The 72,089-nt window shown below is 36.3% G+C and overlaps 2 protein-coding genes across 4 annotated transcripts; one reads left to right on the top strand and one right to left on the bottom strand.

Annotated features, from left to right (window-relative positions):
• Window positions 1-19,734: 19,734 nt before the first annotated feature.
• On the bottom strand, window positions 19,735-52,392 carry LOC121420007 (tyrosine kinase receptor Cad96Ca-like). Of its 3 annotated transcripts, none has more exons than XM_041614521.1 (14): window positions 51,943-52,392; window positions 48,354-48,434; window positions 46,870-47,236; window positions 35,752-35,898; window positions 35,179-35,203; window positions 34,485-34,540; window positions 31,864-32,052; window positions 29,707-29,811; window positions 28,238-28,428; window positions 27,289-27,390; window positions 24,608-24,713; window positions 23,502-23,598; window positions 20,635-20,734; window positions 19,735-19,871 (listed from the first exon to the last, which is right to left on the bottom strand). In XM_041614521.1, exons 2-14 carry the CDS (start codon window positions 48,414-48,416, stop codon window positions 19,806-19,808), a joined length of 1,614 nt encoding a protein of 537 aa, XP_041470455.1. In that variant the 5' UTR covers window positions 48,417-48,434; window positions 51,943-52,392; the 3' UTR covers window positions 19,735-19,805. The 3 variants fall into 3 exon arrangements, with proteins under 3 accessions (XP_041470455.1, XP_041470456.1, XP_041470457.1); XM_041614522.1 differs by having other exon boundaries at window positions 52,079-52,392; XM_041614523.1 differs by lacking the exons at window positions 46,870-47,236; window positions 48,354-48,434; window positions 51,943-52,392 and adding an exon at window positions 38,975-39,404.
• Window positions 52,393-62,063: 9,671 nt separating this feature from the next.
• On the top strand, window positions 62,064-65,109 carry LOC121420716. The gene is made up of 2 exons (XM_041615373.1): window positions 62,064-62,705; window positions 64,152-65,109. Exons 1-2 carry the CDS (start codon window positions 62,206-62,208, stop codon window positions 64,870-64,872), a joined length of 1,221 nt encoding a protein of 406 aa, XP_041471307.1. The 5' UTR covers window positions 62,064-62,205; the 3' UTR covers window positions 64,873-65,109.
• The last annotated feature ends 6,980 nt before the right edge of the window (window positions 65,110-72,089 follow it).

Genomic DNA, 72,089 nt, shown 5'->3' with positions numbered 1-72,089 from the left:
GGTCTTCACGTTGCTCCACATTAATTAGATTATTGGGTATTCGTTTTAGAATATTTGTAAAAACTATTTTATTTTTCAAATAGTAACCAAGTCTGGAGAAAGGATGTCTGCTTTACCCACGCGTTATTACAATGTTTTGTAGGGGTAGTAGTATTATTTTTAAAAAGACATATTTTTACTGGGTGAAACTTTGGAAATTTGGTCTTAGATTTGAAGTTTTCCAGTTACTTTTTTTAATAGCCGGGTCTGGAGGAAAGAATGGTTTTAAAACTCGTGTTATTCCACGAGAATAAGAATATAAGGTCTTATGTTAGAAGATTTTTTTTCGTAACTGTTTTAGGTCTGGAATAAAGACAACACTCTAAACCTCTTTTAAAACAGGGCTGAAAGACTACGCTATATCCAGCATTAATAAGATTATGGGGTCTTTATACTGTTTTTAAACTGTTATTCATAATGTTTGAATAACAGGTAACCGGGTCTGGAGAAAAGACTACGCTTGATTCTCAATTTACTCTTATTGCATATATTCACAATATACACCGTATAAGTTGAAACAACAACAAAGACATTAATTCCACCAGTTTTAATTAACTGGGTCTGGAGAAAAGACTAAGCTCGATTCCCATTTTTTTCCACAGGAATATCATTATCGTATCTTAGTTTGGACTTATATTATAAATTTTGAAATAACTGGGTCTGGAAAAAGACTTTGGACTTATTAAAATTCTTGAAACAACCAGGTCTGGAAAAAAGACTTTGGATTTATATTATAATTTTTGAAACAACCGGGTCTGGAAAAAAGACTTTGGACTTATATCACAATTTTTAAACAACCGGGTCTGGAAAAAAAAGACTTTGGACTTTTATTATATTTTTTTAAACAACCGGGTCTGGAAAAAAGATTTTGGATTTATATTATAATTTTTGAAACAACCGGGTCTGGAAAAAAGACTTTGGACTTGTACTTTGATGTTTTATTAACCCGGTCTGAAAAAAAAGACTGCACTTTTGTGCTATATGAACGCATTACTATAGGATTTTAGTTAAGAACGGATTCGCCAAAAATCCCTTCAAATTTATTACATTTGTGGGTAAAGTCATTATTACATTTGTGGGCGATCAAAAATTATTACATTTGTGGGTAAAGTGTTATTACATTTGTGGGCGTTATTACATTTGTGGGCGTTATTACATTTGTGGGTGCAACAAACCCCCTCTGAAAAAACTTATTATTTTCCAATTTGTTCACTTTTTCCACAATCTCTTTTGAATAAAAAGGTGATTTTTATTGCCACTTTTATTCACGTTTTAACGTGAATTTTAAATTCTAACATCAGAGGGACTAAAATCTATAGGCTTTGAGACAGAAAACAATAACATTTATTATGAATGGACCTAATCCCTTTTGAAAAATGAGATTTTCAGAAGAGTTTGGTTGGAAATGAACAAAAACATTTGTTTTATTCTCCCATGATGTTGCAATATTCTTATGCGAAACTACATTTTCATGATACCCTATACCATGTGAACATAAAATTGTGTATAAAAGAAATCTACTTGTCTTCATATTTCATATTTTTTCAATATTCTTTTCCAAAAAAAAATCTTTGTAGACCTAACCCCTTTTGAAAAAAAACTAATTATTTTCCATTTTTGTTCACTTTTTCCAAAATCTCTTTTGAATAAAAAAGTGTTTTTTATTGCCACTTTTATTCACGTTTTCACGTTTTCACGTGAATTTTAAATCATCAGAGCGACTAAGAATCTGTAGGCTTTGAGACAGAAAACAATAACATTTATTAAGAATGGAAGTAAACCATTTTGACAAAATAGCTCTTTAGAAGAGTTTGGTTGCAAATTATTTTTTTACCTTATTCCCCCATGATATTGCAATATCGTTATGCGAAACTTATTTTTTCCACGTGTTTGAAAATGTTGCTATGGTATCAGGCTTAGGGCGGGGGTATTTATCACCTTCAGTGATAGTTCTAGTTATATCTTACTTGATATTTGACCAGGTGACTCTCAACGTGGCGACTTTACGTGTTCCGATGTTCCAGGGTCCTATTACTGCGATGGGGTTAACGATTGCTATGATGGTGGCGATGAGAGGAACTGTGGTGAATATATTTACTATGAAAATATTTTTTCTATTTATGTTCCATTCATCCCCTTCTGCTTAATATTTCATTTATTTCTTTACCTGTTAATTGATTCTAATGTTATGACGTAGGTGATATTCCCACCACTAAGACCCATACTGCATGGAAAGTCTCAAGTACTAGCCATCAATTTACCATTATCAAGTCTCCTTTAACAGACATATAATTTCATTGGAAAGTTTCTCAAGTGTCGCTCGGCAAAAATACATGTAAATTACTTCTACTTCCTTGTAGCAAGACTAAAGTCTAGAGTTCAGTCATATTGTTCAAAGGCATCACAAAATGTGTAGAAAATATGTAGAAATGTGATCATTAACAGAAAGCTTGTTGTCCACGTTTCATGCGATACTTATTTTTTCCATGTGTTGGAAAATGTTGCCATGGTATCGGGCTTAGGGCGGAGGTATTTATCACCTTCTGTGATAGTTCTAATAACATCTTACTTGATATTTGACCAGGTGACTGTCAAGATGGCTGCTCTATGTGTTCCCGTGGACACTATATTCCAGAGCACTGGCGCTGCGATGGATACATCGATTGCTCTCATGGTGACGATGAGAGGAACTGCGGTGTCATTGGAACTATCGGTATGTGAATAATATGATAAATGCATAGAGAAAAGCAATGGAAATTAGGCATCAACTTAGTTAGCTGGATAGCTCTATTTTTTTCATTTCATTTCGTATATTTGACATACTAACAAGAACAGGTGAGATTTTAAGAACTGTTTTTGGAAAGTCATGAAGAGGAAACGCCCCTCACGGTCGAATATTGCGAGTGCGTAATTCGAGCCGAAACATTTTCAAATACAGCATTTTTTTAAATGTAATACAAAGGATATTGACCCGCAAACATGATACTCGAAACCCCATACTATTTTCTATATAGCTTCCACTTATCCACTTCTACTCATTGCATTTCCTTTCTTTTACTTGTTGATGGATTTTCATGTATATTCCAACTACTGAGTTTCATACTCCAGGGAGAGTCTCAAGTACTAGACATCAAATTACCACTATCAAGTCTACTGCAAGTGAGTGATAGACAGGAAAATGCCGACTCTTTTCATTTCATAATTACAAACAATTATTGAAAATATATACGTATCATTATACGTGCCGAAAACTCTTCATATTCAGCATTTTGTTTATTATGTAAAGGATACTGACTTATTGACTTTTCAGGAAATATTTTTTTTATATATATCTTGCATTTATCCCCTTCTTAGTTTTTTACTTGTCAATGTTATTAATATGATAAATGCATAGAAAAACGCACTGGAATGAAAGCAATGGACCAGTTCATGAAACTTGGCCATAAGGTTGATTAAGTATTACTGAACATCCGCCCTGAATTTCGTGTCACATGACCAACGTCGAAGGTCATTTAGGGTCAATGAACTTAGACCATGTTGGGGGAATCAACATCAAAATCTTAACCTGAGGTTAAGTTTTAGAAATGTCGTCATAACGTATGAAATATATGGACCTAGTTCATGAAACTTGGACATAAGGTTAATCAAGTATCACTGAACATGCGGCACGAATTTCATGTCACATGACCAAGGTCAAAATTCATTGAGGGTCAATGAACTTTGGCCGAATTGGGGGTATTTGTTGAATTACCATCATATCTTGGAAAGTATATTGGTCTATTTCATAAAACTTGGATATAAAAGTAATCAAGCATCACTGAACATCCTGTGCGCATTTCAGGTCACATGACCAAGGCCAAAGGTCAGTGAAATTTGGCCATAATGGGGGTATCTGTTGAATTACCATCATAACTTTGGAAGTTTATGGATCTGACTCATGAAACTTGAACAAAATAGTAATCAAGTATCACTGAACATCCTTTGCAAGTTTCAGGTCACATGATTAAGGTCAAAGGACATTTAGGGTCAATTAACTTTGGCCTAATTGGGAGTATTTGTTGAATTACCATATCTCTGAAAGTGTATTGGTCTAGTTCATAAAACGTGTACTTAACATGCTTAAGAGTACCAAGTATCACTGAACATCTTGTGCGAGTTATAGTAGTTTTCAAAGTCAGCACTGCTGCTATATTGAATCGCATGATGCAGGTGAGACCGCCGGAGGCATTCCACTTGTTTTATTATGAGAAGGAAATTGACTTGTTGACTTTTCATGAATTATTTTTCTATGTATCTTCCATTTATTCCCTTTTTACTTAGTATTTCATTTACTTTTTAACCTGTGAATGGATTTTTATTTTGTGAAGTAGGTGATATTCCCACCACTAAGACCCATACTCTATGGAAAGTCTTAAGTACAAGCCATCAATCTACCATTATCCAATCTACTGCAAGTGAGTGATAGACAAGAAAATGCTGACTCTTTTCATTTCATAATTACAAACAATTATTAAAATATATACGTATCATGATACGTGCCGAAAAAAATTAATATTCAGCATTTTTTTTATTATGAAAAGGATATTGACTTATTGATTTTTCAGGAAATAGTTTTTTTCTATCTTCCATTCATCCCCTTGTACTTAATATTTCATTTACTTTTTTACTTGTGAGCAATATGATAAATGCATAGAGAAAAGCAATGGAAATTAGAAATCAACTTAGGTAGCTGGATAGCTCTATATTTTTCAAAGCGGGTTTACTCCTCTCTTTCCTCATAAATATATATATATATAGATGTAATTATAGATATTGACTGTTTCTTCTTACACACACAGTATGGACGCATATGTGCGACGCGCACGTGTGTATATTATCATATGAATTGCACACGAGTAAGGAAACGATTCTTTAAAAAATCACGTTATTGCGTGCGTTGCAGTCTTCTATCACAACATACGAAATGATTTAAGAGTATTTATCGTTTGAATTCCATCATGTGTTCAGGTAATTCTCCCCCAACTTGCCACTGCAGTTTTAAATGGGTCTGGATTTTGTACATAGTGGCAGCTGGTGGTTTTTCCGTAGTGGCATTTGAAGTGATTGTAAAGAGAAAGAAGACGAAGAAAATAGGTAAGTTACATTACCCATGAAGGTGACTCTTAGCAGCTTTGATTTTTGTTTATACAGATGCAAGCATGGAATGTTGAAATCAAACATAGGTGTTTAATCTCATCTTTTTATATTATATTATATTATATCATATTTCATGAAAATTATGTTACAGAAACGTTTGGGTTAGAAAAAGACTAGTGTATGACTAAAATGGCATATTTACATAACTTGTCACTCTTCATTAAACTGGCCTTTGACTAGGATGGCATAGGCCTAACCCGAAAGTAGTAGGGGCGTCAATGGTAATTCTTATGTCCAGCAGCATACAGTGCGTATCACGAAAAAGGAAACCCGTTTTCAGAGACAGATTTCAAATCTATTAAACATGTTTTACTATAAATTTTATACTCGTGGCAAGAGTGAAATCTTATCGAATTTTAAACCAACAGCTAAGCACATCTTTAATGCGTGACATATTACGAACAGTAAATATTGAGGCATATCAGAAACGATCTGCGCAGAAACTCACGTGTGAATCTGAATCCACTCTCATTTCAGGGATCAGAATCTTAACAAAGAGTACATAAGTCATGCTAATGAGCCAATCGTCAAATAAGCCAGGTCGTCGTATCTCGAACTCATTTTGTCCTATTTCTCTGCGCAACCTGGATTTTACATTAAAAATCGTTGCTCAATTATGCGTGAAGTGTTCGTCTCATGTCAGGTATCAAAATAAAGACTGAGAAATAATTGAATTATATGACTATGTATATGAAATATCATAATTTCGGGCCTTTGAAGAAAAAAAAACATGGGAATCCTGGTTTCCCTTTTATCTGGGACCCACTGTATATACATCTCTCCCTGCAGTCTTGTGTTCTTCTTATATGGAAAAAAGACAGTCATCTGATTGCCCTACCAGAGAGAACACTGTTGCCCGTATTCTGAAGTCGGGTTTAACTTAAACTTAGCTTTAAAGTTGTGGTTTAAGTATGGAAAGCCAATTGTTACATAAATCACTAACAGTAAATATATCATTTCAGCTCATTTGGCTTTTAAATCATTCATAATTGTGTCAGTATAAAGAAATGATTGCCTTCACCATCATGAATCAGACAAGAGCACAGTAAACATAGGAAACATATAACTTAATAAAAATTTTGACACTTTTAGCTTCCCATAATTTTAGCACAGAGTTAGACCACGGTGTAAGTTGAACTGAATTCAGAATACGGGCCTGTGTCTTTATATTTAAATTTGGTCTTTAATATTGGTCTTTATGGTAAGTCACATAGAAACTCGGCGGGACAGCTTGTTGGTGGTTAACGCCAAGCATAGTTTACCATGATCACATATAGCCTAATGAGTTAATCAGGCACAGTGGCTGGCCTTACATATACGACTGATAGTACTCTCATGTCTTTAAATATCAAAGTGGAGACCATAGCAGAGTAAAGATTCGAACTCGCAACCTTGCAATTACGAGTCCAATGCTCTAAACACTAGACCACATTAGCCGTTGAGCATTACTTTTTAATAGCATGCATGCCTCGCACAGTCCCTATGCGAGGTGAATACTCAAACTGCCCAGGTGTAAACGGTGAGAATCTATTTTCACACTGTTAGATTTGAAGATTATGGATTGTGAATTACAATTTAAATATCATGTTTACATTTTGTCAAACACACTGTACACAATCTGTGACATTTTCTTTCCTCTGTTAGACAAGACCAATATGGGGAGAATTCGAGTTCAAGAAGCATTTTGGGGTAAAAGTTGGGAACCGGTCAATTTCACCTAATTTGAATGTGCTGAATCTGATAAGACCGGTTCCCAAGCCAATTTTTCAAGTTTTGACCTAATTTGCATAAACAAAATGGCTGCCAAATTGACTATTTTTAATCTTATTTCTACAATATTCTTTTATATTTGCTTTCACCGATATGGATACTGCAAAGTCCTGCATACATAACAATGTACTATTCAGGAAAATTTGCTATTTGTGTTTGGTGCTAATTAATTATGCAACATTATGAATATTTTGCAAAAATGTGCTATAATTTGATAATTACACCTCAAAAAAAATATTATTCTGGGTACAAATATAATTTGTATCATTATTATAACTGTTTCGCACCTAAATATAATATTTAAGTCAATTTTTATATGTATTTTATTATACTTTGATTTTTGTTATGTTCTTGTATTTTTTGCCATTTTCTTTGTATATGTTTGATATGAGATCTTGAAAAAAACTAGTATCAATGGCAGACAAATATCAAGCTTCAATCATTGAATCATTTGATAAACTTCTTTTGCCACAACTGTTAATTGTACTCAGGAACAAATACACACACATGCTCCCACACCCACACCTGTATATAGAAAGTAATATACTTGCAAGGTATATTATACATGCCCAATATAAAACACATTGATGCTGATCCTATAATCATGACAATTACCAAATTCAATGAACCCGTCAGAAAAAAAGGGCTTAGAAGTTAAAAAACCTGTAATCATGCTGGAATTAGATTTCTTGAAATATCCTTTATAATTAGATAACAGACCCAATAATCAATGATTTTTAATGATTTTTTTCAGTGTAGTTTATCAATCGGATTTAAGTATCAGTACATTGTTAACATCCTTGTAGCAAAATTATATATTTGATTCGTCTCCATCAGAACGGCAATCATTACAGTTAACAAAAGAAGGATTTGTAATAAAGGCAAAGGGTCTGTATTACCGGATCACTTACTTGGTTTTTTATCATTACTGATATCTTTATTTCCTCTGAGTCAACCATCAAAGTAATAACTGAAAACCACAGCTTCTATCCAATCCTTGCCATTGAAGATTCTTTGCCAAACGATACTGAATACAGAAGAGGAAATGATAAAAAATAGCGGGCTAAACACAGATTAGCCCAATGGTAAAAACATGGGCAAAACAAGAAGGTTTCCAGCTGCCCAGTCACTGCCCAATGCAGAACAAATTTTCACACTGCGTTCTATGGTTGAAAAGTGCTAGGGATGCCTGATGAAGGTAAACCAGCATGGAGACAGTTTGCAGAAGTCCAGTCTAGAGGTTATCTGGTCATGGATGATATTTTCCGCACCACCTCATGTAAGACAGTGTCTGATCTCAGCAATTCTGTGAAGCTGGTAATATGCAGATTGGCAGACATGTGATGTGAGTTTCTTCATGCTCATTGTTCTATCAAAGACAACGCCAAGATATCTAGCCTTGCATACTGGAGATATATAGCTTCCTCACCTATTAAGACTGGAGTTGTAGTCATAATAATTACGCATATGGAGATGACAGAACAAGTTACTTCGCTTTTAATCGTTAAGCTTCAAGAAGTTGACCTTCATCCAACATCGAATCCTCAGTGGCAGCACCAACAACAGAAGCTGCCCGAACCTCTGTATCTTTTTTAAATTTTGGATCAAAAGTGAGCTATACAGCTGGATGTCAACGGCATAGAAGTGTACACCAAGACCAAGTTGCCACATTATAGAGCCAAGAGGAGTGATGTACAGTTTGAAGAACAAGGGACCAATGACAGACTCCCAAGGAACTCCATAGCAAAGGATAGTAACAGGAGACTGCATGTCAGTGATGAATACAGCTTGTCCTCCTGTTGGCAAGGTAAAGGGAAAGCCATTGGAGTGCAGAATCATCGATTCCAAAACAGACTGTCAGTCTCCCAAGAAGAATGACATGTTTAGTGGTACCAAAACCGGTTGACAAGTCAAACATAACTTAGGCAACTGCTTTCTTCATAGAAAGAGATCTCCTGGCTCTACAAAGAAATTATTGACCTAGACTTTGATGGTGATATCTCACACTCGCATGCAGCCTATCAGAGCTGGGTCAGCTATTGGATGCTGTTGGGTTTGATACCGATCAAAAGAAGTGGATTAATAATACCCTGTAGGAACACCAAACATGTCAGGAACCCACCATCCTCTGACAGATATCTTCGTTATCAATTAGAAATAATCTATCTTATGATGATATGAATATGTGAGAATATCAGAAGTTCGATAAATGGCCAAGGGGACATTACACAATTCACTGCGGTATTGAAAGGTGCACTCCGAGCATTTTAACACCTGAAACAAGATCTGGTCAGAGAGCAGATTCTCTCTCAAGACAAAAGTTTAAGTTTTCTCTATGGATCTGTGACATAAGAATCAGACATATCTCAAGAACACAAACACGATGACTTCGATACCAACTGCCTCCGCATAATACTTGTGCTAAATTGATTTGATTTCAACAATTTTATAATATGAGGCTGCCCTATCAATCAAGCCATCCAATGGAACACCAGCTCGATGATAACTGACATTGATCATTCAACACCCCGAAGGTGTATCAAGCTGGGGGGAAGCCGGATGCCTCTAAGTTGAATGAAGCGGCAATCCTTGATAGAACACCATAGTCTGGCTTTTAAATTATTTAAAGCGGTCTAATTGGTAGGTAAAATGAGACATTAGATGGTTTATAAATATGTGGGTTCAGTTATGAGAATTTTTTTTCAAAATTGGAACAATTTGACAAGCATAATGGAGAACACACAAGACATTTCATTTTCAGCAGACTGTTTTCACTTCATTTTGCTAAAGAAAAGCACACTGAATATATATATATATATACATGTATGTGTAATGAGATTCTGTTGGTTGGGGAACATAACTACTCCAAAGGATATTAAATGCGACTGATTGACTATCAGGAGTTGAGATTTACAGTACTGTCATGATTCAAATTTAATAATCCATCATCTAAAACTCAGGTAAATACGAATGAATTGATTGATATCATAATTCAAAAAACATTTTATATTGAAAATTTAAGCAATTAATAGTGACATTCGCTTGAATACAGATAAATTCGTTGGATCACCACCAGTGTGCTTTTAAAATGCGAAGGCCCTCCCTGCAGGAATTTACCTTTGTATGCAGATGTCAGTGTGGGAGTCGGTGCATCTGTTAATGCCCATGGATATATACGAATACAAACATGTGAAAATCATTGAAAGTTATTATTTTCTGCCATTGATAATCAATACTTTGACAGATCCCATGACAAAACATGCACGAAACAAAAAGTACAAAATACAAAGAAATACATAAGAAATTCAAAAACAATAAAATACATTATTATTCACTGTGGTATTATATTCTAAGGGCCGTATAATTATTCATAATGATGCAAATACTATTTGTACCAAAAATATAAAAATTTGAGCTGAAATTATCAAATTAAAGCATAATGATCCAAAATATGCATAAATCTGCATAATTAATTAGCCTGAAACAAAAATAACAATTTTTCCCGAAAGGTATACGTATGTATGCAGGATTTTGCAGTATTTATGTCTGTGAAAGCGAATATAAGTAAAGAACATTGTCAAAATAATATTCTGAATTATCAATTTTGCAGCCATTTTGTTTATGCAAACTAGGTGGTCAAAACATGAGAAATTAGCTTGGGAACCGATCCTATCAGATTCAGCATATTTGAATTGTGTGAAATAGACCGGTTCCCAACTTTTACCCCAAAATGCTTCTTAAAGTTTATACAGGCCTCTTTTTCCAGAATGGCTCTAGTCTATGTGATATATCAAAAGAAGCGGAATAGGAGTAGTACAGGGCCCCGTTGCACAAAAGTAACTATTATGGTATCTTTGTTATCCAATGGTAACTTTCATTGAGTCCTTGATTTTGATTGGCTGATGAGCATTGTTACCATCGTAGTTACCATAAGATGGCAATTTTACTATAAAGTAGATTTTATGCAACGGGCCCAAGGTTTACATTACATTTTGTTTCCAATTCTATTGATTCAGCTGAACTCCAGTTAACACAAACCTACAGTACTTGCCAAGATTCTCAGGATATCAGATCTAACAAAGGAAGTGCTTCAACAACGGACAATTTAGTGGTAAAATGTTATCGTATTCATCAATATAATAATTATTAACGAAATCATAATTATTGTTATTATAGGTTTTCCCGTCCATTTTCATTAATTTCGCGACGACGAACTGATCGTTTAATTTCGCCTAAAACACCATTTTCAGTTTCATTTATCGGCACACATATTTGCACTATAAACTTCCAAATTCAGATAACATGTTTCTGTATTCATTTTTTAAACTTTACTGTTTCTATTTTTTGCGGATCTTTTCAGTTAGAATCATTTTATTCCATTATGTTTGATAAAGACGCAATTCCTGTAACACTTATGAGATATGGTTGTAAGCGCTTATTCTTTTAGTGATTGATGAGTGGGTGCAGGGGCGGATCCAGGATTTCCCCAAAGGGGGCACATTTTCCGGGGGAATTTGACGAGCAAAAAAAAAGGTTTTTAAACCAAAGAATAAGGTTATTTCGTCCACGAAAAAAAAAAATTATCCCTTTCAAAGGGGGGGAGCACGAGTCTGCAGTGCCCCCCCCCCCTGGATCCGCCTCTGAGTGGGTGGATGACCTAGTATGCCAATGGTAGGTATTTTTTCTTCATCATCTTGTTCTTTTTTATTTTACATAATTGTATATAATTTAAATCGTTTTGGGGAAGGGAATCATGGTATTGACCACGGTCTATAGTTACGAAAGTGGAACAAAAACGAGTTGTTGTTCCGATGATGGTCTGTCAGATGTAAAGTTCAGTAAATTTTTAACATCCAATATGATTTCGAATTCCTAAACGCTCGCAAGGAAGGTACCGGTGCGAATTTGAAAACACTACTCAGCTATTTTAATTGATCGTTGTTTATAATTATGTTTATATGAGATAACTATGAAATCGCGCGCCAGTAGAATTAAATTAAATTTAGTATTTGGCTATTTAAATGCTGATCCCATAGGTCATTCAAATCAGTTGCAAACTGAATCATTACATCATTAAATCGGTTAAAATTTTGACGAAATTGGACGGGAAAACCTAGATTATCACGATAATCAGCATCATTGTTGCTGCAGTTTATTTATTTATTTATTTATTATTTATTCGGCACTTCAAACATATTTAAGATTTACAAAGCAATATCAAACGTTACATAAAATGACATAAAAATTATACAGGTACGTGCAATATTTGATAGCAGTTTGTCCAGTGCATCAGTTGGTGGCCAGGGAAGAGGAGAGCAAACTTAATCACTGTGACCTAATGGTCCCTCCGCCCAACCAACCGATGCACTGGAAATACTGGTAAAATTTGCATGAAAATAATCGAATCAAAAAATGAATAGGGATTATCAAATTGAAAATGATTGCACTAAATGTAGATTTCAAGTTATATTCAAAGGGGTCCAAGAATAAGGTAATCAGTGTAAAGGTAAATAAATGTAACTGAAATTTAGGAATATATCATAATAACCAAAATGAAGGTAATTATTAATGTATATACATTTGTAACATCTTTATATTGGAACTGAAAGTTGATAATTAGGGCACTAAAATACTGAAAATTAAAGGATGAATATACTGTGACAATGTAATGACCATGACTCTTCAAACAGAGTATAGATGACGATGGCAAGAAAGCATAAGAAAACATAACAGTGATTAATAATATAATAGTTATATTACTATTATCACTACTACAATCACTACATTAAGTATTATTGCTAATATTATTGTTGTTTTTCTCCTTCTTCTTCTCATTATGGTTAGTAGTAGTATAATTATTGTTCTTGTTGATGTTTTATGGTGTTTTTTTTTTTACTTTACTGTTGCTTCAATAGATGCAAAACATTCGTGTCGCCGGATTATTAAGTCGTGGAAACCAACAAACCTCTCATCACCACTATTCCTCTCCTTATATATTTTGGCAGGGTTCTAACATCCAATGTGATGAAACAGACCATACCTATGAAGCCGCAGTCGGTGGATCCGATGCTCCCAGTTTCTATATGGCATTAAATCCTCCTGATACAGGTGAACCATCCCCTGCCACCAGACAGGATGCCTCCAATCCCAACTGCTCATCAGCTGACGATTATGATGACGTAGCTCTGCCTGAACGGGTGTAGATTCGGGCGACGACACTACAGGGGAGTGTTTCATCAACATTTTCATCCGACAAGTTGTCACATCTTTCTCTGATGTTGATTGGCTGAGAGGTATTGTTACTATGGTAACTGTCGGATAAAATGGGACTTGTCGGATAAAATGTCTGACAAGTCCTTTCATGAAACGCTCCCCAGACCTTATGCAGTGACGTCATCACCTCGCCATCTTAGGGTCGTGCATTAGTGATACGCAGCTGGCGGATCTCACAAAATGCCGCTTTACAGGGAACACATGAGTATTACAGACCCCCATTCACTCGCCTGTTATATCATAGCTCATCAAAAAAATCATTAAAAATCAATCCCTCGATAGATTTTGCTTTAATTTACTGACATTAGTCACAATTAACAGTACATTAAGACTTGATATGTAAATCAGGTACTTGCCCAGCTCAATCAAAAGTTAAATGGCCTGAAATAAGACTAACCATTATTTCGGCCAGTTCATTGCCTCAAAAACCAGAACTGCATTGTGGGTAATGATGATTAAAACGAAAAAAAAAAGTCTAGCCTCCCCAAACGCTTTAATTATGAAAGAGTATGAACATAGCATTATCTCTATCGTTTTTCTTTTGATATACAAACATTTGATCTATTTTTAATGAATTATTTTAATCAACAAAGTCATGTGATCTTCACTTACGCCTGTCCGGCATGCATTGCGCGCAGATGAATTACCCTCGTGTGCCCTATACATATTCCTACATCCTCTGCTAGAGGGCGCTATGAGATTATGAATTCATATGCATAAGGTAAATAGTTGAGGACAGTTGGTGATTATTGCTTCCCCTTCAAATATGAGTGCTAGAACTGACTTTTCCCGTGGTAACAGTTTTTTGGTGTCGTGGTCCAGTCTCTTTATTCTGAGGGACATAAATACCCCCGTATACACATCCCTTGGTGTGGGGATGTCCCCCGATTTCTAATTTTAGGTCAATATATTGCTTTCCCCACCCCCCCCCCCCCCCCGCACTGCTCGGACTGGATTTACACCTGTATCTGACTGGGTCCCTGATATTGGGATGGTGTCCTTATATGCTATATCTCCTGTGAATGAGTAGTTAGGCAATTTGGCCAGCCCTTAAATTGCAGGTAAACGGAGCAGCAAGCAAGGGGGCACCAGGCCCCCACAAGGACGAATCTAGGAATTCCGATGAGAGATGAAAAGCTCTACTTATTTGTAATGTATGCACCCTTTTGTATTAAGGAACAATGTAAGATATCTTTGCAAAATTTGTTTCCATGTATACATGGTATATGTGTAGTTTTTCTGTAAATTTCAAAATGATTTGCTGCCGGGCTGGCATTAGCGTATTTAAGGTATCCCTTTTTTATTATTGTGATTATCATCATTGATATTATTGTTATTACTACTCTACTTTATAATTGTCGATTCGCTGTCCCTGTCTATAGCTGTCAAAAGCACATCTTATTAATGAATGATATGATATTGACGTGTACATTTTATTTAGAAGAAATATTTAATAATTAAACTGTGTGTATTTAATATTTGATTAAGCTGGGTGTGTGTGTGTATGCATGAGGGTGTGTTTGTATTGGTCCCTGTATGTATGATTTTTATTACGTATCTTCATGACCCACTCCTTTATTTCATTGTTTTTTGTAATTACTTTGTTATGTATTATATGTAAGGGTAAGGGTTCTTTTAAACTTTCTAAATTATTATACAACTATCTTGTGGATAAAAAGTTTATAACCCCAAATGTTGAGCAATATTGGTCACTTTATTTCAAAGAAAATCTGATTTGGAACAATATCTGGAAAGAAAAAGTTACTTTCATTGAAGAATTTCGTTTAGCTGAATTCAACTTTAAATTTTTGTATAAACTTTTGATGTCAAATGAATATTTGTTTCGATTTAAAATGGCAGAATCTCCACTTTGTCTTAAATGTAAAACTATTGACAACTATTATCACTTATTTTATGATTGCCATTATTCTAGACTCTTTTGGTTAAAATTCAGTAACTTTTGTGTTACCATCAATCTGAATATTAAAAATGTGGATATAAGTTATAAAGACATTGTGATTGGTAGACATGGTGGTAATGGACAAAACGTTATATCTTTCTTTAATGTATTAATCAATTTAGCTTCTTATACAATTTTTCAACAAAAAAGAAAATCAAATTTTAAAGAAATACATGTATTTGAAATATTCATAGAAGAAATAAAATGGAGAGCAAATATAAAAAGAAGTATTTTTTGGAAAAAATGCAAAACAAAAATTGAATAGTCAATTTAGGCATTATGTTTGCTTACTATTGAACATGTATTTAAAATTCTTTCTTGCTATATTTATAAAATGTTTTTTTATGTTGAATTCTAATGTATATCATGATGTTGATTTTTTATTTTTGTTCTATGTACAGTGACGATGTAAATGAGAACATACAAATAAAAAAAAAAAAAAATATGTAAGGGTCCATATTTTAGAATTCCGGCTTCTTTTTTGGTCCAAACCATTTATTGTATATAATGCGTTTGCGGTCGATTTATATTTTATATTGGTTAAATGAAATTAATTGAATTGAATTGAATCTGTATTACATCAAACTCAACGTAATTTATCCTGAAATTGTAGGACTACTAATTATGCATTCATGAATGGCTTTAATACAGTTGCAGGAGTAAGAGTCCTAACAGCAAAATATCAATGCAGCATAAGGTATTGAACAGACCAGTGTTTCCATAGATCCAAATTAAATTTTCCGAAAATGAATTCCAAATTTCTTGAAATTCATAAACATTTCCTGGAATTTAAAAGTTTCATTTTTAACAAAACTCGGGCAATAATACAGTGAGTCTAAATTTGATCAAATTGACCGAAATCAAGGAATTTAACATGTATTTTGTTCACGCCCTCTGTAAATAAACAAAATTCGCGGGCAGATTTTTGGGGCTGTGTCTGGAGGTCAATAATTCTATAAATATAACATAAATATCAAAAGTTAATACGTTTAATTGTTGTTTAATTGTAATTTTCGGATATCCCTGATTTTCCTGGATTTTCTTTATTTTCCGAACCTTTACTAGAAAAGTCAAAATTTTCCGATTTTCGGGAAGTACGCAGCCTAGATGGAAGCCAAATATGCAAGTGAACTTTAAAACAATTATTCACGCCCTCTGTAAATAAACAAAATTCGCGGGCAGATTTTTTTTGGCTATGTCTGGAGGTCAATAATTCTATAAATATAACATAAATATCAAAAGTTAATACGTTTAATTGTTGTTTAATTGTAATTTTCGGATATCCCTGATTTTCCTGGATTTTCTTTATTTTCCGAACCTTTACTAGAAAAGTCAAAATTTTCCGATTTTCGGGAAGTACGCAGCCTAGATGGAAGCCAAATACGCAAGGGAACTTCAAAACAATTATTTATACTGGGGCTATATCTATAAATGAAACAAGATGATGTGATCCCATTCTGCCATTCAATAATGTTATAGACCATAAATACCTGTGATTTTTTTTCGTTGTTTGATATCACAGTGAACATGGTCAATGTTTCAGATTTATTCAAAATGTTTGATGTGATAAAAAAAATGTTATATTATTTTGATTTTGAATGTCTTGGAAATTCCCCTGAAAGTGTCGGTCACTAAACATGCTTATTATGCAAATGTCGTCCTAAATATGCTACGATATGGGTGATGAAAGAGTGTGTTCCGCTCTATTCATTTTGCCTAAAGCTATTTCCTCATTATTCTTTTATTGTTTTATTCATTATTTCTATTATAATTCTACCAATATTATTTTTATGGATTAATGTAATTTATTGGTTTTTAGTTTTAATTTTAGGGTAGGGCAAGTGGGGGTTCCAATTGACAGAAAGGAATGTCTGCAAATGGAATTATTTAAAGGTTTTCCGAGGGGTTTGCGGGGTTTTGCGTGTGTTTGCGTCACCCTAGGCAATGTTTTCTCCCTCCTATATTCATTTAGTTTTCTAGCTGGCAATAACTTCCCTACCCCCACCTCCTTCAACAATGTTTATTTTGCATATTGTTTAGTTAGTAATATTGGAATTGGGACAGGAGGCTTTATGCCAAAGTAATACAGTTTACTTTTTCTTTCCCTGGTGTTCCAGTGGTTGATATTTATTATCTTGTATTGTTTATATTGTAATGCCTTGGGGTTATCATTATTTGCCAAATGAATGATAATCATAGTAATAATAATAATAATAATAATAATAATCATTTTAATAATGATAATAATATTAATAATAATAAAAGTGTTTATCAAGTTTCGCACTCTGAAAATCAAATAACAAACAAGAAGCGAAGCATTGGCATATTATGAAATATTTTTAAAGAATTTAATTCCTGCAGGGTGACATAACAATCGTAAGAAGTAACTGAAAAAAATTATGACTTTATTGTCGTAGTAGATATGAATTGTTAGAGTAATTCAGTTTTCTTTATAAATCATAACTGTGTCATTAATAATTTCTCTGTAAAAAAATGTCGATGAAAAGATATTTCCTTGACGATAGGCCAATTCCATAGCCAATTAAAAGAAATAAATAAGCGTTATATACTTCATTGTCTAACTATAAGAGTTTACAGTTTGAATAGCTAAAGGTACATTTAAACATTTTCATACATAAAATGGTAGGATACAAATACATCTGATACGTTACAGAAATTCAATGAAGTCTTATTCCTTCGTTTAACGTGTCCACAAAAATATCAAATAAATTGTTGAAAATAAGCAAATAGTACTGTACACGAGACAAAAGGCAAAATAGGGAAAGAGAATGAAGATGAATATCTAGATTTCTGTTACAAAGCTCAGTGGACATACATGTATAACATTGCTCCCCCCCCCCTCCATTTGCCAAGCATTGTTCTTTCTTTCTCTTTCTTTGTCCCCTATTTTATAATCCTGGATCAACCTCTGTGCATGAATGATAATGTTAAAGAGAGGCGTCCGTAGTGTGGTCTGTACATCTGCCGCGCATGTGCATTGAATTTTTGGGAACCATCAGTCATATCCGTGGTGAGGACTGCGTTAGTCTGTGTGTCTGCACTTGTGTAATTGTGTATGGGAGCGTGTGTGTGTGCAAGGATGTGGATGGGGTTGTGTCTGTGTGTGAAAGAGATAACGTGTCTAGTTGTCACAGATCGGGGGGGGGTGTCTTCCCCTATATATCAGGAGGGCATTTTAGGAATCCGTTCACACACGCTTTCCATGACGCGGATTATCTTTTGTCAAAAGCCTTAATAAAAACAAAGCAGCCTTTGTCGAAAATCGGTTAATCAAAGAAAAAATAGCAGTGACGTCATGGACTATGGACAAACGACGCATTTTTTTTTTGTCCGGTCCGAATCTTGATACGATGTGCTGTCCTGGTACACCAACTTTCGACAATGACCGCTAATCTGTCCATAATGAATTGACTGGTATTTTCAATAGAATTCTGAATGTTGCAGAAAACGTCTGCGAACTGGATGCTAAATATACGCTAGGATTCGTACATGGTGCATGTACAATAGGTAGTTTTTGCATTTACTGCGAGGAAACATTCTACAACGCATCGATTCCTTTGAAAATGCAATTAAAATCACAATGGAGAGGTGAGAGGCTTTCGTCCAAATTTTGTGAGATGTGACAAAAGATCATCAGAAGATTTGCACCAGACGAGCATATTATGAAGGTGTCCAGTCAAGAGATTCCGATGCAATCCTGGTCCACCAACTTTCGACGAAAGCCTCTTGGCTCTCCATTTCGATTTCACTTGCATTTTCAAATGAATTGATGCGTTTCCCCGTAGTAAATGCGAAAAAGTCCGGAATATCCAATGAAAGGGAGAGAGCGCAGAAGTGTCATTCTTTGGGTGTTTTGAGGTGATGGGCGTCGGGTTGTGCGGGATGCTGGAGTGGGCGTGTCGGTGTGAAAGAAAGATTTTGGTATGTCCGGGTGCACGTGCAAAAAAAGTGTGCGTCAGGGCGTGATAGGGATGGTGTGTATGTGTGAGTTTATGAGGTTGGTTGCACGACTGTGTTCGGGAGACAAAGTGAGGAAGATGAGAGAGAAAGAGATCAAGAGAGAACAAAAATGTGCGTGTGTGAGGGTTTATGTGTGTGGGTGGGGTGTGTGTGTGTAGCGTTAATCGTGTTTGTAAGTGGACGGAAGGAGGGTAGGTCCATGGCGTGCCAAAGTTTAATGATGGAAGAATGAATGTTTGGGTATCTGCTAAGTAATAAACTCCTGTACTCTGTCTAACCTGTCTTAGGTAGTGTCGAATTATTTTTTTTAAATCAGAGAAACCAAGATAACAGAGAGCTGTGGTGCAATAACTAGCTCATCTACTACATCATGAAAATATTGATAGTTTATTATCATCGAGATCAAACTCTAATTCTCCGAACTCTCCGATGCATATGAATATTTACATTCAGAATTGAAAGACTGGAGGTGCTGTAGTTAATTTTTTATCCCGACTACACGAGTGCACATGGAATGAGCTTTGTTTAGAACTTTCAGTGTTTCTAATTTATGGAAGGAAATTGGATAAAAATGAAGTTGTGGCCTTTATTCCGGTTCGATAATGTCGGTGTAAATATCCTCGTCACTCATTCTGTTCAATGACAGGTAATCCTGAAATTAAAAACAATATAACAATCACATTGGCCTGTATTCTGAAGTCGGGTTTAACTTAAACTAAGGTTTAAAGTTGCGGTTTAAGTATGGGCAGCCAATTGTTACATAAATCACTAACAGTAGAGATATGATATTTCAGTTCATTTGGCCCTCAAATCATTCATAATTGTGTAGGAAGTATAAATAAATGACTGTCTTCACCATCGATGAATCAGGAAAGATCACAGTGAACATAAGAAACATAATAAAATTTGGTTTTCCATAATTTTAGCACAGAGTTAGACCATGGTCTAAGTTAAACCTGACTTCAGAGTACGGGCCAATGAATTTCAGAAGAAATACCAAATGATGGGTGGGTTAAGAATTGCACATTATAAAGATTAAGACATTCACGGGTGGCAACAACACAATACCCATCTTAACTATATTCGTCAATGTCGGGACTCTTTTCTTCGGCAGGGCACACTGCTCACAATCTTTTTTATTTCCGTTTCTCCTCTGGAGTATGAAGAGTATATGATCTAATTTATTGTAGGGAATATGTTATTTGATTTGATTTCTTTTGTACAAAGAAATGACGTGTTCTATTGATATTTCCGAGAACAGTAGGCATATCAAAATATGTGTCTTGAGCGGATGTGCAAATTATTTGTTTTTTCGTCAGATTCCAATTGAATGCCTTATTCATTGAGTACTAACATGAACAATTAGGATTTTTTATCACCAATTCAATTTTTGGAGGCAGTTTTAATCTACTTACATTAGAACCTTCCAACATCCAACCAATTTTGGTTTGCATATCGAGGAACGAATTACGTTGATTTGTGTCCGTCTTCCAACAATTACTGATAATCTTAAACCTGTTAACAGAATAAAGAAAGTCAAACAATAGTTATCAACCAATAAATGAAACTTGACAATAAAGCTGCTCTTCGATTCTGTATTAATCTTTTGGTGATTAATATTCTAGATATCTTTGCCAACACAGAAAACATGTATTAAACATGTAAATCTACAAATTTTCGTCGCTCATTCAAACTTGCACAGAGTGATTGTATGATTACCAAGTTCCCGAAATCATATCGTAACGATGTATACCGTATATGAAGCCCTGTTCTTAGTACCATTGTGACGTTAAATCATTGTTACCAACCGTTAGATGCGTTCGAATCTTATGCAAACAGAAAAAAATCTTTGACAACAATAAGTAAGCTGATCATAATATTGAAATGAAATATATTTACACATAAGTACACACATTGGTAAAAATGTTTCATGCATTTCAATTTTTTTATTGAATTAAAAAGCAGCCTACAAGAAATGCGATGACCAAGGGGCACATGGAGCAAGCCAGAAATAAAACTTCGGATTTTCAAGTCTCTATTCGGTTGAATTAGTCAAATCTATCACATCGGCTCCACATAACAGAAATATATATATATGTATCACGATTCCTACAAACAGGGATCCTAGCCACACTAGTCACGCATTTGTTATAAACTATTATAGAAATAATATAATAATATTTTGAATATAACAAATATAACTCATTCAAAACATTTCCACGTAAGTAACCGAAATGGGATTTCCTTCATTGTTTGGTTTCACCATTTCAAAGAAAGTTTCATTTTCAGAAGGAAACTTTTATTGTGTGGGAAACAGAGGTCAACTTTCCAGGCTAAACAAATGCACATAATGAAATGTTTGCTGATTGCAAAGTCGATCATTTCATTTCGTAATGCCTCTCCATATAATACAGTAAACACTCTGAATATATAACGGGGTTGATTCTAGGGCAAATATATATTCATTATTTGAATTCAATGGTATTTTAACATGATGAAGAATGTCTGCATAAAACTGTCTAAAGATAATATTTGAAAGGCATGAGCGTCATACGTATCTGACTTCTGGATTGTTAATCGGAATGAATATTTCAAAAAAAAATAAAGATAAAATAATACTTATTTCTTTAGGCCACCCCTATTCATGGCAAGCAACGAAGGACATAATTATCACCATTCAAAATAAAATGCATAAATTGCCTTTAAATATCATGCCAGGGTTGTAAGATCCTTTTAGAGGTGAATAATCATGGATATCAAAGATAATAATAATAATAATAGTACATTTCTTAAATACGCATAACACCTACAGGTCTCTATGCGCGAGTGACTAAATCAAACATTCTGAAAAAGGTGGGTTTTTAATTGAACTTTGAATTTCTCAAGCTGGGTAATATTTCTTAATGTCGATGGAAGAGAATTCCATTGTGCTGGTGCAGCTTTCTGGAAAGCCCGATCCCCATATGATTTGGTCTTGACAGTAATTTCAGAGAGAAGATTTTGTGAGCCAGAACGGAGATTACGCTTAGGTTTATGAATCTGGACAAGTTCTTGAAGATAAGCAGGGGCAATACCATGAATACATTTGAATGTTAATATGAGAAGTTTATATTTGATCCTTGATCGAATGGGTAGCCAATGAAGGTCAGATAAGATAGGGGAGATGTGTTCAAATTTTCCTTTTCGAGTTATAAGTCTTGCAGCAGAATTTTGGATATGTTGTAATTATTGCGTACATGGTCTCAAGCTGGGTAATATTTCTTAATGTCGATGGAAGAGAATTCCATTGTGCTGGTGCAGCTTTCTGGAAAGATACAATTACATTTGACACTGTTCGAGTACTATTATTGCTATTGCTAACACACTCACTCGTAGTTATTTATGTGCAATCATGTATTGTAGTTGTCATGGTATGGAGCCATTCTATCATTTTCTTGATATATATACATACATATATCTATATATATATATATATATATATATATAATATATATATATATATATATATATATATACTGTATATATATATATATATGTACATGTATATATATATATATATATATATATATATATATATATATATATATATATATATGTATATATTTATATTCAAATTACTATTCAATTACATTTATTTCCACCTCTTCTGAAGCAAGTATGTTCATATTTATCCTCATAAAAGATAGACGTGATCAAGAGGTTCCAGCATTATTGATCGTCATTCTGTTGCTGCTTATTGATACAGTAAATAAATTTATGGTACAACAATAACCTGACCTGATTACTTGGGCCCAGCAACTAATTTCTAGTTTTAAGAATACTCTCATATCGCGATAAACATGAATTTGAATTACAGAATTATAAAGATTCTTTTGAATTATATCGGATATGAACCATTGACTGTATTTGTCATTTATCAAAAGAAATAACAATAATGTACTGTGTTTGAAAGAGATATACCGAGGTCTCATGATGGAAAGCACCAAACGAATCTAACAAGCGATGGGCTAAATCATTTTCAACAGGTGAGGGCGCTATTTACAAATCTTTCCAACAGTGCCATGGTCTTTTAAAAAGACATTCCTAGGTCTAATGATGGAAAGCACAAAAAAAATCGATGGGCTTAATCATTTTAAACAGGTGAGGGCGCTACTTACAAATCTATCCCACAGTGCCTTGGTCTTTTAAAAAAGAAATACCTAGGTCTAATGATGGAAAGCACCAAACAAACAAAACAAGGGATGTGCATTAATCAATTTCAAAAGGTGAGGGCGCTACTTACAAATCTTCCCCACAGTGCCTTGGTCTCCTCATCTTATATCCCTTGGAGATCCTGTCTTCTAATTCATCATCGTTGACACCAGGGTAAGGCTGAGCGCCTAACGGACAAAAAGAGCAAAATTATAGGAAGATTCTCATATTAAAGGTAAAAACCAAATAACACTCAATTAATTTAAGTTTACAATTTCAGAAACGTAAGTTTCTGTTTCTATTTCTGTTTATGGTAACTCCCGTAGGAACTCAGCATGACGGTATATGACCAATTACCTAGGAAATATTTTACGTCTAGGTTAATCAGTCATAGTGGCTGATTTTATAGACGACAGATATTACTTTCGGGCCTTTTTATCAAAGTGGAGACAATGTCAGAGTAGGGATTTGAACTCGCATCCTTGCGATTATGAGTGCAATGCTCTAACCACTGGACCACACGACAAGTAACCTATCATGAAAATGCATACCTATAAATTTACTTGATTTCCCGAAGTACCTGAATTCCCAATAATGGTTCTTTTTCAATTACTCAAATAATTCTCTTTAATGTCATTGTATTGTACTGTAACAATGTCGAATGTGTTCCTATGATTGTTTCATGTATATAATATATTGTGTAGGGCCCTGATTGACAACAGTGTTTCAATTACTGAACAGGCTACCATGGGTAAAGAAGACGAATAGAATAAAATGAATATGAGCTTATTTCAAAATATAGTTCGCACAGAATGCAACAAAATGACAACCAGCGTGTCGGTATGTATTACATGCAAAAGGATTCTGCAAGAAACTGTGTAATTGCAGATAAATTTGCAAAAAAAACAAAGCATGGAGTTTTAGCCAGACTGCCAGTTGGCCATCTTCAGTGTGGCCGTTTTTGAGGTTCATAGAGGTCATGCATGCTTTCATAAAGTTCAGTTTATGTCACTATAAATGAAGTTAACCTTTGTTTTACAGATTTTCTCAATGATATCAGTGTTACTGAAACTGCATTCATTTACCTTTCAACTAATTTTGCAACAAATTTGAAATTTGACTATTAAAGCAATTAAAGGATTAAAGTGACCATAATTATAGTCAAATGATCAATATACTCGAGTCATGCATGCTTACCGAGGGTAACCAGCTCCCAGAGGAGAACACCATAAGACCATACATCACTATCGGTAGTGCACCTACCGGTTAATATTGCTTCAGGTGATAGCCATCGATGTATCGTCTGGGGAATATAAGAAAATATTTCCCTCTGAATATGCTTAGATATGATGGTAAATTTAACGATGATACACACTAAGAAATAAAGGTTCAAAATTGAACGGTTGCAAAAATGAACCCCAACCGCAGGGTTCAATTTTTGAACCCCAAATCAGGGGTTCAATTTTTGAACCCATAGAGTGCTGATTTTTCTTCAACCTTTCGGGGATCAATTTTGAATCTTTATTTTCTTAGTGTGTAGGTCTAAATGATGATTTGTTCTTTTCCCAGCTAATTAGCTAGTCACCGTTAACACCCCACACACACACATCCTGTTTCTGTTTCTGTTTGTGGTAACTCCCGTAGGAACTCGGCAGGACAGCAATTTGCTGGTAAACGCCAAGCTGGTATATAACCAATTACCTATGAAACATTAACGTCTAGGTTAATCAGTCATAGTGGCTGACGTTATTAGACGACAAATATCACTCTCGGGCCTTTTTATCAAAGTGGAGACAATGGCAGAGTTGGGATTCGAACTCACAACCTTGCGATTATGAGTCCAATGCTCTAACCATTGGACCACACGACCCTCAGACACAAGTACGATGTTGGGGCGTAATAGGACTTTGAAATATATTGTGTTCTGTCAAATAGAAAGAACAATGAACGTCTTGAAATGGATAACACCCAATTCGAAAAAAGAATAAGTTTAATCATCATTGCTGTTAATTATTAGAAATATACAGACAGCTGATATCAAAGCATATGCCATTTTATGCAGTTTGATCGGAATAAAGAACCTTCGGAATTACGAAGTGTAACCAGTTTGATATAGAGCGTCTTTAACTTTTGCAAAGAACATTTGTGAAATTATTTTTGAAGCAACATAGAAAGTTCACCCTTCTACTTTTAGCATTATCGCATAACGCCCTATAGAGAACAAAAATGAATTTTAAGGATAACACGCTCCTTTTAAACTGTTTCATCCCTTTTTATATCGAACATAGGTATCTGTATACCAGTTGTGGTAACGATCTAAAAATGAGTTCGACTAGAATCCAATGAAATTACCACCAAAGTGTTTGCATGTTTAAATAAAAAAAAAATCTGAGCCAAAAAGCCCTAGAATAAAATGCGAAATTGTTGGGAAATTAGAAAAATAAGCACGTAATTCCATCAATTGTCGGATATTTTTCGAAGCAATAGTAATACATTAGCTGTTCCACATATGCTTTTCTGTGTAAGCGATCATCAGAAGTAGCTATTTCGAGCTACGATTTCATGATTTTACATATATAAGTTTACACTAATGTACCAGTTCTAGATATATGATAACATTTTGACAATTTACCTTGATTTAAAAGAATTTCTCATGAAATAATTGTTTGCTGCAACTGCTGTCTTTTGCCTTAAAGTGTATTCTGTCAGCAAGACTGCGTGACATGTAGGTCGAATATTTGTTTCAAATAGCAGAGTTTTTGAACAAAGAAGCAAAGAAAGATATAATTATTTTAGAAAATTTTATGAAATCACACGCCTTCGCTTGGTATATTACATAATTTTTTGTGATTGATTTTGACTCTTATCTTTTAAGCGAAGTCCAACGTTTAGCATGGTTAGTACATGCCTAAAAATATTTGTAATAGTAAAATCAGATTATCAAAATGGTGAGAATTTAAAAACACTCAGACGGGAAAGAATATTCCGGTTGTGGAAAAGATGGTACAATATATAATTATCACACCTTTTGAGTTCAAATTTGAGAGTTTGACGGAAGGATTTAATGTAGAATAAGCTCGAATTTCCCATTTCGTAGTAGTTATTCAATTAGATTTGGGGGGGCTGGGCCCAAGATCACCTTCCCCAATTTCTATCCTGACCTAAAATTCCATTCGAAAAAGCTTCATTCAAAATCGCCTCGGAGGCTCTATTTTTCAGAGTTTCGATCAACCACAATTATGGAAAGCCAGCAACATCAACATGTAAAATGCATGTTTCTTCAAATTTATTTTCTATTTATTCTTTTAATGATGCACACTCGTACGTTCATCGTTAAATTGATAATTCAGTGTATTCTGATATCTTTAGTAAGGACACTGTTCCAATTTCCTATCGAAAACAAAAACATGACGTTTAAAGGATTTCCATATACGTGAGCTTGAGCGGATCATTCACAACTTTTTGTAAGACGCACACTAAGAAATAAAGGTTCAAAATTGAACCCCGAAAGGGTTGATGCAAAATCAGCACCCGATGGGTTCAAAAATTGAACCCCTGATTAGGGGTTCAAAAATTGGACCCTGCGGTTGAGGTTCAGTTTTGCACCCTGCGGGTTCAAAACTGCACCCCTCAATTTTAAATTGAACCCCTAGGGGTACAGTTTTGAACCCGCAGGGTGCAAAAATGAACCCAACCGCAAGGTTCAATTTTTTAACCCCAAATCAGGGGTTATATTTTTGAACCCGTAGGGTGCTGATTTTGCATCAACCTTTCGGGGTTCAATTTTGAACCTTTATTTCTTAGTGTGCGGGACTCAGGACATTTATATTTCTATAAGGTTCAATAATGTTTGACAGGATTAGACAGGCGTAACTCACCTTTTTTGGAGAAGAGATCCTTGTCAAACCGTAGTCTGCAATCTTACATATTTTATTTTCTGACAAAAGGACGTTGCTGGCTCGCAGGTTCCCATGGACAACCTGTTCAATCAATAAAGTTTGTCATAAAAAAAAAGAAAGTTTAGAGGCACTAATCATAAAGTGACGTAATGCATTTTGATAACGACAGATTAATATAAATCGTAGTGCATAGTCAGTGTTTATGGATAAATTTTAAACAAAATATATAAAAACAGAATAATGCATAATCATCATGAAGTCTTTTACCAGATTAGACTTAACAAAAGTAGGCTGGATGCAGAAATGTTGATTTTTATTTGATAGATACCGTAATTATTTCGAAATACCTTTCGAGTAGAGTTTTTGATTTATAGAGGAACATCTCGCAATAGTTATTATGAACTTGATATATATTTTTTTTTAATCCTGTTTATATACAAATTGAAACTCATGCTGGATATAGAGCATTAGTAGTCTATATTCACCGGATCAGATCCGGGGTGATCGAGTGCAAACTTGATGCATCTTTGGCATCCCTGAAGGCCGCTGTCGGTCTGTGAACGACCGGAGGAAAAAACATCCGGCTTCATCTGTGGACTGCCGAGTTTTGCAGAGAAATCCAAAACAGTCCGTTTAGCAGCCATGTTTGCCTCCCGGACATCCAGGGATCTACGCTGTCCTCCAAGGATGCCCAAAGCGTATGCACGGATCTCTCCTCCGAACCACTGCGGATCTGATACGAGGTGGATCGGTGTCTATTTTCACTGAATGGGGATAACTTTAAACGCGCCTTGAGCACCTAGCAAGGTGGATACGTGCGCTATACAAAATAATCCTTTATTATTTTTATTAAACACGATTAAAAAATCTCGCCCATGATGTCTGACTAAAGAGGTTCCTATATTTATAAACACGCTGAAAATGCCACCTTTTGTGAAGCTAGAAACTCCATTCCTTTTGCGATCTGCCAGGCAAACGTAAGTAGTTCCGGTTCCTTGACCCGTCGAACAATAGATCTAACATTGACGTAAGCCTTGTACGTTGATCGAGTCTTTCCTGCGTTGGTTTGTAGGTACGTTAGCAGAGTGCCGTACGGAATGTATTCATACACGATGAACGCTGCAAGGTGCATTATGGGAAAAAGGTAAAAGAAAGATGATCGTGTCAAAGAATTATACTCACTTCGGTTTTTTTTCTTATTACTAATTTTTTTGACAATATCATTCGATTTGACTTGCATCACTTTAGCCTGCTGTATCAAAATTTCCTCATAACGAAAATTAGAATTGAATTGAATTGAATCATGCAAATGCTAGCTAACCACTCTGACCGTAGACTTTGTTATTTCGTATTGTAGGCCCAAAGTACAGTACTTATAGTATGTTAATATACGTTTAAAGTCGAAATGTATGTGTGCGTACGTGCGTGAGGGTGTGTGTGCATATTGGTGTGTATAAGTGTAAGTAAACATGCCAAAACAAAAAAAATACCTGCACTTCTTTCAAGTATTTTTATTCTAAGCATAAGAGTTATAGTTTAATATGAATGTCGGTCTTGTCCTGACATCTCTTCTCAACCTCTATTCGGGGTGGTGGCAGTGTAAGTAAATAAATGGGCACAAAGACTTCAATTTAACTTTAACTCTTCTCAATTGAATAGGAAATTAAATTTAAACGACCCAAATCTCGATGTCCTATATTCTTCTTTTCAGCCTTCTTCTATTCGCAATTTTGAGAATTTCCCACTACTTTAAAAAAATCATAAGGCGGCACCCCCTCCCAATGGAGCACCGCCCCTTTGCGGTACCTACACTCTAAATGAAAATAGCTAATCCGGTCACTAATGATTTATAGCTCCTTCCTAAGTAAAAATGTTTACAAAAATACACTGTCCACTCCAGAAAGAGCTTTAACGCACTCTCAAAATATGTAAATCTCACACGAAAACGACTGGCCCCTCGTCTCATTCTGAGAGCAGTGCGTTTCGGGATCAGGGCAGCGTTTCATGAAAGGACTTGTCGGACGTTTTACCCGACAGTTACCATAGCAACAGTGGTTCTCAGCCAATAAAGATCGGGAAAAGTTGTCTGATCTGACATCTTGGTTGACAAAAATTTGATGTAACGCTCCTCAGATTAGCTCTTTCTTGATTAGAGCGTATAGTATTACATAATAGTACTCATTGGCGGCGGAAGCCAAACAATTTAGGAGGGGTCCACCTGAAATTTTTGGATGGACATTTCAGTAGGGGATTGCCAAAAAATTTTGACAAGCAAAAAAAAAGTTAACAACAAAAATTCAAGGGGGGACCGTCCCCCCATCTCTTATTTAGGGGGACAGGTCCCCCCCCCCCCGTCCCCTCCGCTTCCGGCGCCTATGGTATGATAGTACTACATACACTGTTCTAAGCAGCATCCAAGACACTTGACCACATTGATATGACCAGGGAGAGCCCATAAGGTATTCACGATGTCTAGAAGATTATTCTTTATACCAACGACACCTGGATCAGGAAAGTAAAGGAAAAAGAGAGAAACAGATGAATTTTTTTAAGGTAATGAAAATAACTTCTGTTTTCTTTATCAAATCATATCTATTTCAAATATATTTCTACCATACAAAGCAGAACATAAGATAGAATACTATGAATATATACATAACATAAATATACAACAAAGTACTATTTAAATAAACATCATAATCAAAATAATATATCTACAGCAAAATTATATTTTTTCTACCATCTATCAAAATAATACAACATTTATTATTGGTAACATGAACAGAACGGTGGTAATTTAACATAGATTTAAAAGCTTTCTAGCTTTCTAAACATGTTTGAAAGATTCAATTTTGGCATACAAAATAATGAAATTAAATTGAACACAGTTCTATACTTCCATAAACTCCTAATAAAAAGACCTCTTTTTTATCAAAAGTAATTTTATCTTCTTAAGTAAAACGATGTATATTCATAATAAAACCTCGAGTAATTTGGCGATCCGGAAATAAACGTTCTATTGTTTCGGCAGATTATTGCATAATAAACATCAATCAGACTTCGAAATATTCAAGTATTTTGACATATTTATTGACCTAAAGTATATGGTGGAACAATTTAAGCTGGAATAACAAAACAGGATTTAATAAGTATTAAACATATCTTGGCCCAATAAAAATTTGGAGCATTGTAAAGCGTATTCCATTTATCAAATGCTTTAGGGGGTTAAACATTTGATGAACACTCAAAATACCGACAAACCCTCGTCATTTTCATAAGGCTTTTAATTATAGTCTCTTGGGACGCAAGAATTACCCCTGTACATTTCATAATACACTCTTAAAAATAATTTAAACAATGCTGTTTATTGTGTGAATAGAACAGTAGTTGCTTAAACAGTTTAAACAAGTGTTTAAGTGCTTGAATTACTGATAATAAAAATATTTCAATTTTAACTTGGTTGTTTAAGATTTTAAGTACTTATTCAGGGGCCGGGGGAGCTGGGTGCTTCAGCCCCCACCCCCCCCCCCACTTTTTTTTCAAAAACTGTACAAAAACGTAAAATTGACTATATGATTGTGATTTTTTGCATGGTCAGTCCCCTTCCCCCCCCCCCCCCCCGCTTTGAAAACCGTTCCGCGGCCCCCCTGTTATTCAAAATGTTTACTGTGCGATTCACAACACCAAAAGTTTGGAATCAAACCGATGCTGTTTTAATACTAATTGGTGTTGTATAAACACCTTTCTAGTTTTAGACCAAAACGAGACTGGTGTTGTTTAACACTTCACTGGTGTGGACAGTAGATTCCGGGCTGGTGTTAAATCAACACCGGAGTTTTTTTCAGTGTGGATCCAGTAACGTACAGATAGAACACAAAAAAGGAGAAATTGATAAAAGTCATAATAAGAATAACTTTCTTGATTCAACTACATAATTACAAATACACCAACTCCCTCTTCCTGCTAAAAAAAGTTAAAGATCATATGTGTTACGAAAGGGAGCTTGGTCAGTAATATTCAGAATAAAGTTTGGGGATTTTTTAATCTTTCGATATGAACACTTTGAAAATGCCTTAACATTTCAAATATAGGATTGCCTATACACAGACTTGAAAGTTGAATAATTTGAAAAAAAAGTTATTTTACTTCTAGTATAGTACCAAAATTATAAATAATAACAATGATTATCAGCAAAATGAAGACGACAGCAATAACAGTACTACTACTAATAATTATGATATATAACAATAACAATAATAAAACATGATAAAAATAATAATAGTGAAAATAATGATATAATAATGATGAAAATAATAACAATGATAATGATAATAACAAAATGATGATACTACTAATAATAATAGTAATAGTAATGATAATGATGATGACAATAATGATAATAGGGTGATTTATTTTTTGAACGCACACGCCGTTCAATGACGCTAACGAAGCTAGCCCAGCAACAAACATCTGCACATTTACATGGCGCCCTCTCCTCGCTTCTCTGTTCCTATTATTACTTTAAACATTGATGCTAGGAAAATGAAAACGAACCTGATAAATCTCTTATTGCTGCTTCGATCTTCTTTTTCTCTTTTCCTGGTACACCTCGAATCTCCCCTTTCCAAACCTGACCGAACGGGGTGACACCAATGGATCCAATCTGGGAGTAAAATCGAATGTTTCTAGACGGTACCTTGGCCCCAACTTGTTTGCCAGTCAGCTCTCGTTCAGTCGTAGCAACTGTAATGGAATGGAGGTGATTGGTATTTGGTATCAATAAAATCGAAATTAGCATCATAATTGCCCTCATCATCATCGTCATCACCATCATCATCAATATCATTGTCATCATCACCATCATCATCATCACCACCACCATCATTATCACCATCATTATCATGATCATCATCACTACCATCACCATCATCATCGTCGTAATCACCAATCAATATCATCATCACTACCACCATCATCATCATTATCATCACTACCCTCGCCACCATCATTATCATCATCAGTATCATCGCAAAAATCATTATCGCCATCATCATCATCACCACCATCACCATCATTATCATTATCACATCACCATCATTATCACCACCACCATCATCACCACCACCATCATCATCATTATCACCATCATCATCATCACCACCATCTCTCCCACCATCATCATCACTATCATCATCATCATCACCATCATCATCATCATCACCACCACTACCACTGCCACCATTATCATCATCATCACCACTACCATCACCATCACCACTACCATCACCATCATCACCACCACCACCATCATCATCACCATCATCATCATCACCACCACCACCATCATCATCACCACCACCATCTTTATCACCATCATCATTATATCACCATCATCACCACCGCCACCACCATCATTATCACTACCCTACTGGAAGAAACACAGTGCCCGACAGTGTGTTCATAGTGTGGAATAGAATGTAAAAATCACCTTCCCACTGTCGAATTTAAAGGAAAATGAAACCATTGGAACAAGATAGCTTGTGTGAAAACAGAAAAATCAAAGAAACAGATCAACAGAAGTTTGAGAAAAATCGGACAAATAATGAGAAAGTTATGAGCATTTGAATATTGCGATCACTATTGCTATGGAGATAGCAAATTGGCAATGCGACAAAGATGTGTGATGTCACTGATGAACAACTCTCCCCATTACTTTAGTATATATTTCACTTGAATTGCCTCTTTTATCACATCTATCCATAGATCATGTGTTCTTTCTACATGAGGGCATGTAATACATATTTTTTTAAGAATACATAATGGATAAAGAGTTTGTATCATCGTAAGAAAAAACAAAAAGAGACATTTTGAGGGTATTTTATAGTCCACCAAAGGGAAAGTTGTTCATCAGTGACATCACACATCCTTGTCGCATTGCCAATGGGAGGATCTCCATAGCATTAGTGATTGCAATATTCAAATACTCATAACTTTCTCATTATTTGTCCGATTTTTCTCAAACTTTCTTTATTCTTATTCTTTGATTTTTCTGTTTCTACACAAGCCTATTTGTTCCAAAGGTTTCATTCCCCTTTAAGCATTTCAACAGTGTGAATCTCATATTCAAATAGTCGACCATGTGAACACGCTGTCATGGCTGTGAACAGTTACACTGTCGAGGTATCCACAGTGTAAAAATTTCTTCACATTGTCAAAACTGAACACTTTAACAAGGTGGATAATATTTCTTACACACTATTAACACATCTTAACACATAGTGCACACTATTAACACATCTTGAGACACTGTGTTCTTATCCAGTATCAAAATCATTGGATTTCTTTTTTTTTCTTTTTTTACTGTTTTTACTGGTTTTCATAAAATAACATTAACAAACAATATAGCCTGAAAATAAGTTTAAGACTAACAAGCTAATTATCTCAAATTAACTTAATAATCAGCCACAAACATCCATCCTCACACCATACCACTCACACATACACAAACCTTCACACACACACATACGCACGTCTTTCCAATGTTAAAATAATAATAATAATTATACTTGCTTATATAGCGCCTAACACTTACTTTGTCAGAAGTCTCTAAGCGCTCTACAGTATATGCAGCATAATTACCCTGGCTTTACTCTCTTTTCTTTAAAAGGCAATGTGAAATGATCAAAAGGTTTATATATACAATTTCATTTTGACTATATAACTGAATATAACGAGATTATATTTAATCTCAGAGGCAGTAAATTTTCTACAAGATCTGCTTCTTTTTTAGTGTCTCAACCCTCATGTGTAAACAAGGTATTGACTGTGTATATGTACATGTATATGAAATTTATTGCCAATTTACTTCATACTTTTAAGTATTACGTGTTTTTGTGTTTTCATATTGTCTTCTTTAATTTTGCATTTTATATATATTCAAATTCAAATTTATTTATTTCACTTCCATCAAACAAAAACAAATTGTATACCATATGTAAACATAAGTATTTGTGTCCGTTGCAGAGAAACAAAAATAATAATACATATGTTGTGAAAAAAAAATATAAAAAAATAAGAACACTTGAACTAAACTGAACCATCGTCAACAGCATGACCAACATCACGAACAACACTATCATCATCATTACCACCATCTGACCATTATCATGACTTACCATTTCCATACATCCTCATCTCGGATGAAGCCTCGTTTGCAAGGTTTTCGTTGCCACTGTACGTAAAAGAAATAACAGCGCATTAACAAAATTTGATATATCATAGTGTGTTTGCAAAGTAATATAAAAAGAGTATATTATACGGATCCATTTATCTAACGATGAGCATACACTTTAAAACATAAGGAAGAAAATTATAGTCTTTTTTCTTTGATTATCAAAATCAATGTTTTTTTTTTCATTTTTGTATAAATTATATCTTTAAAATATCAATATCATTGCAATGTATTATTTTACGTTTAATAATAATAGTACTAATAGTGTTAGTAGTAGTGGTAGTGACAGTGTTAGTGTTAGAAGTCGTAGTAGTAGTGGTAGTAGTGGTAGTAGTAGTAGTAGTAGTAGTAGTAGTAGTAGTAGTAGTAGTAGTAGTAGTAGTAGTAGTAGTAGTAGTAGTAGTAGTAAAAGTAGTAGTAGTAGTAGTAGTAGTAGTAGTAGTAATAGTAGTAGTAGTAGTAGTAGTAGTAGTAGTAGTAATCGTAGTAGTAGTAGTAGTAGTAGTAGTAGTAGTAGTAGTAGTAGAAGTAGTAGCAGCAGTAGTACTAGTAGTATTAGTAGAAGCAGCAGCAGTAGTAGTAGTAGTAGTAGTAGTAGTAGTAGTAGTAGTTAGAGAAGTAATGGTAATTCGGATTACCTGATGTGATTCGTTTGCTTACGCCCTGGGAAAAAGAAAGGAAGAAAAAATAATGTCTGAATTATCAAACTTGACTGCGTATATTATTCTTCTCATACTAAATTCTAGAGGTAAATTTATTTCAGATAGCGATGATATTAAAGAAATATAATGTCTGTTTAAATTGGTCCCGTTTAATATGAAGAAAGAAAATGTTTCAATATCGATAGGGAAGCAAATTACGGTGCTCAAAATCGAAAATGTAAAATTTATCTTGTGTTTACCATTATCCATCGATTACATCATGTAACATTTAACATGAACTAATCCAATCTATGCATAAGAAATTGTGATGGTGTTCCTCAAGACTGTTCGATGGCAGCCTTATTTTTCATGATTTACAACAATGTATCACTCTAAAAAAATGAAGTGCTAATTCAGCACTCAATGTCCTTGTATAGTGACTGCACTTGAGTGCTGATTTTCTATTTCAAAGTGCAGTCACTATATACAAGGACATTGGGTGCTAAATTAGCACTTCTTTTTTGAATGTGGGTTTTTGTGTTAACAATCCGAAAGTCGACATTTGCTAACCTGAGTCTGGTTTTCTCTCCCTCCTTCGCTGAAAGATAAAAATAAAGAGTGCAAGAAGGAAAACCAGAATACAGATGATGACCCCGAATGCTATGGAGAGGTTCCTGTAGAGATGATCATTACATTGCGTCGTTGATGAAGGAGGGTCTAGAAAAAAATAATCATAAATCACTTATTCACGCTGTTACATAAATGTGTTATGGCCACCGCACACCTTGCGATTGATCTGCGATCCGATTTTGGAATAAAACGAAGTGGAATTTTAAGTTAATATTCAGACATGGAATATCTTATTGTGTAATGTTCTAAATCACCGTAAAAATACCTATGTTCAAATATGACTATGCTTTTATCCTTATTAGAATAAAAGGGAATTTGATATCTAGTTAAAATGACGTCAAAGCAATCGTACGAATTTAAAATAATTAGGCATTTACTCTGAAGTTAAGGCTTGCAACCATCCAAAATTGTTATATTACTATTTTTTCAGTTAATATGAAGCTCAAATGAAAACATACTTTTCATACCCAGAATGTTCAGAAGATGAGCGATTTTTTCCCCCAAATTCGGATCGTGGACCAGTCGTAAGGTGTGCGCTTGCCTTTAGAGTCTATTATCTGGAGAGACAAATCCTATAGAATTACAGTTGCACTCTTTTGGGGTGAATTTCAATATATGCACACATACATGTAGCTTCTTCTTCCTCCTCCTCCGCTGATCCTGGAGATCTACAGCTTGTTGCTGCATTGTTGTATAAATAATTATAAGAGCACAAAGGACTTCCTCAGAGTAGAATAGGTATCGGTGATATGTACAATACGATTACACATTCAAGAGAGAGAAGGGAGAAAGGAGGTATGAAAGATGTAGATTGTGTGCAGGAAGAGTAAGAGTTTAGTGGTCACCTTCTATTGCATGGAAGAAGATTGCATGGAAGGTTTTGGATGGACAGGTAATAGAACGGATTAAGCATAGTCTTCACAGCAGTCTTGGGAAAATAAGGAGCAGATCGATGCAGGAAGGCCTCATTTTCTCACTTCCACTTGGAGTTCATCACGGTGTGTGTTAAACACATGGCAGCTAGCTCTGAAGTGGATGGTGTCTTCATCACCTTGATGACATAGGTGACAAGTTGGAGAAGTAGCCTTCTTTATCAAAACTAACCTGAGTTGCATAGGTCTGACTAACTAGATGTGACCTGATAACGGCTCGTCTTAGAAACGCGGAGCTACTGGAGCTGGGGTAGAGTAGTCTGCTATGCAGACTCTGAATGGCTCGTGAGGTGAGATCTGAAAGACCTGAAAGGGCGAGCGTAGCGAGCCACTTCTGCAGCCTCAGTAGACCTAGTCTGCTATGCAGACTCGTTGAATCAGCTGAGGTACACACACTGCAGATGTGAGTCTACATTTGTAGACTAGGGGTAGAGTGCGTTTGACGCTGGTATATCTATGTTCCTCCACAGCGAAATAGTAGATTTTGACTGAATAGCAGCCAGTACCTCATCTTTAACCTTGTTTGTAACTGCCCTATTTGAGATCTTCTTCCACGTGATGTAGGACATGGGTTTGAGCAGAAGAGAGCGAAGGTCAGGGAGATTATACTTGTCCAGGATGAGCTGCCAGGACTTGATAGTGGGGGTAAGCATGTAGCCAAGACCTATGCTCAAATCTAGTATGGGGAGAACCAATCAGGAGGAGTTTCTCAAGGTCAAACTTGAGAAAGAAGAGGAAGGGGCCAAGGGAGGAGAAAGACAACCTCATCTGCTTCTGCTGTTCTAGGCAGACCAAGGATTTGCTTGAACAGCTGATGTTGTGCCTGTTCAAGACTTTTCTCCATCCCTTTCGTGAGGTGTAATACTGCTGCTCCATAGAGCATACACTGTTAGAAAAAATAAAAGAAGTTCCTGAAGCAGTCTCGAGAACACCTGTAATCTTACCGAATTGCGTAATAATCATTCTGTAAATTCATAAAACAAGAATTTTTCTGCAATTTAACAGAACAGGTCTGTTTAAAAAGGGAAAAGGGTGTTTTATTCAAGGAAATTTGTAAGATTCCATACATCAAATACCAATTTCCTGTAAGATTACGCAATTCGGTAAGATTACAGGTGTTCTCGAGACTCTGCTGCAGGAACTTCTTTTATTTTTTCTAACAGTGTACGATGGATGCAGTAGAATAGCTCTATGGATAGACTTTCCACAGGGATGAACAGTGTTGTAGGGCACATGAGAGTAATTCAACCGCGCGCAAAGCATGCCGGACAGGCGTAAGTAAAGATCACATGACATATCAAGTCTTAATGTACTGTTAATTGTGACTAATGTCAGTGAATTAAAGCAAAATCTATCGAGGGATTGATTTTTAATGATTTTTTGATGAGCTATGATATAACACGTGAGTGAATGGGGGTCTGTAATACTCATGTGTGCCCTGTAGTAGAAGGCCTCCTGTGTATGCTCCACTTCCTGTAAGCGCTATAGAAAGTCTGCATGCTTTTCGAGATGATCTTTTTTGTTGGGTCTCTCTTGACACCTAAAGCCAAGATGTGAGTTATACTTGAATTTTATCTCACATTCAAATCTTGACAGAAATGCAGCGGCCATTTATTATTTTTTTCCAATCGTCAAAATTCAAATTTTTATTTTTCTTTCCTATATTGCGCGCCCTCTCGATATTTCTTTTATTTTTCTAAACGAAAGTGGCTGCTTTAGCAATTACCTTCGTCATTTGATATGAGAATATATCCTGATTTCTTTAGTGCATAAAAATGCTTGTGAAATGGTAAGCCATTTTATAGGACAAAAAAATAAAAAGATGTTTTATGCTTATCTGGCACCAGATGAGTAATCTTGTGTAAAATCGCTAAGTATAACTAATGACAGTTTCCGTCATTTCTACTTGATCTTTTTTTTTATTTTTGGTCTTTCGCATAACTAATATATTTTGGGACTAACCCAAGATATAATTTAAAAAATGAAATAAATAAAAACAAGCGTTAATCTAGCTCAGTGGTATTGATCAATAAAGCATACCGAAGATTGATAACTAACTATTGTGCAACATTCCTTGCTATACACCAGTGCCAATGAATAAACTACACTACATCATGATTATTTCCAGAACAAAAGAATCATATTACATTTGCTTGTTTGTTCTCCCACACCCCAAAACTCACCCACAAATTGATCATAATAATTAAGTATCAAATGTCATGTTTACTTACTGTCGTCGAAATCAGCCATTTTCGCCTTTTTATCACCGGTACCATAAAATAATATATATATTACTAATTAGCAGCACAGTGTGTTGGTTATGAGGTTCAACAAGGATGTAGCCGTTCTGATTTTGTGACATCAGTATGATAAATCTCAAAATAATCGAAAGTGAAATTAATAAATCATGATAATTGCCAGGACTAACAATAGTTTTGTATCGTGTACTTAACTTCTACACGAACGCTGAGTATGTCTCACAAACATGACAAAGAGAACAACGATTTAATGTAATTTGAAAATCAATGAGATCATATTGGTCATGAAAGAGGCAGTCTCCAATGAGTACGCAGTGCCAAGTAAGTGTCCAAACGTTTCCTTGTTGACAGAGCATATCAATAATATAGAATGTTAAATTGTAGAGTGAAATGGCTAAATTGATAAATTCACATGAATCAGGGGCGGATCCATGATTTTTCCGGGGAAAAAATGACGAGCAAAAAAATATGTAAAAAAATTAAGGATATTTCGTCCATGAAAAATATTGACACTAGCAAAAAAAAGGAATAATAAAAATAAAACCAATGTCTTCACTTTCAAAAGGGGGGACACACTTCTGTTTTAACAAAATGTTTACATTACAAATTTTAAATGTGCCTCTCAAAGGGGGGCACGTGCCGGCTTTGCCGCGAACTGGATCCGCCAGTGACATCAATATGTCAATGATTAGATCAAGAACTTATCTTTAGCTCTTCTTAACATTTTATATGGTTTAAATGAAAAGCCACCAAATCTGATCGCTCTATCGGCACGACGGGGACATCCCGATAGACCGCGGGTCCGATAGACCGCGGGTCCGATAGTCCGCGGGTCCGATAGACCGCGGGTCCGATAGACCGCGGGTCCGTTAGACCGCGGGTCCGATAGTCCGCAGTGCGTGTAAAATTATGATCAGATATATCAAATGTCATCGAGAGGTTCAAAAGTCAAATGATACGAGACCATGGGGTTCTATCAGGTGCGGATCCATTAGTCTGCTATGCAAACTCTGAATGGCTCGTGAGGTGGGATCTGCTACTGGTTTGAGCAAACCAGCCTGAAAGGGCGAGCGAAGCGAGCCATTTCTGCAGCCTCAGTAGACCTAGTCTGCTACGCAGACTCGTTGAATCAGCTGAGGTACACACACTGCAGATGTGGGTCTACATTTGTAGACTACGGATCCATGGGGGCGAGGGGGAACTGCCTCACCCACCCCCCCCCCCCCCCACCGCTCAAAAAAAGAGGGGGAGAGGGGAAAAGGAGAAAATAAAAAGAGAGAGGAAGATGGGAAAAGAAGATAATAGAAAAGAGAGTAAGAGGGGAAAGGACAGCCAAAGAAAAAGGGAGAAGAACAGGGGGAAAGAAGAGAAAAAAGAGAGGAGGGAAAAGGAAGACAAGAAAAGAAAGCTAGGAGAAAGGAAAATGAGGAAAAAGAAGAAAAAAGGGGAAGGAAGAGAAGAATATTTAAATAGAGAGGAAGATGGGAATAAAGATAAGAAAAAGAGAGATAGAGGAAGAGGGGAAAAGAAGAGAATAAAAAGAGAGAGAGAGTGGAAGGGGGAGGGGGAGAAGAAAAAAAATTAAAAGAGAAAAAATGGGAAGGGAAAGAAAAAGGGATAAGTAATTATGGGGGAAAGAGAAAAAAAGAGGAAGAGGGAAAAAAAAGAAAAGAAAAGCCAAAAGAAAAGAAGAAGAAAAAATAGAAAGAGAATAATATTAAAAAGAGAGAAAGATGGGAAGAAAGATAAGAAAAAGAGAGATGGAAATGAATGTCGAATGTCCCATTGGGAGATTTGAAATCTCATCTTTTTAGGTTGGAATATCACAAATTTTCAGTTTAATCGTTGAAATATGTATCGTCTTAATGACTAACTTTTCGACCAGTCCATAATATTTAACATTTCTGCTCGCGCTTCGCGCTCGTGGTAATTATCTAGTTACATACGCGTTCTGTTCAGGTTCACAAACATTGCCCAGAATATTAAATTTTCAGGGCAATATACATGAAATTTAATTTTTAGCTTGCATATAGCTTATGAGATTATAACACATTTATTTTGCTTATAAAGTAAATCTAGGAAATGACTGTTAGGACATAGGCGTTTGCCCCCCCCCCCCCCCAAAAAAAAGAGAGAGAATCAAGGCTAAGAAAAATAGAGAGAAAAGGAAAGGGATTAGGATGAAATATACTATTATTTTCCAAATATTATGTCAAGATCTATCACAACCTTGTATTTTTGTAATAAAAGTGTCAACATATTTGCTTGCTCGCTTCGCTCACTGCAAACTTCTTATTGATTTTATGCGATACGCCATATCGAGCCCCCTCGAAATTGTTGGCTCATTACGGCACTTGGACAAATCAACTTTGAGCGGTCGATCGGGGAAAATATGGGTAAAAAAATGGCCCTCCCCCTATTGGCGGAAGCTGAGTCCGCCCCTGACTTAGGCTTTCAGGATAAAATACTGGAAAATTCTTTTAAAGAAATCAGATCGCGCTTCGCGTTCTCATTATTTATTTAGGTCTTGTAAGATACCTCAATGTGTTTTTCAAGAATAAAATATCAGATTTTCTTTAATGTCTATCCCCATTTCATTTATTTTTTATCTTGGTGCCCTCGCCCCCCCCCCCCCTGCACCCATGCTGAATAAATACGCTACTGATGAGGATAATTAGTCGAGATTGCATATTTCCTAGAGGTTATCATTAATAATATTGAAGGGTATACTAAAACAACAGTACAGAAACTACAGCTCCCGTTCACAATATTCTAGTAGGGCCTACTCTGGTGAGAAGTTAGACCAAATTGAAACCCCCCAAAATCACTCGTGCTTCGCGCTCTCATTGATATTACATTATGGGCGGAAATCCCAGGGGGGGGGGGCAGGGGGACGTGTCCCACCTACTCAAAATAGTAGGGGGCACAATATGAAATGTCCCCCTACTATTTTGGTCTTTGATAATCACAGAAATATATCATTCTAAATCGAAATAAAACATGTATTTTGGGACGAGATGACCTTACTTTGGCGATGATAACCTTTTTTTTGCTTGTCATATTTTCCCGCCCCTTGTCCCCATAGGCGGATCCAGGGGGTTGAGCCCCCCCCCCCCCTCTTGGTGGAGCAAAAAAAGAAAAAAAAGGAAAGAAAGAAGGAAAAAAAGAGGAGAAAAGGAAGAGAAGGACGACGAAGGCATAAAATAAGATGAGGGGAAGACTTGGAAAATAAAAAGAATCTTTCGTGCAACTATATAAAACTTTCGCTTGCGCTTCGCGCTCACATTGCCTAGTAGGTGATTTACATATCTTGTTCAATATGGAGTTCGAATATCAAGTATTGAAGTCAATATACAACACATATTTCACCTCGGAAATCGAACTTTCATTATTTTGTGTAATTTACAAATTGGTTTTTAAAAAGTGCTCTGTAAAAATGTCAATTTTATGGTTTGAATGTTAACATTTGCTGCTTGCGCTACGCGCTCGCAAATTTTGATTTATCAGGTACCTATATTTTCGTGTATTCCATGAAGATTTCAAAATATCCCTTTTCTGGTCTGGTTGTAAAGGCGCATCTGCTAGAGCGCTGCACGCTCGCATTTTGATTGGCGAGTTATATGAATGTTTCAATAATGTTTATACAACAAACTACTTAAAATCCCCTTTTCATGACAGTTTATCAAAAATTATAGCTCGCGACTTGCGCTCGCATTAATGGTTAAAAATATATAAACTGATGCATCCTATTCATAATCACAAAAGTGAAATATCCAGTTTTTATGCCATGATATCATCAGATTTCGCGCCCTCATTAGGCATTAATTATGATATCAATTTAATAATTAAATTGTCCCTTTGTTTCTTCTTGCGCTTAGCAAGATAAATAGGAAGATAGTCATCATTTTCATATGATGGCATGTCGTAAGGATGTCCCGGTCCTATGTCAAAACTTAAAGTAATAATAATATCAGCTCTTTTTTAAGTGCGATCCATATCCACCTTACAATTTTTCTACAAAGTGCTAGGAATATAAAGCTGAAATTTACTCTTTTTTCAGATCGGACTATCAAAGTTTCATGATTTTCATGATTAAAGTTGTATTTAGAATGCCTAGATTCTAGGTCTTAATATGAAACACGCTCGCGCATGTTTATTCAGATACCCAACTTGTTCTCTAATTCAAATCATTATCCAGTTTCAGATCACAATTTCAAAAATGTTCTGCTCGCGCTTTGTGCTCGCATTATTAACGTAGGAAGACCCCATATTACCCATCCTTTTGATGATTTACAAAACATGAACAGAGTGGCCCACTTTTAGGTCTAAATCTCGATTTTTTTTCCTGCTCGCGCTTCGCACTAGCATCAATCGTTAAATTACATAGCTATCCTGTTCATGATTACAAAAACTGATTGAAATTTTCCATTCTTTCTTTAAAAAAGTTAAAAAATGTTCAGCTCGCGCTTCGCGCTCGCATTTTTTGATTGTTGAAATATGTGACGCCTTCATGGCTAAGTGCAAGCAGTCCTTAACATGTACCAGTTTAAAATGTATATTTTTTTTCTTTTGCTCGCGCTTTGCTCTCGCATTATTAATACTCATATTTTTTAGGATTTACAAATCATGAATAGAGTGTATCGTTCAGTAAATATTATAGGACTAAATCTAGAAATTTTCCGCTCGCACTTCGCGCTTGCTTTAATTGTTTACTCATATACCTATTCTGCTTGAGTTAAAAAAAAGTGCTTAGAATTACTTTTCTTTGGGTAAAAAAAGATTCTGCTCGCACTTCGCGCTCGCATTATTTCATTGTTAAATGCTACTTTAACAGGTATCTTTTTCATCAGTTCATTTCCCCTCGCGCTTTGCGTTCGTAGTAATTATTAAGTTGCATACATGTCTTTTTCAGGATAACAAACATTGCCCAGAATCAGTTCAAATTTTAGGAAAAAAATACATAAAATTTTCCCCAAAATTAGCTCGCGCTTCGTGCTCGCATTATATAAATGAGGATTATGATATTATGTATTAATTTATAAGAAAAAAGCCAAGAAGTGACTAATGAGGACTACCCCTTTAAAGAAACAAACAAAAATTACCTTTGAGCTGCCGATTGGGGAAAATATGGCTGAAACAAATTTCCACCCCCCCCCCCCCCTATTGCCGAAGGCTGGAACCGCCCCTGTGTCCCCCTACCTTTTGGTATTTATGTATTCATGGATTTTTTTCAAGAACACATTAAAAAGCCGTCTTTATTTTTGTTCTAATGTGATTATTAGATAATTTAAGTTAGCCTGGCCGGGAGGGAGTGGGCGCCACTTTTCGAAGAGTACACATGGGCGCCAAACATCAGGTCAAATTTGCTCCCCTCCCTTCCCTCGAAATCCTGGATCCGCGGCTGGGTTCTATAACAATAACCCAATTAGGGCAATCACACCCTGACAACTACTTCAAGGAAAATATTATCCCCATATTTTTTTACCGCCGTTGACTATATAAAAATACTTTTAGAGATATTTTCCTTGAAGTAAATGTCAGGGGGCGATTGTCCTGTGGTTCATCGTTATAGAACCCCATGGACTCGTATCAATGACCTTTTGACCTCTTGATGACATGGATTTCACTATATTGTCCTGATCATAATTTTACACACACCGCTGACTATCGGACCCGCGGTCTATCGGACCCGCGGTCTAACGGACCCGCGGTCTATCGGGCCCGCGGTCTATCGGGCCCGCGGTCTATCGGATCCGCGGTCTATCGGGCTGTAACCGGCACGACCGTTAATACTACAAAGCATGCACCGAAACTTCGGATATTACAGAATTTTAGAACCAAATACGTTTGCGTACATCATTCTCAGTGGCCCGTATTCTGAAGTCAGGTTTAACTCAGACCACCGATCTAATTCTGTGCCAGAATTGTGTGGGCCAAAAATTCAAAAATTTTGTTTATATTGTAAATCTCTTATGTTTACTCATCTTTTACCTCTTGCTTCAATAATAAACAAAAATACTTCAGTTATCATTCCCGGACAATTACGAACAATTTGAGTGTCAAATGAGTTAATAGATTGGGTGTTCTGCTGGGGATTTGTGCCCCAATCGGCTCTCCATAGTTAAACCACAGCTTTAATCAGGGTTTCACGGGCCTATAAATATTCTTTCGAGCCAATTAACCCATTGCTATTTTTTTATTTTAATATGGCTGATAGACAAAGTGTATGCATATGATTGTCCATCTAACACTGATTCGATTTTTGGTAATTACTGAACTTCCTTTTCCCAAATTGGGAAGAAATATCACCAATTTTGGACTATATTTTCACTGGCGGAAGGATTAGGGCTATTTTGCTGTTTGAGGTGATGAATCTGCTCCCCCCGAAGGTGTCTTCAAACACGCCAATTTATTTTTAAAATGAGCCGGTCGAGGGACCCTTTTCTGGTCAGATATGGATTGCCAGATATAAATCCTATCCACTGGTAGTAAACATTCAACCCCCGAATTTCATCCTTATTTTTTATGAATTTTTTAAAGTGCCAATTTAACACATGAGTCTATGGGGAATGAATTAAGCCTGTGAAACCTCAGGGTTTTATTTAAACCTGAGTTCAGCGTATAGCGGCCAGTATATTTACAAGAGGAGTCAGGATTTTCATAATGGGGGACGAGAAAAGATTGGGCTCTCTCAGCTCACCCGATAAAATAAATTTCAATTATTCGTATGCGAGCGAGCTTATATAGAGACAGATAGGGAAAATCTGCTATTTAAATAGGAAATGTAACAGCATATAAAATTATATTATCAGACATTAGACATGTTAGACATGTAAGAATTTTTTCTGTTTCTGCTTATGGTAATTCCCATAGGAACTCGGCTGGACAGCGTTTTGCTGGTAAACGCCAAGCTGGTATGTAACCAGTTACATAGGAAACATTGTTACGTCTGCATGGGTTAATCAGTAGCTGATTTTATAGACGACCGATATTACTCTCGGGCCTTTTTATTAGAGTGGAGACAAGGGCAGAGTGGGGATTCGAACTCACAAACTTGGGAATAAGAGTCCAATTCTCTAAACCATAAGGCCACACTGTTTGTGACAGTCCGAACCAATAAAATCCATATTTTTTTTTATTTTATAGTTCTATATAGACATGAAATGAAATACTCCGAAAATTTGCTTTGCCCAATTGATCGTGGGCCCGGGAGCTGCTGTGCAGCGCCATACAGACGAGGCTCTATCCCTGTAATCGTTGAACGCCAAACAGGGTAGCAGCAACTCCCATCTTTCAACGTCTTTTGGTCTGACGCGGCCGGGGTTTGAACCCCGACCTCCCGATTGTGAGACGGACACTCTACCAACTGAGCCAACACACCGGTTCTAGGAATTTTCATTTCAATTGCTTGCTTGTCTGTTTTCAAAGGAGGAAAGCTCCAAGGGAATCTTTGATCTTTCGATGGCTGGGCCCTGGGAACGATTTTCAAAGGGAGAGTGCTGGAGTGCTGATGTAAATTTGACAAGCAAAAAAAAGGGAGTCGCAAAAAAAACCAAGGTCATTTGGGGGGAGAAATTTAAGAAGCAAAAAAAGGAATTACAATTCTACATTTTGTCATATCTACCACAATTTCAGGGGTGCTGCAAATGGAAATAATACACGCAGCCCCCCACCCCCGGATAATCTTGGGGGTGCTTCAGCATTCCCGCTTCCCATGGAAAAACTCAGCATAAAAATATAGCAGTTCAAAACCTAAATTATGATTAACAGCCACTGAGGGAGGGAGAGGGTGTTTCTATTCTCTTGGTGTGTCACTCCCCCCCCTGGCAGTTTGCACTTCGTTTTTGTTTTGTTTTTTCGATACCAACCTTCTACATACAGATTAGCCATTTGTGACGTCACATTTCCCGAATCATCTCCATGGATACACGTAAACATTCCTTCATCTTCTTGGCCAGCCAGGGTGATATGTAAAATAGATTCGACGAATTCTTCATTGGCCTGAACACTGGTGCGAAAATTGTCGTACTTTGCTTCTTGCGTCAGGCGGATTGTCTCTGAAAATATTGGTATTCCTGTATCCGACCACGTGATTGCGTTGGACGCGTTCATTGGCTGAGAGGCATTGCTAGAGGATGGCATAACGATGAACGCGCATCTCAGGGATGTGTTCCTTCCCGATGGGACGTACGTCGTGAGGGGGTCTAACCAGCCCTGTCCTGACACCGTTAGAATCTTGCCAAAGATTGCATGAAATGATTGAAAAGAAACAGGATAAATACGATGCATCATTTTGATTTCTTGGATAAAAAGAAATAAATAATGAAATTCAAGGTAAAGGTAAACTTTATTTCCAAATCAATTCAAAGAATTCGATAAAAACATGTAATCACAAATCAGTAGAAACGTACGATAACAGGTTAAAAAAGGACAAAAAAAAAGATAATAAAAGTACAATTAAACACACACACAAATGCAGTGTACTTGATTGGAACATGGTGTATGAGAAAACCAAGTATGGCTTGTATAAAATACACCAAAGAGATGAATAACCCAAAAATTGAAAGCAATTCGTAATGACATTAAATGACAAAAAAAATAGACACAAAATACTATACAAACACAAAGGAGTAAAGAGGAGTATTAAAAGGGTGATTATTCTGAACTGGTTCCCCGTTAGGATCACTTTATCAAGATCACGTATAGAGAGATATGATAACGCCCATCAAGATTCTTTCTTCGGTAGCAAACACAATTTTCTGAAATGCTGATATTTGATTTTAAAACATTCAAAATATCTGGTCCCTCTCTGGCTCACTTTACCTTAATCGGGTGCTATATGAATACACATAAAACACTTTCTAAAACATGATTGTATCTTGAAATATTATCTAGAATAATCGCTCCGCAGGCCACGTTTTCGCATGTAATAATATATACAAGGTATAGCTGTCATAACATACCCCTTTGTCATGTAGGTAAATTATAATCAAGCACGTCTAGCAGTAATTAAGCTACAATATTTAAATAAGTAGCACATTCGTTACTCTCGCATCCAATTATTATGATTTATATGTATTCATCATCAATATGATATTGTAGTAGTTTGTTCATTCTCTAGAACTATCCATTTCCATAATAATTGATTTATTCAGCTCAACTTAATTAACTTTCAAACTCAGTCTTGATAAAAACTTCATCTGATTCCACCCACTTTGTGTAAAGTTAGGACGCTCAAAACGCATTTATCAACATGAATACTGCAATGTAAGTAGTACAACCAGGAAAATAATACGTCTATGGTATGGTCGGAAGGGCCATGTCGTTATATAGAAGAGTCTCGTATCCTTACCATTGTAAACTTCAAAAGTACCAATCCGAGACATAATGGAAGAGAGGAGACTGCACTCTGCATTTTGACTCCACCAAAATCCTGTTTCCGATGACAATGAAAGAAAATAAGCAAATTAGAAGCTCAAAAAAGATCTCAACATGTACACAAAAAGGTTAACTAAATATCGGGTAAAATGGGAAAATGCATGTTGTTTTGGGAAAAAGTATCAAAAATATTTTGTAAATTTTACGCAATGTTGCGTTGAAATTACCCTTAAAACATGTATTGTGCCCAATATGGGGTAACAAACAAATACCCAGCAAACATACATGTTCCCTTTTTACTCAATATTTGGTAAAATTTTACTCAGTGTTTTTAGAGTGTGTACGGTGCAATCAGGAAATCAACAACTACAAATTGATGATCAAGGGGGCGATAAAAATGACACAAATGCAATGTTATCTATTCGACCACCGCCCCCGAGTTCGTGAGTAAACTCGTTATCTGACGTAAATGACTGATTTAAGTGCATTTGTAGGACATTATCAATACATATCATATTCCACAAAGAGCATAATCAGACTTTGAAAAGTTCAAATACTTGGAGCGGACATGAACTTGTTTGATCAATCCAACCTGTGGTCTGCAATAAAACATAATTATATATATACAACTAAAATCTAAGCAACTCGCTCCACCCTATTACTATACTACGTGAAGCTCCTATATGTACATGTAGTTGAGCACTTTTCAGTAACTGCAGTTTTGTATAGTCATTATATATATATATATATATATATATATATATATATATATATATATATATATATATATATATATATATACATATATGTGTGTGTGTGTGTGTGTTTGTGTGTGTGTATATATATATATATATATATATATATATATATATATATATGGGAGGATGTGGGCGGATGTATGTGTGTGTGCGGTGTGTATGTATGTGTGTGAGGGTGTGTGTGTGTGGGTGTGTTGTGTTGTGTTGTGCAACAGTTCAGAGGACTATGAATTTCCCACACTCCAGAGGTTCAATTAGAAGCAAATAGTGGTACGTATACACTGGAAGTGGAATGAAACCCTTGGAACAAGTGGGTTTGTGTTGAAAGAGAAAAATCAAAGAATAAGATCAAAGAAAGTTTGAGAAAGATCGGACAAATAATGAGAAAGTTATGAGCATTTGAATATTGCGATCACTAATTCTACGGAGATCCTCACATTGGCAACGTGATAGATATGTGTGATGTCACATGTGAATATCTTTCCCTTTGATAGACTGTAAAATGCCCCCCCCCCAAAAAAAAAAAAATGTCTCTTTTTGCTCTTTCTTATGGTGATACAAACTCTTTACCCATAATATATTCTTTGAAAATCTGTATTACAAACCCTCCTATAAAAAATTATGATCTACTGATAGATGTGATAACAGGACTTTTTAGTGAAATATATACGAAATAGCAATGGGAAAGTTCTTCACATGTGACATCACATATCTTTGTCGCATTGCCAATGGGAGGATCTACATTACAATAATAACCTACACTTCAAATGCTCATAACTTTCTTATTATTCATTCAATTTTTCTCAAACTTTCGTTGATCTCTTTGCTTGAATTTTCTGTTTCCACACAAGCTGACTTTTTTCTAAGGGTTTCATTTTCCTTTAAGTATTGAATAAGCATCCCTTAAGAGAAACTTTGAACTTATCTAGTGAGTCAGGAAGTGCATTCCACAAATTTGCGGAGGCGTGTGAATGCGATATAGACCTACCTAATATGATATTAAAGGCCCGTGGGCAAGAAGAGTTGAAAACTTCAATTTCGAAACCAAGTTGCGGATAGAATTGGGCCACTTTTTAATCTTAGGATTTGACGGCCTGCCCTAAAATAGGAGTGTCTCGTTGGCATTTCTTCTGTATTCTTTGTTAAAACTCAAACTCAAAAACAGAGTGGAATATGGTTCGCGTGCGAGTTTCTGAGCAAATCGTTCCTTAAATATTTGTACTTTGTAATCTTCCAGTTTTACTATATGTAATTTGGTTCAAGCCAAAGTAAAGAGATTTCACTTCCTCTATAGGGGCAAACTTTGTAATTAAAACGTAATTAAAAGATTAATAATAGTGACAATTTTCTCTAAAAACGTTCAATATTTTTCGGCCTGGGATTAACCGTCTGTATAATCATATAGGTGATCTTCGAGCTCAATTAATGCAGCCAGGATATGTTATAATAATAATTATACTTGCCTATATAGCGCTTAATACTTACTTTTATCGGAAGTCTCTAAGCGCTCTATAGTATATAAAGTATAATTACCCCGGCTTTAACAGTGCAACGTTACTGTTAGGCGCGCTGCGTTTCAAGGAATAAATCATTGTATTTCATCTGGTTGAAAAAAATATGATATATATTGATATAATCGTGTTGTTAAAAAGAATAAAAAAAAAGAACGTGAATTTTTGGTGCCGCGATCAAAGAGACAATAAAAGGATAAACACTTATGAAAACAGGAGTAAAGTGTGCATAATCAGAATCAAACTCAGAATTCCGACACGCTTTCCATCGCATTGTTTAGCCGCTGTTTGCCGAGCTAATTTGTTTATCACTCAAGTGTAGTGAAAAACTAATAAGCATGTTTTCCACATTATGTAAATAATACAGTCATAAATGATGTTATGGGGAAATGAGACATAGGTTTTGATAATATTACTTCCTTAATTTTGGATTATTCAGTATCTTAGGACAAAGGAAGAGAATCGTTTCCGGTTTGATACTTCTCCGGTCGCTTTTTGATCCGGTTGGCATGGTTACATGTTAATTTGCCTGTGATATTTGTTACATGAAATTATAATCTACATTAATTTTCCTTGTGCCAACTCTTTTATCATGCTACATGAAATTTCAGAAATTAATAATTAATGACTTTATCCTCATTCTTCGTTTGTAATTTCTTAGTAAGAATTATATTGTATACCGCTGTATTACCAGATAATGTCCTCGGGCTTTAAAAAAAATAATAAGCCAGGGGGCTTTCAACATAATACTTATATTATGGAAATAATCGTTACCCCTAATGTGAATGATTTGAACATGAAATGTTTTCAGGTAATTTTAGTCAAAGCTTTTACCATCGTGGCAGTGTCACTACTGTCACCACTGAAGTGTGGTTGAAGTAAATAAAAGAAAAATATAAAAAATGAGGAACTGTCTTGGTTTAAGTATTAAGTAATTGTTATTTTACCCTTTTCATTTCCTTTTCGGGTTATGTGACTTTGAGGGATGCCCCCCAAAGCCCCCTTATCCCATCTGTACCCCAGTGAGTAGGCTTATGGATTCGAATTATGGGCTTAATTACGTACTTACTTCCTTTCTACATCTTCAATATCCTTTAATGTCAAGCAATTGTGGAGTCTCTCAAAAACTTCATACAACAATATTATAAATATTCTTTTTTCTCTCTCTCTCTCTCTTAAATATCCGTATTCTACTTGTATGTTCAATAGCAAATACATGTATGTCACCGAAAGCCAGTGGCTTTTATGTTAATAATGCCATATAAACTTAAATGGAAAATGAAACGAGACTTACCTCGAATAACTGTCAACTCCACAAGAAGTATGATTGGCTCTTATCTTGCAAGACGGTGGTTAATGGTAGTCCACAGTTTGGAGATGTCACTGGGAAGAGTAGGCTACAAAATAACTTCTAGAGACTCAATACTAACCTTGCATTGAATTCAAGTCATTTTGGCGAGGTTATGATGTTGTTTGAGGAATCGGTGAAGAATGGGTAATCCTTGTAATCCGAATCGTATTGCACAGTTATATTTTCCGTGTGGCTTTAAGTGTATAGTCCTGCGTGTAATAGAATTTGTTGGTGGATAGTACTTTGCCGGAATTGTTGATTCCCATATCCATGTCACACCTCACTTTGTTGACTCATAAGTCGATATTCACTCTCAGTGGCGGTAACGTTGGGTTCTGTAATCGGTGTAACCTTTCCACTGTCTGCTTCCTTTGTGTGACCTAGCGCTAATGTCCACAGAAGTGTTCATCTCTTGAGTGAACAAGCCCGATTCACAATCTAGGGGATTAGGTGACAAGCTTCGTGGGCATCCAAGGCCGCCGCTATAGAATTCATATGATTTCCACAGTTTGCATTTTGTTAGTAGAGGGAATAGCCGATCCCCGCAAAAGAAAGTAGGTTACCAAAATAAACAACTATTGAAGAGAACTGGGGAATACGAAGGGAAAATATATCAAAGCAATTTCTAAAATCTATTGTGCCAACATGACCGAAGAGGGGGTAACTAAACTTTTTTTTATTTATTCAGTTTCATTTATCCGATTGATTAACTGTATATATTTTCTCAGACTAGGTAATTACTCAGTTGCAGGCTCATCGAAATGTAATATTTTGTGACCTGTTTTACTCATAGTTATTCTTTGCTCAACTGCAATTTTCTGTAATATGTGTATTGAACTGAATAATCAATGAAGAATATTTAGTTAACAAATAAATGAATGAATAAATGAAAAGGTAAATAAATTGATATATTTGAAAAAATAGATAACTGAATGAATAAATGGATAAGTAAATGAATAAAGAAATGCATAAATATATAAAAAAATAAATAGATAAATAAAGTATGATAAGACAAGTTGTGAAGCTTCCTAAATAGGGATTAACCACACACAAACTAATTTTAAAAATTCTCTGGACTGATTCTTAGACAATGAGTAAAAAGAGACTCCACCACAAATAAAAAAAAGTTGTTTTTAGTCTAGAGGAAAGCGAAAAATCAGACAAGAAGATATGTGATAGCAATCGCGTAATAAGCTAGCAATTTCGCGGGGGTTAAGCACGGATTGTGAAACAAAATTCCGCGGGGGCTAAACATGAAGTGAAAAACAAAATTTTGAAGAAAAAAAATTGTAGCCGAGCCATTAAACGCGAGCTTTTTTTTTTTTTTGTTTTTTTTTATTTACATTGTATTCGTAATCTCATTTTTAAAACAGCCATAACTTTATTTGTAATTGTGCTTGTCCGATTTATTTCAGACTCTCATCATTTTCTTTTACAGACTACCATCATGCACAACAAAACTACAATCAATGTCATGAAAAAAATGTGTATAAGAACACAACCATCTCGGAGGGTTTAATATTGGTTAATTGATTCAAAATGTTCGTTTTTAACAGACGAATAACTCTTCCTTAGTTATGGAAAACATGATACAGCTAGTTCTTAAAGGAGAGGGGATAGATAGATCACCGCTCTTGAAATATAATTATGAATACGGAATCCATTGGGATAGAGTGTGTGAGGGTGAGAGAGGGTGTGTGTGTGTTTTTTGTACAAAAACTGAATCGTACTTTCATATACTCTTGGATTGCATAAAAGTTAAACCTCTTTGGCAATCATTTTGTATTGATCATTTTTGTTTAGCTGAATTAAGAATTTTGAATTGGAGGGAAATATTCTTAGGATTACCTGAAAATTCTTGTAGAATTAAATGTGTCAATTTTGTTATTCTTTTTATTAAATATGCAAATTTTTATTCAAGAGCTGAAAGCCGGGTACCTTCATTCATTAAAATACGCGAATATATTACGGGTTGTATAGAAGAAGAAAGTCGACAGGCAAAAGGTCAGGCAATAGACTGTGGGATGGTCGTTAAAATTGTGACTTTCCGTGGGGCGGCAAATACAACCACGGTTCTTGGACATGATAATATGTAAAATATTATGAGTGAATACATGCACAATGTTGCCATCGGTAAATTTTGCTCCTGACCTCAAAATTAAAATAATAATATGCAAAATCGTACCATTGACTCGACTGGAAATTCCGCCATTCACCCCGTGTGTTAAGGACTTCCGTGAACGCGCGCAAGCGTGCACAATGCATGTAACCTCGTTCGCGTTTTATTTTTTTATTCGCTGTACATGATATACGTTATAATACAGAATGTACGATGGCGGATAAGATGTCGTCGTCTTCGTCGTGTTTTGACAGCGAAAATGACGATTTATCACTAGCAAATATATGCTACATGCACGTCTTACCCAAGGAAAGAGGGCCAGTAAATTCCTTTCAAGTAAAGATCGAGCTAGAACAAATTTAAGCCTTTGCTGCATTCGTTGATGTAGACTACCTGGGACTTCAGAATAAAAATAGCTATTCGTGCAGCAGAGAAGTTTGCGATTGACTTGCATGCAGCCCGGCCCCGGGAGACCAGCCCGACGTCCGACCAGCATTTCAGCAACATCCGAATGGATCAAAATAAATATATAAATATAAAATTCGATGTAGGCCTACCGCGTTTACATCTTGCCCAGAGCCAGGTCAAACATCGTTCGTATATCACCACCATTGAGCAATCAAGCGATCGAAGGTAATTTGTTTTCACTTTGTGCTCTTGCATTTCACTCTCTGCAAAAGTGAAGCGGTGCAAACTTTGATGATTTTTGTATAGGTCTACATCTAGATTTCTTAATTGAGTCGATGAATAATGTGACTCATGACTTACTTCGTCTTCTATTCATAGGCTTGTAAATGTGGCGGTGAAGTAAGTCATGACATGAGTCACATTATGTATCGATTCAATTAAGAAATCTAGACCTATACAAAAATCATCAAAGCTTGTACTGCTTCACTTTTGCAGAGAATGAAATGCAAAAGCACAAAGTGAAACAATTTTGGCATGGACAAAGATCGCTATAACAAGGATCACCATCTCAAAATCATCCTCTGTATCTTTTTCACCTTCGATAGCTTGATTGCTGGAATGCTGGTGATACGAACGATGTTTGACCTGGCTCTGAGCAAGATGTAACGCGTTACATCTATAACGTTAGTTTGATCCATTCGGATCTTGCTGCAATGCTGGTCGGGCTGGGCAGGAGCGTAACGGGTCGGTGGCCATGCAGGAGGGGCAAGAGCAACAAAATCTCCGGTCTCATCAGGGGCAGATCCATGATTTTCCAAAGGGCCGGGGCAAATTTTTCAGAGGAAAGTTTCGACCAGCCCCCCCCCCCCCCAAAAAAAAAAAAAAGTTTTTCAACCAATTGACAAGCAAAAAAAATAAAAATAAAGGTTTTCACCCACAAATGAAGTATATTTCGTACACGAAAAAAAGGGTCTTCAATTTCAAGAGGGGGCACACCTTTGTTTTAATGGCATATATATATATTACAAATTTTAGTATTTTGCTTCTCAAAAGGGGGGGGGCAGGCAATGGCGTCATGAGGCAACATTTTGAGGGGCGATATGGTGTATCGGGTAAAAAAAAACAATGCGAGTGAGCAAAAAATTATACATTTTTATTACAAAAATCCAATTTCAGATTTTGACATAATAAAGAAGATAACATATTTTTCGCCCTTCTCTCTTTCCTTTTCCTTTTTTTTCTTGGTCTGTACGCCACGGTAAACAAGATTTTGTTTATGATTTTGCATGCTTATTTAAAAAAAAATAAAATCACCTTTTCATGACAATCTATCTGTTCTTCTTTCTTTCCTTTTCCAGTTCCTCTTTTTCCCCTTTCCCTTTCATTCTCCCCCTTTTCTTTTTTCCCCTTTAAGTTCCCGGTGAACTCCGCCAGGGGGGATAGCTTGCCCCCCCCCTGCACTGTTAAGCCACTGCTCCCTGGGATGGGCCGGGTTGCATGCAAGTCAATCGCAAACTTCTCTGCTGCACGAATAGCTATTTTTATTCTGAAGTCCCAGGTAGTCTACATCAACAAATGCAGCAAAGGCTTAAATTTGTTCTAGCTCTTTACTTGAAAGGAATTTACTGGCCCTCTTTCCTTGGGTAAGACGTGCATGTAGCATATATTTGCTAGTGATAAATCGTCATTTTCGCTGTCAAAACACGACGAAGACGACGACATCTTATCCGCCATCGTATATTCTGTATATTACGTATATCATGTACAGCGAATAAAAAAAATAAAACGCGAACGAGGTTACATGCATTGTGCACGCTTGCGCGCGTTCACGGAAGTCCTTAACACACGGGGTGAATGGCGGAATTTCCAGTCGAGTCAATGGTACGATTTTGCATATTATCATTTTAATTTTGAGGTCAGGAGCAAAATTTACCGATGGCAACATTGTGCATGTATTCACTCATAATATTTTACATATTATCATGTCCAAGAACCGTGGTTGTATTTGCCGCCCCACGGAAATGAAAAACTAGAGACATTTTCCTTGTCCATCCCACAGTCTACAAGTTAAGTTTACATTTTCAGAAATGGGATGAACTGAAAGTGAAAAGAGAATCGAATGTGAACAAGCAGGATGTGTCTAGTGTGGTGCGAGTGTGAATCCTGGTGTGAATATTGATGATTTTCTTTTTTTCTTTTTACTAGTTCTTTTCAATTTCCCCTTCTCTTGTAGTATCAATATGATTTGTAGGGTTTTTTTTCTTTCTGTATCCTATTGCGCCAAAATGTTAAACGTTCATTATGCAGATTTGTATATATTATGTTTGTTTATGTATGCATGGTATGTGCATGTGTGTATAGGTGTTAAGGTGAGTGTGTGTATGTGTGTATAATTATGTAAAGATATGTTGAAGCTTGATTTAAAATGGGATGTAATGATAATACATATAGGTTGATTTCTGTTTTCCTGGCAAATCATTTAGCCATTTAATATTAATTATTATTAAAATACATAGAGGGTTCGGGGCTCAGTTAAGTAATTTTTTTCAGATATAAAAGTATAATTTTAAGGAGTTTCATTCCGTCCTTATTTGCTTCAGTTCTTGGTATAGTATATATGTATTTTTTTGCATATCCTTGTTGATATGAAATGAAGATTTGTAATTTTTTGTATTTATCTGCAGTTTATGTCATTCATTTGAATGAATCCTTAATAAAAACATTTTGAAAAAAGGTGTGTGTGAGGGTGTGTGTGGGTGGGTGTGTGTGTGGGTTTGTATGTGTGTGTATATGTGTGAAATTGACGGGTTTTCAGACCTGAATGCATCATTCAGATGACTATTTACGTCTGGACCGATCTTTAACGTCACCATACGAGAGATGTGTCCAGGGCTCGAACCTGAAACTTCTGCTTCAAATTAATTTATTTTGATCTATTGTAACTTATTGCATTTTCTTGCGCCTACACTTGCGAATGAGTCCCAAATTTTCCAATGTTTGATATATTATCTTAGGGGAACCACGCTCTACAAGCATTGCTTTTTAATGGGTCCCCTCATTTCCATATAGATTTTGTTAAAACTGTTCTACATATGTTTTGGAATTCGTAATTAATTTGTAATCATTGTTATTATATTTCATTTGTATTTGTTTATATTTATGATGAATGTTTGATTTGTATTTGTTTATAATCTTGATAATGGTAATGGAAAAAATAAACTTTAACTTGAATTTAAGTGTAACTTCACCCACGTAGTTTGTATTACATGCGCACCCCACAACATGTGATCAACCTTTGTAAAGCTAGATATCAGATCAACAGGACTCACGAGCCTAATTACAACATGGAGAGAAAAAAAATATTCTCCCGACTCAAACCATTCCCATATTTTGATATATACAGAAGTGTGTTGCATAATTATTAGCCATTTAACACTGATTCTAAGGCAAGCAATGTACGTCCTTCTTTCCTAAATGTGGAAGAATATCACTTAAATTTTAGAACTATTTGACTGGCGGAAGACTTAGGAATATTTTTCTATTTGATGAATTTGATTCCCGTCAGGAGGTGTCTTCATAAATGCCTATTTATTTTCCCAAATAAACAGGTCGAGAAACCTTATCCTTTTTAGATAATAAAATCATGATGTCAAATATATTTCCTAAACGCAGGTTGTAAGTGCTATTTTAAATCACATTTGCATGTACTGTTAATTGTGTCAGAGTAGTTTTTCCTGTAGCTTGAAGCTGTGTGGCTAGGTGCGTGTTGTAGCATTCAACGAGCTCTATCCATTATTCAAGGATTTGGGGTTTGTTTGTTGTTGTTTTTTAATATATATATATATATATCGACGCGTGATGCTTACAAACTTGTGCCTGATCAGACTCCCAGCGTAGATGGCGCTATGAGACACTGATACTGTAGTACAATGGAAGTGCCGTAGCCGAGTGGTTTAAGGCGCCTGACTATACAGGGAAAGTACGGGGTTCGATCCCCGGCCGCGGCACCTATGCCCGTGAGCAAGACATTAAATCGATAATTCTCTTTTATCCCACATTGAAATAAATGAAAATGGTAACTAGGTGTGCACTCGTGTGTTTGAAAAAAAAAGATTTATGAAGTATGGTTTTCAATTCAAGAAAACATTATATACAATACATACAATGTCCGCACCCAGAGGACAACTCTGCTCCCATCAAGACTAAACTCTCATAGTCATCGCCAAGCCTTATCCCTGAAGAGTCAACTTCTTTGTGGTGTCTATGCTACCAACACACGTCTCACCAAGATTGGAAGGCGTCACGATAGCACCTGCTATTGCAATATCAAGGATGAAACTGTAACCCAGGAGAATGTACCCTCTATGCGGATGAAAGGAAAAGGTTCCTCGCCAACCTTCCTCCATATCGATATCTCCAACATGATCTTGCCAAACTCCTGCGTCACAAGTCGCAGCAACTGTTACTAATCATGCTACTGCTGTACTTCTTGGATTGGACACTAAGGCGACTAGTATACCTGTTGCTTCAGCTCCCCAACTTCATTACTACTCCCTTCATTTCTTGCATGAGCTTCATGTCAAACGTTCTCTGTTGGTGAACAACAACTAGACAGCCTCGTGATACACTTTATTCCAACCTCGTTCTGAGCCACGCTCTTTTGTCTCTATACATATTTATCAAACCACCTTTTCTGCGTATCTACTGGATCTCGCAGTTCTCCAGGACTGGAGGAAATCAACAGAAGAAGAAAAAAAAATGTACACTTTGAAGTGGCAAGGGACCCTTTCTATTCCACCATATATAAGCGTGAAAAGCGGTGAGTCCCAAGTTTGTCTTCCCTGGTATTACGTCACCAAATACAAAATCGATCTGCTATATATTTTCCCCAGAACAGAATCGACGATTTTGGGCCCTTCTTCATCGAATGTCAATAAACTAACTTAGTTATAGTTCATGCGAAATATTATTTTATTTCTGCATACTATTCTACGTCAATCTATAACAAACTTAGTCAAAAAAAAAATAAAATTCTAGTCATATGACAAGAACGACTATTGGACATGTTGGAGGTCTTTGTCGAAAATCGGTACACCTGAACAGCAGACCGTCCTAAATTTCAAACTGACCCCCCCCCCCCCTTCAAATTAATAAACCCAAGGACTAGACTGCTGTATTGATTCAACAATTTTTTGTCCTTTGACATGACGGGCATTTTGACAAACTTTTTCTCCGTTTTTTTTTTATCTTCTGTACGTTGCTGAGCGGGATGATAACGTTTCTGTGTGGCTGGCTATATAGCTGCCCCGGGCCCCCTCGAAGTATTTGATCCCGCATCCCCATTTAGCTATATTCTAATTGTCAAGAACTTAACCCTAATTCTCCCGGGTGGCCATAATGGCCCCCCCCCCCTCAACAATTTTCGCGATATATCTGCTGCGCGAAATTTTTTCACCTCGCAGCTCACTGACTTTTTACATTCAAGTCTCGCGCAAATTTTGAGACCAAAGTTGTGACGCCCGGGTACGCGGTTACGACATTACGCAACATTATGCAAGTGCATGTCAGACCCAAAATTGCTCATAAACGTGATTTCATGTACAAATCCAATGCAAATTGCGTATTTAGCCAAAATTCATAAATGTATCATTATTTCTACTTTTACTGATTAAACTTAATTAATTTTGCCTTGTTTATGATCAGAATTATGTCTGGAACAATTTCCATTGAAAAAACAATAAAAAACAAAAAGTAAAAAAAACAAAGAAATACATAAGAAATTCATAAAACAATAAAATACATAAGAAATTTATTTCCAAACCAAAGTTTTTTTGAATTACGATTGTTAAGAATGCTACAAAGAAATTTTTACCAAAAACTAGCATTCTAGGAGCTTTATTTAGTGAATTAGAGCAAAAAGTATGATTTATGCATAAATTAGCATAATTAATTCATATAAAATAAAATCTCATTATTTTGGAAAATTTTACCATACAGCCTTGTAGATTACATCGCACACTACCAGCGTGCAAATTTTTGCGTCGCTCGCGCGATCGGCGGCCGAGATCTTAAGGGGGGGCCATAATGCCCCCCCCCCCGGGAATGACAAGAATCAAAATACCCCGGGAGATTTAGGGTTAACATAAATCCAGATTGGCTGTGAATTTATCGGCTGTGAACCAGCCGAATTTTGAATTTATTTGACATCTTAAGGATTAGCTTTAAAATCTTAAAAGATTTAAATTCAAATCTTATAGATTTGTATTCAAATGCACACAAGGTTTAAACCTTAATCTAACATTCGGCTGGTCACTATTCTCAGCCGATCTGGATTTATTTTAAAACCTTGACATTTAGAGTGTAGACTCCGGAAGTGTATAAAAGCAGAGATATCCGCTCAGGACAGGGCTACTTCTTCCGTTTTATCGGTAAAATTATCAAAAAATGTATATATTGATCCCTGTAACACAAACGTTGGCGATTAATCGCTAGTTTGAAAGAACGGTTCTGATTGGCTCCCAGTCAGTCTGCTGAGAACAATTGCACTTGCCACGATAGTTTCGATAGGACATTCCATTTAGCGATTAATCGCTAGCCTTTGTGCTACGGAGCCCTGGTTCCGAGCCTGGTATTCGGGCAAAAGGACGGTCACCTCAGAGGCGTACCGTGGGTCACGACATTGAGGGGGCACTATCAAAAATTTGGGTCACTTAGTGGGCGAGCGAAGCCCGGGACATTTTAAGGATTATCTTTTAGAAATTCATGAAAAGCATACATATCTCACCATAGTTATAATAATGAAAGCACCAAGCGCAAGCTGATTTTGTTCGAATTACACCTAAACACATGAACATGATACGTGAAGCGCGAGCTGAAAATTGTTGATATTCAGACCAGAAAAGGGGATATTTAAGGACTGTGTTTAGGAATTCATGAAAAGCAGACATATCTCACCTTTCCACTAATGCAAACGTAAGCACGGACTAGAAATATTTCATACTCAGACTTAAAAAGGGGCAATCACTTTTGGTCATGAAAAAGAAGCATATGTCACTACATTAAATAATAATAACTCGAAGTGCAAGGAAATATATTTGGTGTATATTGACTTGAAAACGGTATGTTTTTAGTACAACATGATTATATATCTCAATAAACAGACAATGCGAGCACACAAAAAATAATGAACACATAGGCCATAATCAAATTATTTTTCATAAAGTTATGAACAGAATATTCATGTAATATAACACAATATATGAAAATATACACTAATTTATTTCCCCACTACGTTTCTCTTTATTTCTCCCTCTTTTCTCCTTTCCCTTTTTTTGGGGGGCCAGCCGATGGGGGTACGTGTCCCCAACCCGTGGCCCCCGTAGTTACGCCACTCAGTCAACTCAAGAGAATTTCAAGTTACTGGAATTCGAGTCATGTCCTTAACTCTGGCCACCAATGTCAACTCTTATTTTAACACTGTTACGGTTGACAAGCTATATCACAAAAGTACTGCTTTGTTTAGTTATATCTAATGCATCTTGTTGCAGTGGTCGTACTTTGAAGCCTCAATAGGGACTGCAGATCCTGAGGAAGACAACTGGCAACGAATTCCAGATAGGAATTGGGTGCTCGCATAAAGTACATCAGTGCATGCCTGAGATACTGGCGAAATACTCGTGATGTTTCCCCACGGGCTGTTCATTGGTTTGCGTTTATTTCCCGCCTCTGCTACCTCGAGTTTACGATGGTCACTCTCCGAGTTACGGCGTAACACTGTCACCGAACTAACTCAGGTATGTCACGGAACAAGAAGATGCAGTGAACTTTCCAAGCTAGTTCATCGCGAGACAGATGATCATGATAGTGAGAGACTAAAATGTACTCAAAAGTCACAACCAGCTACCTTAGATTCACTTCGGCTGTCATCCGAGGAGGTATCCCATTACCTTCGGCACACACTCGGAATCCCTTCGGCCCACACGAAGCTAAAACAAGATCGCCTCCGACTACTTCGGGAAATCACGCTGAAGACCCACTTTCGGCAGCCATTCCAGAATATTACCAACACGTATGCTATTCCACTGTCTGAGAGGAAAATCCCTTCTGTCAACGAGATTAAAGAGGCGATGCTTCAAGGTCAAGGTGGAGTCTGTTATGAACTTAATATATTCACGAATAGGTAGGTTAAATGCCCAGACTACGATTATCGTAAGGTGGCCGTACGGTAATCGTGTCCTGTTAATCGCTGGATCTCCTTAGGGTGGCTTGCGACGGTCATACGTATGGATCAATGATTGGATACGAATTTTGTTTAGCGTGTTATACACATTTTTTTTTCAAAATGAAGATATCGTTTATTCATTTTTGGTATCGCTTCAGTTTAAAACACTCTTGAAAATTGTTTGTCAAAATAACCTACCATTATACTGAATTAGTGTCCAACCAAAACTAATGCTCTAAATAAGTCAGAATTTGGGTTAGTCCTATTCAATTATTTGGTAAATTCTGGTTATATATATATATATATATATACTATATTATCATTATCATTCTTTTCGTCGGGCACATACTCTTAAAATTCATTCATTTCAATTTATTATGTTGTTATTTTAAATGGATTGGTTATTTTGAGTAAAACAAGAAAACACGATTAAGAGCAGAAATGTGTAAAATAATGAAAAAAAAAACTATCGTAATTCCAGCTCAGCAGTGGCTCGCAAGTGTCAGAACTCTGGATTTCATTGGAATCCTCCATTTTATTCCGAATATAAGTCCTTGTTTTGTTAGCCAGTCAGTGTTCAGCTTGTAATCACACACAGTCGATCTGGATTTTAGGATTTATTTACGCATAGATATATACAGATATCATGGGAATAGGTACATCGTAACGAACGATCACAGAATCGATGCTATATATTTTATATGTTTTTGTTGGGTTTTTTTGCTTGTCAAATACTTTGTTTGACAAAGTACTTTTCATTTGTAAATCATGACCCTTTTTCATTTGTTCATTTTTTCCCCATTTTTCGCCCTTTTGGGGGAGGGGACTTATCAAGTTTTCGGGAGACAAAAAATATCCTACATCTTTCCATTTTGGATTGATGACCTTTCCTGTGTTTGTCTTAATTTTTTTTTTTTGCTTTGCTTGCTGCTTGGCAAGCTATCGGAAGACAAAATACTCTACATTTTGGACTTTCGACCCTTTTTTTCGTTTTTTTGTTGCTTCGGGAGCTTATATTCCCTCCCCACCCACTTTTTCCTAAAAACCGAGTTCAAATATTTGAAATGACCATCTGATTGTATTTTTTTTTGCATGGTCAGGCCCCCCCCCCCATTCGACACCGTACCGCGCCCCCTGACTTGGAGCGGCGCCTGTGGACCTTTTTTTCGGTCATTAATCCTTTTTCCCTGTCAGAAAAATAATCATTTTGCTCCTTCAGATATTTTGTTTTTATAACAAGAACAAGTGGGGCTATTTTTTTAATCAAGAAAACATGAAACAAGCCCTGTCGGTAATCTTTGCTATCAAAATTGTTCAGAGCTCGCCCTATTGTGATACGATGTTATCGTGTGAATGATTATCATATTTTTCTAACGCACGGTTCTGTTGTGTATTCTACAACAGACTTCTAGCTGCATTGGGATACAGCGTTCACCTGATTGGTGGAAAGTTCATGGGCCATGACAGATATCACGTGACCAACATTGTGCGCGATGCCGAGGTCAAAGGTCAATGTCATCTCGTCGAAGTAGGTGCATCGGATCCGACGTTCTACCCTATTCCGCTTAACTTCGGTGAAGACAGTCCGGTGTACCAAGACTCTTTTCTCGTTTACAGATTCAAACTGATTGGTCAGAAGTACCTGCAACGCTATCACGTGATTCGCCAAGGTGACCTTGACATGGCTCTTCTTGATGACCACGCCCACTCGTCCAACTGGAGATTGATATCGGAAATGGATATCGATACTGATTGCGATCTGGAACACTTCAAGGAGCCGATGTCGTACGTTTTCAACGCTCTTCCGCGACCAAAACTGAAAATGTTTGAAGAGGGGATGTTTGCAATGATTTACAAAGAAGGGAACATGGTTTACATCAAAGACAATCATTGTTACGTGGAAAAGGGAGATTCGATCGAGCGTAGGGTCATGGACACGATGGAACAAGTGCTTGAAGCATACGGCCAATTCATGCCCATGATACCACAAGAAAAGATACGGATGGGACTGGGTAATAGAAACTTGACATTCGAGCCTCTAGGCGAAGAGCAGAGTGTTACTTTTCATCCGATTGCAAGGGATGACAATGCTGTCAATCTTTCTCAAACTTATTTAACCAAGTAGACCTATTCCTTCCAGAAAAACTTTATGAAATTATCATGATTACGATTGAAGGAACTACAATCTCGGAATCTCAAAATGATTTTTTTTGTTGTAAGAAACTAAAAGAAAGAAACGCATATCATTCGGAAAATGAATATATTGTTGCATAACATAAATGCATATGAGTTGTAAACAAATTTTCGGCATTACTCCTATGTATTTAAGATCGCATGCTCGATCTTTAAAGGTATTGTTTAACTTTGTGAGCAGCCGGTTTAAAAAATTCTCAAACCAAGATAAAACATGTGTACAAGTGCATGTATTAGAACTAATAAACCCTGAAAACAACCATTATTGAGAATGAAAAGCTAAAACTACAAAGCAAACCCCGATTTTGTAAATAGGCATCTTATAGACACCTAAATAGTACACATAAGTGTATGGGATGATATTAAGATGGTGTTTCCGGTCACTTTATATTTCAATTTTTGAAGCACTAAATAATTATTTTCGAACGCAATTTTTTCTGGGCTTCATTTTTGTAACATATCACAGACACAGGTGACAAGCGTGACCTTCTAGCTCAGATTTTTTAAAGGTCAAACCAATGTTAACCAATCACTTTAAATCATTCGTCAGAAAGAAAATGGAACCAGTGGGATTCGAACCTGCCATCTGCTGCTTTTCTGTTTTTTTCTGACTTATGATTTTTCATTAAAGATCGAGCATGCGATCTTAAATACATAGGAGTAATGCCGAAAAAATAGTTTACAAGTTATGAATTCCTCCTATTAAAGCCTCTTCATTTACTATAAATGCATATGTTCAAACATCTTTATACGCTTTCCTTATTCTCAAAAGACAACGGGTCACGGCTGCTCTTTTAAGCCAGGGAAGTTATGTTGCATAAATCAAGTGCGGTGTTGTTAGGTTTAAGCCCTATATAATTTGCAAGTATTACCGTGGACCTACTATTGATATTACACAGTAAAAAAAGTAGCACATTGTTTATGCCTGTCCTCTAACGACAAGTTGTTTAAACTTGTTTGTAATCGATAGATTTAAACATATGTTTAAAAAGTTTAAACAATAATTGTTATTAGAGTGACGGGCTTAAACATCGTGCTTAAAATTCTAAACAGCGTTTTATCAGTGTATCATCGTTCTTTTATGTAGTTATGATTCTAAACGACGACCAAGGAGAAATTAAGAAGAATGTCATAAGTCAATATTATTTTGTAGATAATATTAGTATTATTATATTGTATAGACCTTACTGTGGGAAATAAAAAAACGATGCCATCAAATCAAAAATTTCGTCATGATCAAGTTCCTTCTTTAAAAAATATGTCATCTGCCAACTTTTTCTTTTAAAGCTTTTACTGTCTATTGCTGTGTTTACTTCATTTTGTGGTATGGATTTTCACGGAATAGTCATTGGGAGTGGGGGAGGTTGCATTCAGTAAAAATTTAGTGACTACGTAACAGCGATTCGTGCCGAACTTTGAAGCAACCAAAATGGCAAAATGAAGAGAATTCAGTTTCAATAAGCTCGTTGTGGGGAGACTTAGAACATAAAGAGCGCCAGCATCCCGACTGTAACGTTACTGCGACCTCGCTAAAGGACAAGGTCTCACGGGCCTAATTACTAGTGAAAGGCCATAGATATTCATTCGAGCCAGAGAAAAGCATAGTTAGTATGTGGGGGGGGGGCTGAGAATGAGTTCTACTGCTATCTTGTTCAAATTTTACTGACTTCTAGCCAGACTAGCCCCCATCCATTTAGAATACAAGCCATCTAACCCCCTGTCTCTTTCTCTTACACCCTGGCTTGGGCCCTTGTCATAGGAAGATGTGAATGTATAGTATGCTTGTATGTTGATTCTCATTTCTTTTTATTGTTATTGTTACGATACTGCAACAAATAACAATTAGATTTTAAAATATGAAGTTTTAAATTTTCCTTTTTTTATTACAGGAAATAATTATACATAAAATAAAACAAATAATGATCTTACATAAATCTCTTGAAGTGTCCGATGTAAAATCCCGAAGTGATGATGCTATATCCAAGTAATAATCCAAATGATAAAAATCCCAGTTGACTGGCGAAAATTCACAATGATGGCGATGATGAAACTGATGTTGAAGTCCGATGAATAATAAGAGTCACTGCAACGAGTTGAAATGTCCGTGAAGACGATGTTGATGATGATTAACAGTTAATTTCAGCAATCCATGGGTTGAAACGTGTTCATTGAACAGGTTGATGATGTTGATGATCTCGATGAGAACTGATAATTTCTCTCTCAAAATAACTGCAAACAGTTCATTGATGCATAAACTGCTCTGATCTGATCTGGTGAAGTGATCTCATATGATGTGATGTGATCTCCTGCTCTCATATGATGTGATGATCAAGTGATCTAATATGATGTGATGATGTGATGATAATCTTGAAGAATCCGCCAGCTTTATATAGTTTGCAGCTATTCTTCTAGAACTCACTATTAAGGAAGGTTCTAGCATTTTCTTTAAAAAAACTTTCTCCTTTCAGGAGCAGTCAAAATCCAGAACACTCTTGAATGACCTCATTGAAATCAAGAGTGTCAATAGCATAGCTAAGCCTATTGTTCCTAATCTCTATTCAGAAATAACAATACAACTCCTTGGCCTTTTAAATAGGCAAGGCCTGCATAATAAAAAGACATTCTTGAATGTTCTTTACAATTCTTGGCTATCCTTAAAGGGAAATAACTAATAGATGAATGTAATTGCTTTTAAATTCTTCTACAATTATTCTTATATGTAACACCTCCCCCACCAGGGAAAAGAAAGCTTTACCGTAGTAAAGGTTTCTTTATGATTATTTTTTTTTTAACTGTTCAAAGTCATCTTGATAAATCATTTACAGTTATCGTGTACAAAGATATAGTACTTAACGAACATGTTAAAATAAATGAACATCAAAAATGTTTTCTTCAAATGACACACTTGGTCAAAATCATGAATAATTTCACTTTTTATACTCTTGATAAAGCATCAGCAATTACATTATTCTTTCCCTTTATGTGTACAATTTTCAAAGGGAATGGTTGGAGCATTAGGCTCCATCTATACAGTCTTTGATTCTTTGTTTTGAATTTCTCCAAAAACACAAGAGGATTATGATCTGTATAGACTGTAATCTCTCCATTGGTTAGATACACCTCAAACTGCTGAAGGGCTAGTACGAGACTCAGGGCCTCTTTTTCAATAGTTGAGTACTTCTTCTGAAATCTATTGAGTTTCTTAGAGAGGTAGCACACTGGTTTTTCGATGCCTTCTTCATCTTCTTGGAGCAATACTGCTCCTACTCCAACATCACATGCATCAATTGCTACTTTGAATGGCTTTGTGAAGTTTGGAGCTGCCAAAATAGGCTCATTCACCAAAATGGCCTTTAATTTCTCAAATGATCTTTGACATTCGTCAGACCAAACATACTTCACTTTTGCCTTCAGCAGGTTTGTCAGAGGACTAACCACAGTACTGTAATTTGGAACAAATTTCCTGTAGAAGCCACTCATACCTAAGAATCTGAGCAATTCTTTCTTAGTTGTGGGAATTGGGAAGTCTAAGATAGCTTGTATCTTGGCTTCTCTTGGTAGCACTTGCCCTTGACCAACCACATGACCAAGATATGTGACCTTTGCCTTGGCAAATTCACTTTTCATCAGATTCACTACTAGATTGGCTTTGTCCAGCCTGTCAAACAGTGCTCTCAAATGATTCAGATGATCATTCCAAGTATCACTGTATACTAGGATGTCGTCTATGTATACGACACAATTGTCAAGTCCGGCAATCACTTGATTTGTCAACCTTTGGAAGGTTGCTGGTGCATTTTTCATTCCAAAAGGCATGACTTTGCATTGAAATAAGCCTTCGGGTGTGACAAAGGCTGATATCTCTTTGGCTCGGTCAGTCAGTGGCACTTGCCAATATCCTTTAAGCAAGTCTATCTTTGTGATATAGGCAGAATTTCCAACCCTATCAATACAATCTTCTAACCTAGGAATTGGATACGAGTCAGTCTTAGTTACTGCATTTACCTTCCGGTAATCAATGCAAAATCTCTGAGAGCCGTCTGGCTTTGGAACCATTACAATGGGAGAACTCCAACTACTCTGACTCGGTTCGATTATGTCATTATCTAACATAAACTGTATTTCCTTATTCACCATTTCAAACTTGCTTGGATTGAGCCTATAAGGATTCTGTTTGATAGGTCTTACATCACCTACGTCTACATCATGTACAGTTAAAGGTGTACGACCTGGTTTGTCTTTACAAACATTCTCATATTCTCTTAACAGGCCAGATATATCATTTCTTTGATCTTCAGGCAGGTGTTTTAATGCCTCATCCATGTTTCCTAACATCTCTGAGTTAGATAACTTTACACCACATGGTTCGTTCTTAGATACATCTGTATAAGACAATTCATTATCTGTCTTTCCATAACATTCTTCTTCATGTACATCTACATGTTTTTCTTCTTCTTTGACCTGTGTTGTACCTATTGGCTGACTAGCCTCTCGCTCAAAGTATTCTTTCAACATGTTTACATGACAAACTCTTTGAGACTTTCTTCGATCAGGGGTACTGATCACATAGTTGACATCATTCAATTTCTTTTTGACTATGTAGGGACCACTAAACCTAGCTTTCAAGGGCTCACCTTGCAAAGGCAACAACACTAATACTTTGTCTCCAGGCTTGAAACTTCGCTCTTTTGCATTTTTGTCAGCTTGAGCTTTCATTTTTCCCTGCGACTCTTTCAAGTGTTCCTTAGCCACATCACAAGCTTTTGAGAGCCTTTCTCTAAACTTTGACACATAGTCTAGAAGGTTTACATCATCATTCTGAACCATAAACCTCTCTTTGATAAGCTTTAGGGGACCCCTAACCTCATGACCATAGACCAATTCAAATGGACTGAAACCTGTGGACTCATTCGGGGAATCCCTAGTTGCAAACAGTAGGAATGAGATCCCTTTATCCCAGTCATCGGGATAGTCTTCACAATAAGCCCTAATCATGGTCTTCAAAGTCTGATGATAGCGTTCTAACGCTCCTTGGGACTGTGGGTGATAAGCAGAAGACTTAATCTGCTTTATTCCCAACTCCTTCATAACTTGCTGAAATATTCCTGACATGAAATTTGACCCTTGATCAGATTGAATTTCCTTCGGCAGACCGTACCTAGTGAAAAACTGCACTAACGCCTGCACCACTGTCTTCGCAGTGATACTCCTCAAAGGTATCGCCTCTGGAAACCGTGTAGACAAGTCCATAATCGTCAGGAGAAATCTGTGACCCGACCTCGTTCGGGGTAAGGGTCCGACACAATCAACAAGAACCCTAGTAAAAGGTTCATCAAATGCAGGAATGGGTATCAATGGAGCAGGCTTGATAGAAGGCTGTGCCTTACCAATAATCTGACATGTGTGACATGTCTTACAGAAATGCACAACATCTTTGTGCATCTTAGGCCAATAGAAATGCCTCATAATTCTATCTTCTGTCTTCCGAATACCGACATGACCTGCCATAGGTAACTCATGAGCCATTTTCAGAATATCTGTGCGGTAACAAGGAGGAACTACAACCTGGTGAATTATACACCAATCTTCATCAGCTGGTCTCCGGGGAGGTCTCCATTTCCTCATCAAAATGTCATCTTTGACATAAAAGCACTCAGGAACCTTATCAGCCTCAGAACATGCTTTCTGTGACAAGCTTTTTAATTCTGGGTCTGCCTGTTGTGCCTGTACAAGGGAGGATTTACTAAACAAACTATCATTGTTAGCAACAGAGCCTTCAACACTATCCCCATTCAAATCCTTGAAAAAGGTTTCAGCTAACCAGACATCAGTACTCTCCTCTACATCAGCAGATTCCGCATCATCCTTTTCAGCTCTACGAGTCTGAGACCTAGTAACAACACAATCCGGGAAAATCCCAGGAAAATCTTCCTGCAACAATTCAGTTTCAGCTACCTCAACGGGCTTTTCCGAAACCACTGGAGATGCAACAACTTTATCTCCAGCCAAGTCGTTACCTAACAAGAAATCAACACCTTTCATGGGTAATTCTGGAACGACACCAACAGTCACAGGACCACTAACTAGGTCACAATTTAAGTCGACCTTATGCAAAGGGACCGACATGAAATTTGGGCCAATACCTTGAACTAAGACGTTGGCATTCTCTGAACTCTCCGGAGGAAGAGCCGAATCACCTGGCACCATCAGGGACTGTGCAGCCCCTGTATCCCTAAGGATCACCACTGACCTACCAGCAGCACCAGTCGAACAAGGGGATACTTCACCATCATGCAAAAAAACTTCTAAAAGTTTCATCAACCTGTTTGACTTTATCAGCAAATACCAGAGAAACACTCTCAACATCTTGATTGGGCTCTGATGGAACAAACTCCATCGAGGGAACACTTGTTTGCTTGACAAAACCCATGTCTTTCTTAGTTTTGGTTGGCATTCCAACCAATTTCCAACATGATTCTTTCAAATGTCCCGATTTATGACAATGAGTACAAATTTTGGAACTACGACTCTCAGACCTTTTGGTTGATTCTGTGCCCCCACTAGCCTGATTCTTGTTAGTGTCTTTGTCCTTGCTTGCATATTTTCCCTCACTAGGTTTATTGTGGGATTCAAATGACCCTTTACCTTTCTTTTTCCAATAATTCTTGAAAGGAGGCCTATCTCCACTACCTTTATGTGTGACCTCAAATTCATCAGCTACTATGGCTGCTTTACTGACTTCAGTAACTCTATGGTCATCTAAGTGAGATTTAATGCCAAAAGGAAGACTCTTTTTGAATTCTTCTAGGAGGACAACTTCCCTAAGGTGAACAAAATCTTTGTCAACTTTCAGTGATCTGTACCACTTATCGAACATCATTTCTTGTTCCCTAGCAAATTCAACATAAGTCTGGCCTGATTGTCTTTGCATGTTCCTAAATTTATGTCTGTACGCTTCTGGTACCAACTCATATGCATTGAGAATTGTTTCTTTTACTGTAGCATAGTCACATGATTGCATTTCAGAGAGCGAAGAATAGACTTTTGCAGCCTTTCCAACAAAAACACTTTGAAGGAGAAGAGTCCAGTATTCCTCGGGCCAATTCAGTCTCTTGGCCACTTTTTCAAATGACACAAAATATGTATCAA

This window comes from Lytechinus variegatus, chromosome 8 (assembly GCF_018143015.1).
Source record: "Lytechinus variegatus isolate NC3 chromosome 8, Lvar_3.0, whole genome shotgun sequence".
In the NCBI taxonomy this organism is placed as follows: Eukaryota; Metazoa; Echinodermata; class Echinoidea; order Temnopleuroida; family Toxopneustidae; genus Lytechinus; species Lytechinus variegatus.
The sequence above is the reverse complement of the archived record's forward strand: the minus strand, read 5'-3'. Positions and strand labels throughout refer to the sequence as shown.

Bases quoted from the DNA above. Each gene is read 5' to 3' on its own strand.
- LOC121420007 (XM_041614521.1), bottom strand. From the start codon at position 48,416: ATGCAGAGTGCAGTCTCCTCTCTTCCATTATGTCTCGGATTGGTACTT. The intron at 32,053-34,484 runs GTAAGTCATGAT...ATTCCATTACAG, and splicing joins GATGAGGATGTATGGAAATG to TTGCTACGACTGAACGAGAG. The intron at 20,735-23,501 runs GTAAGTAGCGCC...TTCTGTTAACAG, and splicing joins AGGCACTGTGGGGAAGATTT to GTTTAAGATTATCAGTAATT.
- LOC121420716 (XM_041615373.1), top strand. From the start codon at position 62,206: ATGTTTCCCCACGGGCTGTTCATTGGTTTGCGTTTATTTCCCGCCTCT. The intron at 62,706-64,151 runs GTAGGTTAAATG...ATTCTACAACAG, and splicing joins CTTAATATATTCACGAATAG to ACTTCTAGCTGCATTGGGAT.